Source organism: Pongo abelii, chromosome 4, assembly GCF_028885655.2.
Source record: "Pongo abelii isolate AG06213 chromosome 4, NHGRI_mPonAbe1-v2.0_pri, whole genome shotgun sequence".
Classification (NCBI taxonomy): Eukaryota; Metazoa; Chordata; class Mammalia; order Primates; family Hominidae; genus Pongo; species Pongo abelii.
Genome location: NC_071989.2, coordinates 95,685,811 through 95,757,899, shown reverse-complemented (window position 1 = coordinate 95,757,899; position 72,089 = coordinate 95,685,811).

Here is a 72,089-nt window from a genome sequence, read left to right as displayed (position 1 = left end):
TCATAAATTACCTAGTTAGTGACATTCTGTTACAGAAGCACAAAATGAACTAGGACAAAGCCCTCTTTGATTATTCAACACATCCATTTGGTAGGGAAACTCTAGCAGGTTCGGATGTTGTGTTGCATTTATAAAAACACACCAAAAATGACACCTCAGGTAGAATAAATTCTATCTCCTATTTATAAAAATCCAGCAAAAATGACACCTCAGCTAGGATAAATTCTATCCCCTAAGTCATGAGCCAGTATGTATTTCCTCCTATGAGTGGATTGGCAATCTGTATTGCTATGGTCGAATGTGACCTCACCACAATTTATGAGTTGAAATTTCATCACTAATATGATACTATTAAAAGGTGAGATCTTTGGGAGGTAATAAAGTCATGACAGCAGAGCTCCCACAAATGGGGTTTATGCTTTTATAAAAGGGGTTGAAGGGAGCCTCCTAGCCCCTTTGGCCCCTTCTACCATGTGAAGACACAAAGCAGGTGCCATCTATAAGGAACTGGCCCTCATCAGACATTGAATCTGTTGGCATCTTGATCTTGAACTTCCCAGCCTCTAGAACTACTTGGTCTAAGGTATTTTGTTATAGTAGCAAGAATGAAGTAAGACACCTGTGATAATCAACATTTCCAGGACCCAGAGGAAATCCCTGATTCTGTCAAGTAAATGAGACTCTAATTAAACGAATAAGAAGCTTACACATTTCTTGCAAAACAGAAACAAACAAAACAACGTGAATTGAAGATAGTCTAATAATACACGTGCAAGGAACAAAAATCTTTAAGCTATTTTTCTGTGTGTAAGGTCTCTTTATCTACTACACAATATACTTAAATAATAGGAAGCTAGACAAAGAAATTGGAAAGGATCAAAAAGATTATTTAAATTATTTACTTTTGTTACAATGCAACTCACCCCAAATGTATTCTGCCCTTTAAAATTCAGCTAATGTGGAAATACAACATAAATATAATTTATAAACTAACAAAAATGTCTGTACATTGGAGATCATGTTTAAATTTATTACTGACAGGGTACTAGATCAATAATTGGAGACCATTACCTCAGTAATCTGAGGAAATAAACCTTTCTTAGGAAATGCCTCTTTAATCATAAGACTTCTAATCAAATACCAATTATTATCTATGTACTTTTTCATTAGCTAACTTTTATTAATATTTATCATAATATTGATGTCAGTGTATTAATCTTTGTTTTTATTAAATAAAAATTATAATGGGCAAAGGTAATTAATGGTGATTATTTTGCATTCCATGATAATGCTTCCTATTTCATCTGCCTTAATGGTTTTGATAAAGGACAAATAAAATTTTACTCAATTAAAAATTTTTTAATTTTATTTTTTAAAATACATTTTATTATATATTTAAATATATATTATATATTGTATATTTATGTATATAAAGTATGATATATTATATATTTATTATATATTTAAATATATAAATATGATATATTATATATTGATTATACATATTTAAATATATATATATCATGATGTTATGGAATACATATGGATAGTAAAAGGGCCACTACAGTGATATAAATTAACATACTTACCTTACAGTTATCTTTTTTTGTGTTTTTGTGGCCAGAGCAGCTAAAATCTACTCATTTAGCTTGAATCTTAGATACAGTACAATTTTATTACGTATAGTCCTCATGTTGTACGTTAGATCCCTAGACTTGTTCATCCTACATACCTGCTACTTTACATCCTCTGATCTGTATCTCCCCATTTCCTCCCTGCAGGCTGACCCTGGTAACTGCTCTTTTTGTTCTCTATCTTGGTATACTTGAATAAAAAAAATAGATTCCACGTATAAGTGATATTATATAATATTTTTTCTTTCTTTGTCTGGCACATTTTACTTAGCATAATGTGCTCCAAGCTCATCCATACTGCGACAAATGGCAAGATCTTTTTCTTTGTTTAGGGTGAATAATAATCCATTGTTTATGTATATATACACTACAGTGTATTTATCCATTCTTCTGTTCATGGACATTTAGGTTGTTTTCATATCTTGGCTACTGTGAATAATCTATAATGAACATGGGAGTGCAGATATTTTTACAAGGTGGTGATTTTATTTCCTTTCTGTATATGCCCAAAAGAGGGATTTCTGGGTCATATGGTAGTTCTATTTTTAATTTCTTTAGAAACCTTCATACTGTTTTCCGTAATGGCTGCACCAATCTACATTTCCACCAACAGTGTGCAAGATTTCCCTTTTTTTCCCACAAAAATTGAACTCTATTTATTTAAGTTAACATACATCTTAAAATATGTACCACATGAAATGTGCCCTGATATGTCTTATTCAGAGATGCAAATTTGGGGAAGATCTCAAGGACTTTCTAATATCTTGGTTTATTTCCAGTGGAATAAAGTTCAAGCCAGTATTTTCCAGAATAAGCAAAAGATTGTGATGGAAGCAAACCTGATTATGGTTTGGATGTTTGTCTCCTCCAAATCTCATGTTGAAATGTGATCCCCAATGTTGGAGGCAGGGCCTAGAGGGAGGTGTTTGGGTCATGGGGCGGATCCCTCATAAATGGCTTGGTGCCCTTCCCATGGTGATGAGTGAGTTCTTGCTGTTAGTTCACATGAGATCTGGTTGTTTAGATGAATATGGTACCTCCCCCTCTCTCTCTTGCTCCCTCTCTCACCATGTGACATGCCTGTTCTCCCTTTGCCTTCTGATGTGACTGGGACGTTCCTGAGGCCCCAGCAGAGACTGAGCAGATGCTGGTGCCATGCTTGTACAGTCTGCAGAGCCATGAGCAAAATAAACCTCTTTTCTTTATAAATTGCCCAGTCTTGGGTATTCCTTTTTAGCAACGCAAAACAGACTAAAGCAAATCTCAACTTGTCTTTTATCGGGACTACACAATAACCACATTAAGTTACAGTCTGTTTATTCTGATTTCAAAGGATATTTGTTTGCTTTGTATTCACAATTCCCACTGTAATCTAAAGCTACTGTTGTGATTTCGTTGGGGTTCTTTAGTTAACCTTGGACTGACTGTGTTGTGACCGTTTCTCACGTTGCAGCTTGCCTTGACTGTTTCTGAAAGAGTCCAACACATTCAAAGAGTGGGGGATAATTATAAATAAGTGAACAATTTTTTTTCTAGTAAATAATAAAGACTTTTAGAACTCAAAGAGATCTTAAGAATTAGCTCATTCAGGTCATCCCTAGTAGTGCTCTGATAAGAAATCATCCGGGTTGACTGTGATTCAAGTTTGTAAACATATGAGAACCTTCTGTAACTAGATGCCTTCATGTACAATTATTCCATTTATGCATTCACTGATAGGAAACTCATAAATTCATAAGAGAACCTATTTCATTCTTAGGCAGCTCTAATCGTTAAAAATTTATTTTGTATGCTGTGTATTAATATATGCCTTCCTGAAAATTTCAATCATTGATTCTAGTTCTAATGAACTGAATTCTTCTGACAAATGTCTCTTTTGAATCTTGTACTCCCTAGAACAATTTGAAACCAAGTATGAAATGCATATTTTGAGTCACACGTTTTCATTTTTTTGATGTATTGAAAGAATGTCTCTTAAAGCACAAAGCTCAAAGATTTTAAATGAAAAGACATCTCTGATATTCTGAAAACAATAATGCTATTATCAAATGTTCAGCCATTTTAAGCATCAATTAGCAAGTTTAGTAGCATATAAACCAGAAATTATATCATTTATGTCAAATTCTACTTTATGACTCTCTTTTTTGATTATTCCTCTGTGAAATCTGGGATAGATCCTGAATTGTTACTGATTCAAATGCTGTTCTCCTTTTTCTCTTTTAATTTTCAAAAAATATGTTAGAAACCAGTGAAACCAAATTTTACATCATCATAGATACAAAGAATGATTAAGTCTGATGACACTTAACTCCACGGAAGGAAAGAAGGCTATTTAAGTTGGGCAGGTGATTCTGCTTATTCTTCTGGTCAGTGAACACTAGGTGCAAGTTTGCTGTTCTCCCTGTGGGACACAGTAATCCTATATTCTGATAGTGTGAGCATCTAATCCCCCTGACTGGAACTCTAATATCTAAATATAAACATTTTTTTCCAACGACATGACTCCTAAATGCAAGCAAACCTAAGCCAGCTGAACTGAGGACATGATCATTGGAGCCAATGCAAGGAGAAAAATTGCCTGTGTCGGACTTACTGAGAGGTGTTACTGAACTCTGTGTGATTTTTTTTGGTAATTATGACTAGTTCCTTCCTGCTTTGACTTTAAAACTTATTGATGACCTGGTAAGATTTAACCTAAAGGTTAATGATTTTTTTGTTTCTTCCTTAACATGGATAGTTAGGGAAGCTTTCCCTAAAATACTCTATTAAAAAAAAAAAAGAAGAACTTTTAAGAGAGATTCTAGGAAAAGATGTGACAGCCTCTGCTTTAGTTTTTAAGTCATTTCTAGCCAGACCAAGAAATGGAAATGCAAGTATTAGAAGCCCATTCAAGTCAAAGGAAGAGGATATTAACTTTGAGCTTAAATATTTATAAGAATAACTGGAAAGTTGGCTTTCTCCCAATATACAGAAATACATGGATTGCTGGAAATCTTGTTGTGTTCCTTAGGAAGTTATTCACCACTGGACTGGTGCTGGCTGATAGAGACTCCAATATGCAATATGCCAAAGTGGTCATTCCTGAGAAGTTAAAACGATGATAAAAGAAACCCCTATAATCCTTTAATTTCATTTCCCTTTGGGATTTGTGTGTTTCCTAGAAACTCTGGGTGTTTCTCTGAGTGGGAAACGGAGAGATGCAGTAGTCACTTTACTTGTTATCTACAATTTTTTGCTTACAGGAATTTGAGACATGTCAGTGACAAGGTGAATATATAGGATGGAGAAAAGAAATGTTGTTATTGAGTGATGAGAATTGGATTGAGTGAATGTTACCATTCAACTTCAGGTGTGCTAACCTAGTGATTTCAAATAAAAACACTTTTGATTCTTATTAATCCTTTATTGACACAATTAGTGTCAGGTTTTAAAGTAAAATGAACTTCCTTTATTTTAATGATACACATTAATATAATAGAACACTACTGACATTTTCTTATTTATTTTCATTTTACATAAAAAATTCTTAAACAGTGTTTACTATATGCCAAGTAGATTCTAAGGACTTGACAGATACTAATTCATTTAATTTTTATAACTTTATAGAGTAGGTACTATTGTTGCGTTCATTTCACAGATGGGGAAATGGATATGGAAATGTTAAGCAACTTGGCTAGTCAGAGGCAAAACCAGGCCTCTTCTCTTCCATTTAACCTCAGGTTGTCATGTAAATATTATTTGAAACATGCACTCTGATTAAAAAAATAGTTGGGGGAGTACTGTTCCAGGGAATAAAAATAAAACTAACCCACAAATGCTACCACTACCATAATAAAAACAAAACAAAACAAAACAAAAACCCGTCTAAATGCACAGCTAAGCTCACTGGAAGGTAATCACTAGGTCCCTGAAATGAACCTGACTGGTAACTCCAATAGCTGATGCCATGGCTACTAGAGGTGAGAGTGGGTGATAAATTGGGTGGTAGAGATTGAGTCATGGTAAAATCTAAGGACTTTATTTCTGATGCTCAAGTGAAGATATCAGATTAGGATTTAAATCTATCCAAAGAGGTGCATCAAAACTCATATCTTCATATAATCTTAGGATGCTCAAAATGCTACAATTTCAGTGAAAGCACAAATAGAAAAAAAATTAGCCATTTTCTTTTGCTCTGGATTCTCAGTAGAATAAAAAAGCTCCTTTTAGAACATATAACCATGGCCATTCATGCAAGTGTGAGGGTTAAATACCCAAACTAAAAAATTAACAAATAATTAGTAGTACTTTTGCTAATGACAGCTAGCAGAAGAAAAACGAACTTTTTTTGAGGGACATTCCATGCACTGGACCTCAATCCCACAGTGAAAAGTCCTGCTAAAGATGAGCTCATAATCCAAATCTAAGTAACTACACGAAAAAATATTTACCAAGAGTAAGAATCAGTGATACAACAAACTGTAAGATAAAACCTGAGACTTCTAGATATTAGAACACTTGGATAATAGAAAATACATATGTTTAAAAATAACTAAACATATGAAAATAGAATAAATAAAGGAGGAAAAAAGACATGATTAGAAAAGACCAAGCGTATTTGAAAAAAAATGGACTTTCTAGAAATCAAAAATGAAGTCACTAAAATTAAAAACTTGATAGAAGTCTTTAGTAGTAGATTATACATAGGTAAAGATAACTAATGGACTGTAAGACAGGTTTGAGGAAATTATTATAAGGCAGCAAAGAGGGTAATATAGTTGAAAATTATACAAAAGGCATGGAGGATAAAATGAAATTTAACCTATGCCTGATAAGACTCCCAGAAGGAAAAAATAGAGATAATGGGGGAGAATTTTTCAGTATCACAGTGAGTGCCAGAAGTGGTAAATAAAAATGATCTTTTATCTAGATACATCACAGTAAAACTGCAAAACACCAAATACCAAGTGAGAAATCTTAAAAGCTACAGCAGAAAAGATTATCTATAAAAGAATTCCAACTAAACAGTAGACATATCAACAGCAACAGGAAGCCAGAGATAATGGAAAAATCTTCAAAATGGTGAAAGAAATGAACCGCCAACCAAAAAATATATGTCCAGCTTCACTATCATTTAGGAGTTAGGGAAAAATATATTTAAAGTGAGCAAGCAAGCAAACAAACAAAGCATCTACTACAGTAAGAAGAAAATTTAACCTAAGAAAAAGGACTAAGATGTAAGAATGTTGAGTAAATAAATTTGTAAACTTGTCTTTAAATCTAAAAAGTTGTTAACTATAAATAAGTATGAAAATATTGAATAATTTGGGGAAATTAGTTCAAATAAAGTAAATAAATATTTATAAAATTTACATATAAAGGAGGAAAGAACAGAGTTAACACATTCTAAAGTTCTACACTAATTTGCCTGTCATATATCTTCTTTGGTTAATTTCTGCTCAAGTCTTTAGCCCATTTAATAATGTGTTTAGGTTTTCAGAGTTCTTCATACGTTCCTGGTACAAGTTCTATTTTAGATAGGGGATTTACAAATCTTTTCTCACAAACTGTAGTGTGTCTTTTCTTTCTTGTAACAGTGTTTTTTGAAGAGCAAAGTTTTAAATTTTGATAAGTCCATTTATCATTTTTTTTCTTTTATGGGTTGAGCTTTTGCTGTCATATCTGAGAATTCTTTCCCTAACATTAGATCACAGTATTTTCTCCTATGTTTTATTCTAAAAGTTTTACAATTTTCAATTTGACATTTATATTTGTGATTAATTTTGAATTAATTTTTATATAAGATATGCCATTGAGGTTGAGATTGATCTTTTGGTACATGGATGCCCAATTATTTTAACACCACTTGTTGAAAAGACTACTCTTTCTGCTTTGAATTGTCTTTACATATTTTGTCAAAAATCAATTTGAGGGTGGAGCCAAGATGGCTGAATAGGAACAGCTCTGGTCTACAGCTCCCAGCATGAGCGACACAGAAGACGGGTGATTTCTGCATTTCCATCTGAGGTACCGGGTTCATCTCACTAGGGAGTGCCAGACAGTGGGTGCAGGACAGTGGGTGCAGCGCACAGTGTGCGAGCCGAAGCAGGGCGAGGCATCACCTCACTTGGGAAGTGCAAAGGGTCAGGGAGTTCCCTTTCCTAGTCAAAGAAAGGGGTGACAGACGGCACCTGGAAAATTGGGTCACTCCCACCCTAATACTGTGCTTTTCCAACGGGCTTAAAAAATGGCACACCAGGAGATTATAACCCGCATCTGGCTAAGAGGGTCCTATGCCCATGGAGTCTTGCTGATTGCTAGCACAGCAGTCTGAGATCAAACTGCAAGGCAGCAGCAAGGCTGAAGGAGGGGCGTCTGCCATTGCCCAAGCTTGATTAGGTAAACAAAGCAGCCAGGAAGCTCGAACTAGGTGGAGCCCACCACAGCTCAAGGAGGCCTGCCTGCTTCTGTAGGCTCCACCTCTGGGGGCAGGGCACAGACAAACAAAAAGACAGCAGTAACCTCTGCAGACTTAAATGTCCCTGTCTGACAGCTTTGAAGAGAGAAGTGGTTCTCCCAGCATGCAGCTGGAGATCTGAGAACGGGAAGACTGCTTCATCAAGTGGGTCCCTGACCCCCGAGCAGCCTAACTGGGAGGCACCCCCCAGTAGGGGCAGACTGACACCTCACACGGCCGGGTACTCCTCCAAGACAAAACTTCCAGAAGAACAATCAGGCAGCAGCATTTGCGGGTCACCAATATCCGCTGTTCTACAGCCACCGCTGCTGATACCCAGGCAAACAGGGTCTGGAGTGGACCTCTAGCAAACTCCAACAGAACTGCAGCTGAGGGTCCTGTCTGTTAGAAGGAAAACTAACAAACAGAAAGGACATCCACACCAAAAACTCATATGTACGTCACCACCATCAAAGACCAAAAGTAGATAAAACCACAAAGATGGGGAAAAAACAGAACAGAAAAACTGGAAACTCTAAAAAGCAGAGCGCCTCTCCTCCTCCAAAGGAATGCAGCTCCTCACCAGCAATGGAACAAAGCTGGATGGAGAATGACTTTGACGAGTTGAGAGAAGGCTTCAAACCACCAAACTACTCTGAGCTACAGGAGGAAATTCAAATCAATGGCAAAGAAGTTAAAAACTTTGAAAAAAAAATTAGATGAATGGATAACTAGAATAACCAATGCAGAGAAGTCCTTAAAGGACTGGAGCTGAAAGCCAAGGCTCGAGAACAACGTGAAGAATGCAGAAGCCTCAGGAGCCAATGCGATCAACTGGAAGAAAGGGTATCAGTGATGGAAGATGAAATGAATGAAATGAAGCAAGAAGGGAAGTTTAGAGAAAAAAGAATAAAACGAAATGAACAAAGCCTCCAAGAAATATGGGACTATGTGAAAAGACCAAATCTACGTCTGATTGGTATACCTGAAAGTGACAGGGAGAATGGAACCAAGTTGGAAGACACTCTGCAGGATATTAACCAGGAGAACTTCCCCAATCTAGCAAGACAGCCATCATTCAGATTCAGGAAATACAGAGAATGCCACAAAGATACTCCTCGAGAAGAGCAACTCCAAGACACATAATTGTCAGATTCACCAAAGTTGAAATGAAGGAAAAAATGTTAAGGGCAGCCAGAAAGAAAGGTCGGGTTACACACAAAGGGAAGCCCATCAGACTAACAGCAGATCTCTCGGCAGAAACTCTACAAGCCAGAAGAGAGTGGGGGCCAATATTCAACATTCTTAAAGAAAAGAATTTTCAACCCAGAATTTCATCTCCAGCCAAACTAAGCTTCATAAGTGAAGGAGAAATAAAATCCTTTACAGACAAGCAAATGCTGAGAGATTTTGTCACCACCAGGCCTGCCCTACAAGAGCTCCTGAAGGAAGCACTAAACATGGAAAGGAACAACTGGTATCAGCCACTGCAAAAACATGCCAAAATGTAAAGACCATCAAGGCTAGGAAGAAACTGCATCAACTAACGAGCAAAATAACCAGCTAACATCATAATGATGGACCAAATTCACACATAACAATATTAACTTTAAATGTGAATGGGCTAAATGCTCCAATTAAAAGACACAGACTGGCAAATTGGATAAAGAGTCAAGACCCATCAGTGCGCTGTATTCAGGAAACCCATCTCACATGCAGAGACACACATAGGCTCAAAATAAAGGGATGGAGGAAGATCTACCAAGCAAATGGAAAACAAAAAAAGGCAGGGGTTGCAATCCTAGTCTCAGATAAAACAGACTTTAAACCAACAAAGATCAAAAGAGACAAAGAAGGCCATTACATAATGGTAAAGGGATCAATTCAACAAGAAGAGCTAACTATCCTAAATATATATGCACCCAATACAGGAGCACCCAGATTCATAAAGCAAGTCCTCCGTGACCTACAAAGAGACTTAAACTCCCACACAATAATAATGGGAGACTTTAACACCCCACTGTCAACATTAGACAGATCAATGAGACAGAAAGTTAACAAGGATACCCAGGAATTAAACTCAGCTCTGCACCAAGTGGACCTAATAGACATCTACAGAACTCTCCACCCTAAATCAACAGAATATACATTTTTTTCAGCACCACACCACACCTATTCCAAAACTGACCACATACTTGGAAGTAAAGCACTGCTCAGCAAATGTAAAAGAACAGAAATTATAACAAACTGTCTCTCAGACCACAGTGCAATCAAACTAGAACTCAGGATTAAGAATCTCACTCAAAACCGCTCAACTACCTGGAAACTGAACAACCTGCTCCTGAGTGACTGCTGGGTACATAACGAAATGAAGGCAGAAATAAAGATGTTCTTTGAAACCAATGAAAACAAAGATACAACATACCAGAATCTCTGGGACACATTTAAAGCAGTGTGTAGAGGGAAATTTATAGCACTAAATGCCCACAAGAGAAAGCAGGAAAGATCCAAAATTGACACCCTAACATCACAATTAAAAGAACTAGAAAAGCAAGAGCAAACACATGCAAAAGCTAGCAGAAGGCAAGCAATAACTAAAATCAGAGCAGAACTGAAGGAAATAGAGACACAAAAAACCCTTCAAAAAATTAATGAATCCAGGAGCTGGTTTTTTGAAAAGATCAACAAAATTGATAGACTGCTAGCAAGACTAATAAAGAAGAAAAGAGAGAAGAATCAAATAGATGCAATAAAAAATGATAAAGGGGATATCACCACTGATCCCACAGAAATACAAACTACCATCAGAGAATACTACAAACACCTCTATGCAAATAAACTAGAAAATCTAGAAGAAATGAATAAATTCCTCAACACATACACCCTCCCAAGACTAAACCAGGAAGTACTTGAATCTCTGAATAGACCAATAACAGGCTCTGAAATTGTGGCAATAATCAATAGCCTACCAACCAAAAAAAGTCCAGGACCAGACGGATTCACAGCCGCATTCTACCAGAGGTACAAGGAGGAGCTGGTACCATTCCTTCTGAAACTATTCCAATCAATAGAAAAAGACAGAATCCTCCCTAACTCATTTTATGAGGCCAGCTTCATCCTGATACCAAAGCCTGGCAAAGATGCAACAAAAAAAGAGAATTTTAGACCAATACCCTTGATGAAGGCCCTCACACAATGCCTAGTCACTATGCTTTTAGCTCTAGTACACAGCTGCAGGTACTCCATATTTATACTTTTAATGAATGAATGAATGAAAAGAAAAACAGTAGCTGAGTCGAATAATTTTTCCATAAAATTCTAATTTTGTAACTATTTAATGTAAACAATTATCTTTTCTTGGCATTAATTATCTATTTAACTGGAAGGCTAAGAAATCTAGTATATTCAAATTTATAGACATAACCTAAATTAATCATATCTCACTAGCCACATTTGCTTTCAACACTTTATTCCATGTTTGTAATACTGGTGTCAACATTGACATCAAATATTCAAATAAAATATAAGCAGCTTGAAATTTCTCAGTGAATTTAAACTTGAACACACCAGGAGTTGCAAGGTCAAGAATTCTCTGTTTTTCCCTGCAGGAAGCGTGATTTACCAGTAAGTAAATTGAGGCAAGGGTAAGAGTTCTGTCTTTGCTTTCATTTTCTCTCCTCATAAAGGGATCTAATAGTAGCCATCTTGGAGGGATTGGTGGGAATTAACTGTGGAGTCCCAGGAGCTCCTTAGAAAAGGGTAGTACGCATACCCAGAAAATGATTTTTCGCACTGAAACTAATCAAATAGAATCCAGATAAACGTTATTTAGTGCTTATCTCTTAGGACATGAACAGACAGAAGGTTAGGACTCTATCTTAGTGAAATGCTAAGTGTAATGGCTTTGTGTCCACCCAACTATGGCTCCACAACTGAGTTTTTCTGTTTTATTTAGATATTTGGAGTTGCTTAAATACAGTGAGTGAGTGCTCAAGAAATACTGACTTAAAATATTTCATGAGTCATTCATCATCACATGTTCCTTCGAGGTAGGTAAAATGCTGTCACTCTCACCTGCCCATTCTTATTTGATAAACGCTAATTGATATTATCTGACTTTCAAATAAATTGTAAGAAGGTGGGTTTGTTACATCCCTTCCTATTAATTTCGGTTGAATAGCTCTGACTTTTACCTAATCCTGATGAATAGCTTGTACCTGATTTTCTTAGTGTTTGCTTCACACCTCAACACTATTGGGAATAATATAAAGGAAAGCTGCCTTCCCTAAACAGAAAGGAAGAAAAAAACCATCAAGGGAATCCGCATAAAAAAGATAAAAGAATGAATATAATGATAATACAGAGGTCCATAGATCCTTGGATGTTATAATGGCTTCCTAGAAATAAAAGTCTTCTCTAAATAGGAATCTGAAGTTTTATATATTTTTTATTTAAAATATACATAATTGAAAAATTTAGTTTAATATTTAGTTATAATCATTGCCATTTTATTTATTTATTTATTTATTTAATTTTTTTTTAATTATTATCACTGTTAATTGTTATTGAGTGTCAGCATAAGATTTCATTTGTCAGAGGGTTTTGGTGCCTTTAGAAAAAGGTTTATTTTTTATTTTTTTTATTTTTATTTTTATTTTTTTCTTTTATTATTATTATTATTATTATTATACTTTAGGTTTTATGGTACATGTGCGCAATGTGCAGGTAAGTTACATATGTATACATGTGCCATGCTGGTGCGCTGCACCCACCAACTCGTCATCTAGCATTAGGTATATCTCCCAATGCTACCCCTCTCCCCTCCCCCCACCCCACAACAGTCCCCGAAGTGTGATGTTCCCCTTCCTGTGTCCATGTGTTCTCATTGTTCAATTCCCACCTATGAGTGAGAATATGCGGTGTTTGGTTTTTTGTTCTTGTGATAGTTTACTGAGAATGATGATTTCCAATTTCATCCATGTCCCTACAAAGGACGTGAACTCATCATTTTTTATGGCTGCATAGTATTCCATGGTGTATATGTGCCACATTTTCTTAATCCAGTCTATCATTGTTGGACATTTGGGTTGGTTCCAAGTCTTTGCTATTGTGAATAATGCGGCAATAAACATACGTGTGCATGTGTCTTTATAGCAGCATGATTTATAGTCCTTTGGGTATATACCCAGTAATGGGATGGCTGGGTCGAATGGAATTTCTAGTTCTAGATCCCTGAGGAATCGCCACACTGACTTCCACAAGGGTTGAACTAGTTTACAGTCCCACCAACAGTGTAAAAGTGTTCCTATTTCTCCACATCCTCTCCAGCACCTGTTGTTTCCTGACTTTTTAATGATTGCCATTCTAACTGGTGTGAGATGGTATCTCATTGTGGTTTTGATTTGCATTTCTCTGATGGCCAGTGATGGTGAGCATTTTTTCATGTGTTTTTTGGCTGCATAAATGTCTTCTTTTGAGAAGTGTCTGTTCATGTCCTTCGCCCACTTTTTGATGGGGTTGTTTTTTTTTTCTTGTAAATTTGTTGGAGTTCATTGTAGATTCTGGATATTAGCCCTTTGTCAGATGAGTAGGTTGCAAAAATGTTCTCCCATTTTGTAGGTTGCCTGTTCACTCTGATGGTAGTTTCCTTTGCTGTGCAGAAGCTCTTTAGTTTAATTAGATCCCATTTGTCAGTTTTGGCTTTTGTTGCCATTGCTTTTGGTGTTTTAGACATGAAGTCCTTGCCCATGCCTATGTCCTGAATGGTAATGCCTAGGTTTTCTTCTAGGGTTTTTATGGTTTTAGGTCTAACATTTAAGTCTTTAATCCATCTTGAATTGATTTTTGTATAAGGTGTAAGGAAGGGATCCAGTTTCAGCTTTCTACATGTGGCTAGCCAGTTTTCCCAGCACCATTTACTAAATAGGGAATCCTTTCCCCATTTCTTGTTTTTGTCAGGTTTGTCAAAGATCAGATACTTGTAGATATGTGGCATTATTTCTGATGGCTCTGTTCTGTTCCATTGATCTATATCTCTGTTTTGGTACCAGTACCATGCTGTTTTGGTTACTGTAGCCTTGTAGTATAGTTTGAAGTCAGGTAGTGTGATGCCTCCAGCTTTGTTCTTTTGGCTTAGGATTGACTTGGCGATGCAGGCTCTTTTTTGGTTCCATATGAACTTTAAAGTAGTTTTTTCCAATTCTGTGAAGAAAGTCATTGGTAGCTTGATGAGGATGGGATTGAATCTATAAATTACCTTGGGAAGGATGGCCATTTTCATGATATTGATTCTTCCTACCCATGAGCATGGAATGTTCTCCCATTTGTTTGTATCCTCTTTTATTTCCTTGAGCAGTGGTTTGTAGTTGTCCTTGAAGAGGTCTTTCACATCCCTTGTAAGTTGGATTCCTAGGTATTTTATTCTCTTTGAAGCAATCGTGAATGGGAGTTCACTCATGATTTGGCTCTCTGTTTGTCTGTTATTGATGTATAAGAATGCTTGTGATTTTTGCACATTGATTTTGTATCCTGAGACTTTGCTGAAGTTGCTTATCAGCTTAAGGAGATTTTGGGCTGAGACAATGGGGTTTTCTAGATATACTATCATGTCATCTGCAAACAGGGACAATTTGACTTCCTCTTTTCCTAATTGAATACCCTTGATTTCCTTCTCCTGCCTAATTGCCCTGGCCAGAACTTCCAACACTATGTTGAATAGAAGTGGCAAGAGAGGGCATCCCTGTCTTGTGCCAGTTTTCAAAGGGAATGCTTCCAGTTTTTGCCCATTCAGTATGATATTGGCTGTGGGTTTGTCATAAATAGCTCTTATTATTTTGAGATACGTCCCATCAATTCCTAATTTATTGAGAGTTTTTAGCATGAAGGGTTATTGAATTTTGTCAAAGGCCTTTTCTGCATCTATTGAGATAATCATGTGGTTTTTGTCTTTGGTTCTGTTTATATGCTGGATTACATTTATTGATTTGCGTATATTGAACCATCCTTGCATCCCACGGATGAAGCCCACTTGATCATGGTGGATAAGCTTTTTGATGTGCTGCTGGATTCTGTTTGCCAGTATTTTATTGAGTATTTTTGCATCAATGTTCATCAAGGATGTTGGTCTAAAATTCTCTTTTTTGGTTGTGTCTCCGCCAGGCTTTGGTATCAGGATGATGCTGGCCTCATAAAATGAGTTAGGGAGGATTCCGTCTTTTTCTATTGATTGGAATAGTTTCAGAAGGAATGGTACCAGCTCCTCTTGTACCTCTGGTAGAATTCGGCTGTGAACCCATCTGGTCGTGGACTTTTTTTGGTTGGTACGCTATTGATTATTGCCACAATTTCAGCTCCTGTTATTGGTCTATTCAGAGATTCAACTTCTTCCTGGTTTAGTCTTGGGAGGGTGTATGTGTTGAGGAATTTATCCATTTCTTCTAGATTTTCTAGTTTATTTGCATAGAGGTGTTTGTAATATTCTCTGATGGTAGTTTGTATTTCTGTGGGATCAGTGGTGATATCCCCTTTATCATTTTTTGTTGCATCTATTTGATTCTTCTCTCTTGTTTTCTTTATTAATCTTGCTAGCAGTCTATCAATTTTGTTGATCCTTTCAAAAAACCAGCTCCTGGATTCATTTATTTTTTGAAGGGTTTTTTGTGTCTCTATTTCCTTCAGTTCTGCTCTGATTTTAGTTATTTCTTGCCTTCTGCTAGCTTTTGCATGTGTTTGCTCTTGCTTTTCTAGTTCTTTTAGTTGTGATGTTAGGGTGTCAATTTTGGATCTTTCCTGCTTTCTCTTGTGGGCATTTAGTGCTATAAATTTCCCTCTACACACTGCTTTGAATGCATCCCAGAGATTCTGGTATGTTGTGTCTTGGTTCTCGTTGGTTTCAAAGAACATCTTTATTTCTGCCTTCATTTCGTTATGTACCCAGTAGTCATTCAGGAGCAGGTTGTTCAGTTTCCACGTAGTTGAGCGGTTTTGAGTGAGATTCTTAATCCTGAGTTCTAGCTTGATTGCACTGTGATCTGAGAGACAGTTTGTTACAATTTCTGTTCTTTTACATTTATTGAGGAGAGCTTTATTTCCAAATATATGGTCAATTTTGGAATAGGTGTGGTGTGGTGCTGAAAAAAATTTTATATTCTGTTGATTTGGGGTGGAGAGTTCTGTAGATGTCTATTAGGTCCGCTTGGTGCAGAGCTGAGTTCAATTCCTGGGTATCCTTGTTAACTTTCTGTCTCGTTGATCTGTCTAATGTTGACAGTGGGGTGTTAAAGTCTCCCATTATTAATGTGTGGGAGTCTAAGTCTCTTTGTAGGTCACTCAGGACTTGCTTTATGAATCTGGGTGCTCCTGTATTGGGTGCATATATATTTAGGATAGTTAGCTCTTCTTGTTGAATTAATCCCTTTACCATTATGTAATGGCCTTCTTTGTCTCTTTTGATCTTTGTTGGTTTAATGTCTGTTTTATCAGAGACTAGGATTGCAACCCCTGCCCTTTTTTGTTTTCCATTTGCTTGGTAGATCTTCCTCCATCCTTTTATTTTGAGCCTATGTGTGTCTCTGCACATGAGATGGGTTTCCTGAATACAGCACACTGATGGGTCTTGAGTCTTTATCCAATTTGCCAGTCTGTGTCTTTTAATTGGAGCATTTAGTCCATTTACATTTAAAGTTAATATTGTTATGTGTGAATCTGATCCTGTCATTATGATGTTAGCTGGATATTTTGCTTGTTAGTTGATGCAGTCTCTTCCTAGTCTCGATGGTCTTTACATTTCAGTATGATTTTGCAGTGGCTGGTACCGGTTGTGCCTTTCCATGTTTAGCGCTTCCTTCAGGAGCTCTTTTAGGGCAGGCCTGGTGGTGACAAAATCTCTCAGCATTTGCTTGTCTGTAAAGTATTTTATTTGTCCTTCATTTATGAAGCTTAGTTTGGCAGGATATGAAATTCTGGGTTGAAAATTCTTTTCTTTAAGAATGTTGAATATTGGCCCCCACTCTCTTCTGGCTTGTAGGGTTTCTGCTGAGAGATCCGCTGTTAGTCTGATGGGCTTCCCTTTGATGGTAACTCGACCTTTCTCTCTGGCTGCCCTTAACATTTTTTCCTTCATTTCAACTTTGGTGAATCTGACAATTATGTGTCTTGGAGTTGCTCTTCTCGAGGAGTATTTTTGTGGCATTCTCTGTATTTCCTGAATCTGAATGTTGGCCTGCCTTGCTAGATTGGGGAAGCTCTCCTGGATAATATCCTGCAGAGTGTTTTCCAACTTGGTTCCATTCTCCCCGTCACTTTCAGGTACACCAATCAGACGTAGATTTGGTCTTTTCACATAGTCCCACATTTCTTGGAGGCTTTGCTCGTTTCTTTTTATTCTTTTTTCTCTAAACTTCCCTTCTCGCTTCATTTCATTCATTTCATCTTCCAGGGCTGATACCCTTTCTTCCATTTGATCGCATCAGCTCCTGAGACTTCTGCATTCTTCACGTAGTTCTCGAGCCTTGGTTTTCAGCTCCATCAGCTCCTTTAAGCACTTCTCTGTATTGGTTATTCTAGTTATACATTCTTCTAAATTTTTTTCAAAGTTTTCAACTTCTTTGACTTTGGTTTGAATATCCTCCCGTAGCTCAGAGTAATTTGATCATCTGAAGCCTTCTTCTCTCAGCTCGTCAAAGTCATTCTCCATCCAGCTTTGTTCCGTTGCTGGTGAGGAACTGCGTTCCTCAGATGGAAATGCAGAAATCACCCGTCTTCTGCGTCGCTCACGCTGGGAGCTGTAGACTGGAGCTGTTCCTATTCGGCCATCTTGGCTCCTCAATCATTGCCATTTTTAAATGACTATGTATACATATACAAGATGAACAATCTTTCTTTGTATAAATATGGATTACCTGCCTGAATAATTAATAGGCTGATGTATTCTAGGGAAACAAATTTCCTCCTTTCTAAATTTTTCCAGCATGCCAATCATTTAACTCAAAACCAGTTATTATATTTAACAATTCAAAAATGTGCTTTGTAGAGTAAATAATTTTCATTCCCTAATGCCATGTGGCCTTAGTCTTTCAGGCTTTTTTCTGTTTTGGTAGTAAATGAATTGAAAATATAGTAAGAGTTGATAGTACAAAACCAATTTACTATAATTATTTGTGATGAAGAAATTAACTTTAAACTAAGCTACACTCTCATTTGCTTGTGATTAGTGCTCAGGGACACTGATTATATATTTTAAAAAAATGGAATTAGCTTTTGTCTAATGTTTCTTGGTTGCACTGTGGTCTTAGCTTTGTTAGTACTTCTGTTCCCAGTACTCTTTTAAGAGGAAAGAAAGAGACATGTAGCCAGTGGAGAAGGTTGCAGGGCACCTAGAGCTCTCTACATGGACTAATTTGAGAATTTTGATGGCTGAAAGTCTTGACATGAAGTTCAATTTGAAAGAAACCCCCAAAAGGCACTGAGCTGTCAATCATTTTTTCCCACTGAGTCTAGAGCGTCGTTTTACAGGAACAGCAGAGGTCCATCTTAAATTTCTACCGAAAGATAAGTCAGTGACTTAAAAAAAGTTCGTAACAACAACATCACTAAAATCAAATTGCCTTCCAGAGGAAAGTAAATAAGTGAAAGCTGTGAAGAATGGAAGCAACAGAGACTAGGTCATTGCTGTATCATTTTCTATAGCATCCTAAACTGCAATAAGTACCTGATCATAGCTGTGTCTCAATTTCTAGTCTCTGAGCCAAGTTAGTACAACCTGGTGTGATTTGAAATCATCCCCAAAGAGCTGATGATGCCTCATGGAAAACAGTGAGAGACATTCTATTTAGCAGATATTATCCCTTTCCAAGTCCAAAAGGCCATTTTTTTTCCAGCACATTCTGCCACTTTCATTTCTGATATTAACCCAGATCATCTTTGTTCATCAGAGGATTTGCTTCTGCCTCTTTCATTTCAGTTCCACCCTAATTTAGCTTAGGATGTAACAATCGAGCTCTCTATTCTTGCAAAGGAGACTGGGCCAATATATTATGGATTATTCAGTCAATAACTATTTCAGGTGGAAGGAGTATTGCGGGAACACTGCTTCTGGAGTTCTATTTCTAAGACTTTTATTTTATGCCTGCCCATGAGTTCCAGTTCCAATGTTGATCCTGGATTTTTAATGGACAAATTAAGGGAAGTAAAGAGTGGAGAGTTCAGTTTATTGACAGAAGTTTCTGTCAACACTGTTTCCTCAATCCTATTTACCCAAGGATAATGTAATTTCAAGAGATGCTAGAATCCACAGAATGGCATTTTATTTTTTTCTATAGGCCAGCCTTGTTGATGAGTGTGTGCTGGTTGACTATAGTCTAGAAAGATGCCTTCCTTGGTTCCTTGATCCCTGCCTTACTCTGTGCCAGTCAACAGCTACTGGTCAATATTAGAGAACTCTAGCAAAAACAAACAAACAAACAAACCAAACAAACAACAAAAAACAAACTTGGAGAAACTTGAGGAATTGATTTAGCAGTCTCAAGTTTCTTTGTCTCTGGGCATGAAAGACTGGCCTTAGGAGTGCACAGTAACACTATAAGGGATAATATTTTAAAAAATAATTGTAGGCTGGGTGCAGTGGCTCATGCCTGTAATCCTAGCACTTTGGGAGGCCAAGGCGGGCAGATCAGGAGGTCAGGAGATCGAGACCATCCTGGCTAACATGGTGAAACCCCATCTCTACTAAAAATACAAAAAGCTGGGCATGGTGGTGGCGCCTGTAGTCCCAGCTACTCGGGAGGCTGAGGCAGAAGAGTGGTGTGAACCTGGGAGGCAGAGCTTGCAGTGAGCTGAGATCACGCCACTGCACTCCAGCCTGGGAGACAGAGTGAGACTCTGTCTCAAAAAGGAAAAAAAAAATTGTGATCTGTTCTGTAGTCCAATGGGGGCTCTGATGCCTTCTAAATAAATCTTTTTTAAAAAGCCTCAATTCTTTGCCTAAGCCAATGTATAGAAGGGTTTTTCTGATGTTGTCTTCTAGAATTTTTATGATTTCAGGTCTTAGATTTAAGTCCTTGATCCATCTTGAGTAGATTTTTGTATAAGGTGAGAGATGAGGATCCAGTTTCATTCTTCCACATGTGGCTTGCCAATTATCCCAGAACCATTTGTTGAATTGAGTGTCCATTCCCCCTTTATGTTTTTGTTTGCTTTGTCAAAGCTAGTTGGCTTTAAGCATTTGGCTTTATTTCTGGGTTCTCTATTCTGTTCCATTAGTCTATGAGCCTACTTTTATACCAGTACCATGCTGATTTGGTGACTATGGCCTTACAATATAGTATAGTCAGGTAATGTAATGCCTCCAGATTTGTTCTTTTTGCTTAGTCTTGCTTTGGCTATGCTCTTTCTTGGTTCCATATGAATTTTGTGTTGTCCTGTCTAGTTCTGTGAAGAATGATGGTGGTATTTTGATAAGAATTGCATTAACTTTGTAGATTGCTTTTGGCAGTATGGTCATTTTCACAATATTGACTCTACCCAAAAGACGATGCAACAAAAACAATGATTTTTTTAATAGGTGGGATTTAATTAAACTAAAAAGTTTCTGTACAGCAAAAGAAACAGCAAACAGACAATACACAGAGTGGGAGAAAATCTTCACAATCTATACATCCAACGAAGGACTAATATCTAGAATCTACAAGGAACTCAAACAAATTAGCAAGAAAAAACAAATAATCCCATCAGAAAAAATGGGCTAAGGACGTGAATAAACAATTCTCAAAAGAGGATATATAAATGGCCAAAAAACATTTGAAAAAATACTCAGCATCACTAATGATTAGGAAAATGCAAATCAAAACCACAATGCAATATCACCTTACTCCCCCAAGAATGGCCATAATCCAAAAAAAAAAAAAAAAAAAAAAGAAATAGATGTTTGCAGGGATATGGTGAAAAGGGAACACTTTTACACTGTTGGTGGGAATGTAAACTAGTACAACCACAGTGGAAAACAGTGTGGAGATTCCTTTAAGAATTAAAAGTAGAACTACCATTTGATCTAGCAATCCCACTCCTGGGTATTTGCCCAGAAAATAAGTCATTATACAAAAAAGTCACTTGCATAAGCATGTTTATAGCAGCACAATTTGCAATTGCAAAAAATACGGAACTAGCCCAAAGTCCATCAATCAATGAGTGGATAAAGAAATTATGGTATATATATATATAGTGTGTATATATATATATATATATATATATATACAGTGTGTGTGTATATATATATATAGTGTGTGTATATATATAGTGTGTGTGTATATATATAGTGTGTGTGTGTATATATATAGTGTGTATATATATATAGTGTGTATATATATAGTGTGTATATATATAGTGTATATATATATAGTGTGTATATATTTATAGTGTGTATATATATAGTGTGTATATATATAGTGTGTGTATATATATAGTGTGTGTATATATATAGTGTGTATATATATATAGTGTGTATATATATAGTGTGTGTATATATATATATAGTGTGTATATGTATGTATATACACACACACAATATAATACTATTCAGCTATAAAAAGGAATGAAATAATGGCATTCACAGCAACCTGGATGGAATTGGAGACCATTATTCAAGTCAACTAATTCAAAAATGGAAAACCAAACATTGTATGTTCTCACTCATAGTGGTAGCTAAGCTATGAGGATGCAAAGGTGTAAGAATGATACAATGGACTTTGGAGACTTGAGGGAAACAGTGAGATGCAGATGAGGAATAAAAGACTACAAATTGGGTACAGTGTATACTGCTTGGGTGAGGGGTGCACCAAAATCTCACAAATCACCACTAAAGAACTTACTCATGTAACCAACACCACCTGTTCCCCAAAACCTATGGAAAAAAAGCCCAATTCAACTAAGACATAAAGAATGCTTCTAAGAAGGTGAAACAATCTGGTTTCTCTAGGGTGTTGCTAAGATTGGGAGTTTACACAGATTTTTAAGGGAAGACTGAGAGTCTTTCATGTCCACTTCAGTCTGGTTCCAAGTGTGTGGTGATCTTTTATGATGCTCCCCTATACTTTTATGGGACTTTGGTCAATAAGAAAGATATCAGCAAACTCTTTTCTACCTACGAATACAGGGGTATGTTAAGGCCCCTCCATCTTTGTTTATTTTCACTTAATGTTACAGTGAGACAAGGGAGATAGTTGGGTACCACCTGGGATTGTGTAGGCCACTTCAGGAAATAATGGATGCAAGGATGAAGAAAAATGAAAAGTGGCCAGAAAAGAAATGTTGACTTCTTGTTCCAAATCTATTGTTTCATAAAACAATCGAAGCCATTTTCCAATGTCAATTTTCCCAACTCTCATAAGGAGATGGCACTTCCTATTCATGATTCCTTATGAGAACACTGTGTCATTTCATAAACTGCTTATGAGGAAACATAATGAAGAATATTATCTAAAATAACACTGTTATTTTATTTATGTTTCTTTAAGTGGAGAGTAGTTTTATGTTATTCAAAACGTGGTTTTATAGAACACATAGACTCCAGTCTAACTGCCAGGGTAAGCTGAGCCTAAATAATTTATTTCAAAATGTTCTGTCACTTTGTACTGGCACTTTAATGGAAAAGGTTCTCTAGTATTCATTTTGATGAATAATTAGTTCAGGAGGAATCTCTAGATTGTAGTCTTGGATTGCAGAGTTGAAATTTAATCATTTCAACACAGTTGTCTTCAATGCCAACATGAACCAGAGATAAATTATATCCAATCAGTGAATGGATTTAATGCATGGTCCACAGGTTGTGGGAACCAATTAATATTTGTAAGCATATTATCAAAATTCTTAAAGGGCATTATATGATTTGCATTATAGTAGATTGGGTTCAAATTAAAAAATTATTCTAACATATTGCATCTGGAGCAAGGGAAAATGAAAAAAAAGACATTTTTAGTTGGGCTAATACTTTCCATTCAGAAATGTAGCTTGGATATAATAAAGAATAAAACACTTAGAAAAACAATTGGTAAAACCAGTATTGAAAACATTGACAAAGGGTTTTTTTCCCTCTCCCTCTTCCAAAGGCGAACCTCCACACAAAATCTTAGCCTGAAGTTTTAACTGTCTGCTACAGACAATTGCCACTTTCCAAGTGCAGACTGGCAAGTGCACAAAGAGCAAAGTTTAGTCAAAGTTCATTTTCAGGTCATCCACCCTGGAACCATCAATCTGGACAACCTCTGCATAACCTCTTCCAAGATTGTGGACTGGAATGGGATCCTTTGCAGTCTCATTAGAGCATGCAACAATTAATTTGTCCTAAATAGGAAATTAAACAGTCAAGTACAGTGTAGAGAAGAGGTCAGAAAATGGGTCTTGAGGTGCATTCAAAGCCACTGTTTGGTAGATTTCCCCAGGCCTATAGGAAGGTGGGGCAGATTCCAAAGAGAAATCACTGTGTAGGACCAACAGGACAAAACCATACAAAACACATACATAAGTAGAAGATAAATTTCACCTGAGAACAAATCACCAGTGTTTTCAATGGTGCTCAGGCTTGTCTGTCTTTCAGGAGACTTAGGGTGATAACTCAGGCAAAGATACTTCACAAATCCAGTGCGTATAAACCCAGAAAACTCAACACCATTGTCCTTGAACCTACTTCTGATTGTATGCTAGTCTTGTATTCATGAGCTAGAGATTCTGTTATGAGAAAATAGGAGAAAAAGGTCTGATGTAGTGTTCTATTGAGTTAATGCTGTTTGTGAAGTCATAGTGAATTGAACCATTGTCTTCCAAGATACCATTTTGACATAATTAGAGAAGTTGAATGGTTATCATTAGCAATGCACACAGGAAATTTTGAAAAATAGATAAAATGCTATTTCTTAGCAATAGAAGAATATAAAGTTCTCAACTACTGTCTTATACAAAACTATATCTACCTGTGTCTATCATAAGTTTGCTGTATGATATCTATGTATCATATTTTTTCATTAGTTGAAAGTTAGTCTTTTTATGGTAAAATAGAAATGTAAAAATCATGGCATCATACGTTATATGTGTATATGTGATCAGATTTATAAAAGCCTCTACATCTCTTTGTATTTGATGAACTTAGTACAATGTAAATCTATAATAATAAATTATTGATTTATTTAGTAAAACAGTGTATCATATATGCTATAAAGAATAAAATATAAGTAATGAAATAAAAGCAAATACAGATCATTGACTGAGAAGTAGCTCAAGGTAACAAGAGCTGGAAAATAAAAATGTTCTAAAAAGCTAAAGTTTATCAGAAATTTGTGGTTACACAGCATCAAGAAAAAAAGATAAAATCATTCTCAAGCCCATTGAATATTTCCCATAAACGTAAAAAGACACATCTTCAAACATTAAAAATTCTGACCACTAAATTACTATGGGATACTAAGTCTCTAATTCTGCTTCCTCCACATCATATTAAGTGTTAATGTTAGCACCTTAGTCTTATAAGACTATCCATTTTTTTCCTGAAAATAAGCAACTATTTTTTAATCTATCCTTTTAAATATCACATTTGTTGAAGTATAATTTACATTCAGTAAAATTTCCCCCTTTAGGTGTATAATTCCATGAGTTTTGATAAATATATACAATTGTATAACCACCACCATAATCAGTTCCATCCATATTGAACAGTTCCATCATCCCATGAAATCTCCTCATGCCTCTTTGTAGCCAGTTTCCTCACCCTGTTCATGGCCATCGCTGATGCGATTACAGTTCTTTTGGTTTTACATTAGTTTAACGTTTAGTTTTGCATTTTCAGACTATCATATACATGGAATCCTTCATGTGATTGTTTCTATCTTTTTCACTAAACATAATGAACACACGTTGTATTCAGTAGTTTGTTCCTTTTTATTGCAGAATAATATTCCACTGTAAGAATGACAACAGTTTATCCCTTCACTGGCTGAGGGGTATTTGAGTTGTTTCCAGTGTTTTTTTTTTTTTGTTTTTTTGTTTTTTTGAGACGGAGTTTTGCTCTTGTTGCCCAGGCTGGAGTGCAGTGATGTGATCTCGGCTCACCACAACCTCCACCTCCTGGGTTCAAGTGATTCTCCTGCCTCAGCCTCCCAAGTAGCTGGGATTACAGGTGCGCACCACCATGCCCAGCTAATTTTGTGTTTTTAGTAAAGATGGGGTTTCTCCATGTTGGTCAGGCTGGTGTCAAACTCCCTCCTCAGGTGATCTGCCCGCCTCAGCCTCCCAAAGTGCTGGGATTACAGGTGTGAGCCGCTGCACCTGGCCTGTTTCCAGTTTTTAGTGATTATTAACAAAGCTGCTATAAACATTCATGTATAGGTTTTTGTGTAATCATAAAGTTTAATTTCTCTTAGGTAAATATCTAGGAGTGGGATGGCTGGGTGATATGGTAAATGTATGTTTAACTTCGTAAGACCTTATAAGAAAATGCCAAATGATTTTCCAAAGTGACTGTATCATTTAGTCTTCCCACTAGCAATGTTTGAGAGTTCTAATTTTTCCATATCTTTGCCAGTACTTGATAGCATCAGTTTTTGAATTTTAGTAGTTCTAATATATGCATAGTAGTATCTCCTCATAGTCATGTCATAAACTATGACAGAGACTGTAGAGTTAATATAGGCTTGGGGCAAGACTAAATGTATATGCTTGCTTGTCCATTTCAAGTGAATATATACTGCTTATCCTCTTTCTGGATAGGGGTGGAAATGATCACTTTTTCCAGGTTTTAATTTGCATTTCCCTAATGGCTAATGACGTTGAACCCTTTTCATGCACATATTGGCATCCTTATTTCTTCCTTGGTGAAGCCAAAATATTACCAAGTTCTAAACAAGTGCCAGTAGCTGCCCACTTCCAAACTTCTTGTTTAATGAGAAAAATGAAACCTTATTTGTGTTATGCCAGTGATAGATGTTCTTTGTTGCGTGAAGCTGAAGGCGTTCCCAAATTACACAATCTTCTTTTTAAATTATGACTTCATGTTCACATTTCTATATCCCCCTTCTTTGTTAATGGCATCATCATTACCCCATCATCTAAGGAGAAAATTAACCATTTTTAATCTTTATTGCTCTCTTATCTCTCAAAGCAACAATTCACATCTCTTGCTAAACTATTACATTATTTCTGTCACTGGTCTCCATGCCACCAGTTTTTCCTCCACATTGATATTAGCCATTTCCACTTTAAAATGCAAATGTGACACTGAAACTTTCCACTTAAGACCTTTAGTAGTTTACCATTTCCTGTAGGGACTGATCTGAAGGTCTTAGCATAGCATGCACAGCACATCCTTTCACAATCTTTCCCCAATCTACCTTCTCAGCTTCATCATCTGTCTCTGCTCCTCCCTTTACTTCCTGCACTCACTCGTGTTTTATGCTCCTATAGAACAGAACCATTCATCCTTCTCTTTCACAATTCAGAGTCCTTGAAATGTTGTTTGCTCTGTTGGCTTTCGAAAGGCCTCTTGTCTTTCTCTTATCTGGACAATCTCTATTCATTTTTCAAGGCCAATAACGTATGTTACTTCTATAAAACACTCCTCACCCCTTCTAAGGAGAGTTCTATACTTCCTTCCCTATGCTTCCATGGAACTTTATCCCTTCCTTTATTTTCGTACTTTCTCATATTAGGTTTTTATGTGATACTTTTCTCTAACAGTGTTTTTGAAATAGGTGATAACTATAAATGATATTTTGAGATCTCTGAAACAACTGCACTGTGATATTAAAAAACTGGCCATAAAACTACCAATCTCATAAAATGATTAAAAGTGATGATGTTCAGTCTATAAATTAATCAGGAGAAATGGGGACATAAATTTTAGCAAGTTTGTGTCATTATGAGTTTGTATAAAGGGTTTTGTTAGAAGAAATAAAGGCTTAAGACCACATGACATGTGAACTATGTTTCCAGATAAGGAGATGTCTGAACAAATGACTCCTTTTTTAATCACCTGTTCTATTTTTTATGATTTAATATATGAATCTCTTTTATATGATTGCATTTTAGATTTGATTGATTTGAGTTTTTAATTGTTAAATATGGAATTGATGGGACTTGGTTTTATGGGAATATAATTGGATGTAAATTAGGCTTTGGTCAAATTTTAACTGAAAATATGTCAGGGAAATTTTTAATCTTTTTTTTTCTTTTTGCCTCAGTTTCCTCATTTGTAAAATTAAAGTGCCAGACTAGATGACCTTGAAGGTCCTAAGGAAGTTGAAGAGTTGAAGATTACAGTTTTATATAGAGGAAATAACTGTGTAGTTCATCAACTCTTTCATTTTTCAAGATATTATTTTGGCTTCTGGAAGCCTATGAAAAATCCCCTCATTCACCACTATTTGTATTCATTATCTAGACATTGTCTTCATATAGATATGGTACTAGTAATCACATCAGTTCTAATATGGAAAATGATGTGTTTCTTCCAGTAGCCAAATTTTAAACATGAAACATGATAGGCTTAAGGAACCAGTGCTGTCAGAATTACCTACATTTAATTATTGCAAAACCGTATCATTTTTTAGAATTGCTTCAAATCTTGAGAAGATTTAATACCATAGGGCCTGATAAGTTCTACAGCCTAAGAGGCAGAGCTGCTTGCACTGCAGCCTAGCGAGGTGCTGCAGAGTTCTTTCTTGTGTTCAGCCATAGTCAATGCCGACTGCCTTTACATCATTTGGTGAATTGGTTAGAGCAGCATTCCCAAGTATGGAATATGCTACCTCTACAACCTGAAAAGAAATATTAGGTGTGATTCTTCATGGTGGGGATTCCACAACATAATAATTTGCCCTTTACATAGGAGAGGATGTTCTGGCATACGACACATCACTCGACCTCTTAAAATTGTAATGTTATATAAAATTTGTAGGCCCCTGAATCTTTATAGGGTTTATCTTCTACCCTCTACAGCACATGTGTTTTAAAGAAGGCCTCCTACACACTTGCCAATTTTTTTTTAAATTATACTTTAAGTTCTAGGGTACATGGGCACAATGTGCAGGTTGGTTACATATGTATACATGTGCCATGATGGTGTGACGCACCCATTAACTCGTCATTTACGTTAGGTATATCTCCTAATGCTATCCCTCCCCTTTCCCCCAACCCCATGACAGGCCCCGGTGAGTGATGTTCCCCTTCCTGTGTCCAAGTGTTCTCATTGTTCAATTCCCACCTATGAGTGAGAACATGCGGTGCTTGGTTATTTGTCCTTGCGATAGTTAGCTGAGAATGATGGTTTCCAGCTTCATCCATGTCCCTACAAAGGACATGAACTCATCCTTTTTTATGGCTGCATAGTATGCCATGGTGTATATGTGCCACATTTTCTTAATCCAGTCTATCATTGATGGACATTTGGGTTGGTTCCATGTCTTTGCTCTTGTGAATAGTGCCACAATAAACTTACCTGTGCATATGTCTTTATAGCAGCATGATTTATAATCCTTTGGGTATAAACCCAGTAATGGGATGGCTGGGCCAAATGGTATTTCTAGTTCTAGATCCTTGAGGAATCACCACACTGTCTTCCACAATGGTTGAACTGGTTTAGAGTCCCACCAACAGTGTAAAAGTGTTCCTATTTCTCCACATCCTCTCCAGCACCTGCTGTTTCCTGACTTTTTAATAATCACCATTCTAACTGGTGTGAGATGGTATCTCACTGTGGTTTTGATTTGCTTTTCTCTGATGGCCAGTGATGATGAGCATTTTTTCATGTGTCTGTTGGTTGCATAAATGTCCTCTTTTGAGAAGTGTCTGTTCATATCCTTCACCCAGTTTTTGATGGGGTTGTTTGTTTTTTCTTGTAAATTTGTTTGAGTTCTTTGTAGATTCTGGATATTAGCCCTTTGCCAGATGAGTAGATTGCAAAAATTTTCTCCCATTCTGTAGGTTGCCTGTTCACTCTGATGGTAGTGTCCTTTTCTGTGCAGAAGCTCTTTAGTTTAATTAGATCCCATTTGTCAATTTTGGCTTTTGTTGCCATTGCTTTTGGTGTTTTAGACATGAAGTCCTTGCCCATGCCTATGTCCTGAATGGTATTGGCTAGGTTTTCTTCTAGGATTTTTATGGTTTTAGGTGTAACATTTAAGTCTTTAATCCATCTTGAATTAATTTTTGTATAAGGTGTAAGGAAGGGATCCAGTTTCAGCTTTCTACATATGGCTAGCCAGTTTTCCCAGCACTATTTATTAAATAGAGAATCCTTTCCCCATTTCTTGTTTTTCTCAGGTTTGTCAAAGATCAGATGGTTGTAGATGTGTGGTATTATTTCTGAGGGCTCTGTTCTGTTCCATTGGTGTATACCTCTGTTTTGGTACCAGTATCATGCAGTTTTGGTTACTGTAACCTTGCAGTATAGTTTGAAGTCAGGTAGCGTGATGCCTCCAGCTTTGTTCTTTTGGCTTAGGATTGTCTTGGCAATGAGAGCTCTTTTTTGGTTCCATATGAACTTTAAAGTAGTTTTTTTCCAATTCTGTGAAGAAAGTCATTGCAAGCTTGATGGGGATGGCATTGAATCTATAAATTACCTTGGGTAGTAAGGTCATTTTCACAATATTGATTCTTCCTATCCATGAGCATGGAATGTTCTTCCATTTGTTTGTGTACTGTTTTATTTCGTTGAGCAGTGGTTTGTAGTTCTCCTTGAAGAGGTCCTTCACATCCCTTGTAAGTTGGATTCCTAGGTATTTTATTCTCTTTGAAGCGATTCTGAATGGGAGTTTACTCATGATTTGGCTGTTTGTCTGTTATTGTTGTGTAAGAATGCTTGTGATTTTTGCACATTGATTTTGTATCCTGAGACTTTGCTGAAGTTGCTTATCAGCTTAAGGAGATTTTGGGCTGAGATGATGGGATTTTCTAGATATACAATCATGTCATCTGCAGACAGGGAAAGTTTGATTTCCTCTTTTCCTAATTGAATACGCTTTATTTCTTTATCTTGCCTGACTGCCCTAGCCAGAACTTCCAACACTATGTTGAATAGGAGTGGTGAGAGAGGGCATCCCTGTCTTGTGCCAGTTTTCAAAGGGAATGCTTCCCATTTTTGCCCATTCAGTATGATATTGGCTGTGGGTTTGTCATAGATAGCTCTTATTATTTTGAGATACGTCCCATCAATTCCTAATTTATTGAGAGTTTTTAGCATGAAGGGCTATTGAATTTTGTCAAAGGCCTTTTCTGCATCTACTGAGATAATCATGTGGTTTTTGTCTTTGGTTCTGTTTATATGCTGGATTACATTTATTGATTTGTGTATGTTGAACCAGCCTTGCATCCCAGGGATGAAGCCCACTTGATCATAGTGGATAAGCTTTTTGATGTGCTGCTGGATTCGGTTTGCCAGTATTTTTTTGAGGATTTTTGCATCGATGTTCATCAAGGATATTGGTCTAAAATTCTCTTTTTTGGTTGTGTCTCTGCCAGGCTTTGGTATCAGGATGATGCTGGCCTCATAAAATGAGTTAGGGAGGATTCCATCTTTTTCTATTGATTGGAATAGTTTCAGAAGGAATGGTGCCAGGTCCTCCTTGTACCTCTAGTAGAATTCGGCTGTGAATCCGTCTGGTCCTGGAGTTTTTTTGGTTGGTAGCCTATTAAGTATTGTGTCAATTTCAGAGCCTGTTATTGGTCTATTCAGGGATTCAACTTCTTCCTGGTTTAGTCTTGGGAGGGTGTATGTGTCCAGGAATTCATCCATTTCTTCTAGATTTTCTAGTTTATTTGCATAGAGGTGTTTATAGTTTTTTTGATGGTAGTTTGTATTTCTGTGGGAGCAGTGGTGATATCCCCTTTATCATTTTTTATTGCATCTATTTGATTCTTCTCTCTTTTCTTCTTCATTAGTCTTGCTAGCAGTCTATCAATTTTGTTGATCTTTTCAAAAAACCGGCTCCTGGATTCATTGATTTTTTGAAGGGTTTTTCGTGTGTCTATCTCCTTCAGTTCTGCTCTGATCTTAGTTATTTCTTGCCTTCTGCTAGCTTTTGAATGTGTTTGCTCTTGCTTCTCTAGTTCTTTTAATTGTGATGTTAGGGTGTCAATTTTAGATTTTTCCTGCTTTCTCTTGTGGGCATTTAGTGCTATAAATTTCCCTCTACACACTGCTTTAAATGTGTCCCAGAGATTCTGGTATGTTGCGTCTTTGTTTTTGCTTTCAAGGAACATCTTTATTTCTGCCTTCATTTCATTATGTACCCAGTAGTCATTCAGGAGCAAGTCGTTCACTTTCCATGTAGTTGAGCGGTTTTGAGTGAGTTTCTTAATCCTGAGTTCTAGTTTGATTGCACCATGGTCTGAGAGACAGTTTGTTATAATTTCTGGTCTTTTACATTTGCTGAGGAATGCTTTACTTCCAACTATGTGGTCAATTTTTGAATAAGTGCGATGTGGTGCTGAGAAGAATGTATATTCTGTTGATTTGGGGTGGAGAGTTCTGTAGATGTCTGTTAGGTCCACTTGGTGCAGAGCTGAGTTCAATTCCTGGATATCCTTTTTTAACTTTCTGTCTTGTTGATCTGTATAATGTTGACAGTGGGGTGTTAAAGTCTCCCATTATTATTGTGTGGGAGTCTAAGTCTCTTTGTAGGTCTCTAAGGACTTGCTTTATGAATCTGGGTGCTCCTGTATGAGCGCATATATATTTAGGATATTTAGCTGTTCTTATTGAATTGATCCCTTTACCATTATGTAGTGGCCTTCTTTGTCTCTTTTGATCTTTGTTGGTTTAAAGTCTGTTTTATCATAGAATAGGATTGCAACCCCTGCCTTATTTTGTTCTCTATTTGCTTGGTAGATCTTCCTTCATCCCTTTATTTTGAACCTATATGTGTCTCTGCATATGAGATGGGTCTCCTCAATACAGCACACTGATGGGTCTTGACTCTTTATCTAATTTGCCAGTCTGTATCTTAATTGGAGCATTTAGCCCATTTACATTTAAGGTTAATATTGTTATGTGTGAATTTGATCTTGTCATTATTGTTAGCTGGTTATTTTGCTCGTTAGTTGATGCAGTTTCTTCCTAGCCTTGATGGTCTTTACATTTTGGCATGTTTTTGCAGTGGCTGGTACTGGTTGTTCCTTTCTATGTATAATGCTTCCTTCAGGAGCTCTTGTAGGGCAAGCCTGCTGGTGACAAAATCTCTCAGCATTTGCTTGTCTGTGAAGGATTTTATTTCTCCTTCACTTATGAAGCTTAGTTTGGCTGGATATGAAATTCTGGGTTGAAAATTCTTTTCTTTAAGTATGTTGAATATTGGCCCCCACTCTCTTCTGGCTTGTAGAGTTTCTGCCGAGAGATCAGCTGTTAGTCTGATGGGCTTCCCTTTGTGTGTAACCCCACCTTTCTCTCTGGCTGCTCTTAACATTTTTTCCTTCATTTCAACTTTGGTGAATCTGGCAATTATGTGTCTTGGAATTGCTCTTCTCGAGGAGTATCTTTGTGGCATTCTCCGTATTTCCTGAATTTGAATGTTGGCGTGCCTTGCTAGGTTGGGGAAGTTCTCCTGGTTAATATCCTGCAGAGTGTTTTCCAACTTGGTTCCATTCTCCCTGTCACTTTCAGGTACACCAATCAGACGTAGATTTGGTCTTTTCACATAGTCCCATATTTCTTGGAGACTTTGTTCATTTCTTTTTACTCTTTTTCCTCTAAACTTCTCTTCTCACTTCATTTCATCTTCCTTCACTGATACCCTTTCTTCCAGTTGATCGAATCAGCTACTGAAGCTTGTGCATTCATCACGTAGTTCTCTTGCCATGGTTTTCAGCTCCATCAGGTCATTTAAGGACTTCTCTACACTGGTTATTCTAGTTAGCCATTTGTCTAGCCTTTTTTCAAGGTTTTTAGCTTCTTTGTGATGGGTTCGAACTTCCTCCTTTAGCTCAGAGAATTTTGAGTGTCCGAAGCCTTCTTCTCTCAACTCATCAACGTCATTCTCCATCCAGCTTTGTTCCATTGCTGGCAAGGACCTGCATTCCTTTGAAAGAGAAGAGGTTCTCTGATTTTTAGAATTTTCAGCTTTTCTGCTGAGTTTTTTCCCATCTTTGTGGTTTTATCTACCTTTGGTCTTTGATGATGGTGACGTACAGTTGGGGTTTTGGTGTGGATGTCCTTTCTGTTTGTTAGTTCTCCTTCTAACAGTCAGGACCCTCAGCTGCGGGTCTGTTGGAGTTTGCTGGAGGACCACTCCAGACTCTGTTTGCCTGGGTATCAGCAGCGGATGCTGCAGAACAGCAAATATTGCTGAACAGCAAATGTTGCTGCCTGACGGTTCCTCTGGAAGCTTCATCTCAGAGGGGTACCCAGACATGTGAGGTGTCAGTCTGCCCCTACTGTGGGGTGCCTCCCAGTTAGGCTACTTGGGGGTCAGGGACCCACTTGAGGAGGCAGTCTGTCCCTTCTCAGATCTCAAACTCTGTGCTGGGAGAACCACTGCTCTCTTCAAAGCTGTCAGACAGGGACATTTAAGTCTGCAGAGGTTTCTGCTGCCTTTTGTTCAGCTATGCCCTGCCCTCAGATGTGGAGTCTACAGAGGCAGGAAGGCCTCCTTGAGCTGCCGTGGTCTCCACCCAGTTCCAGCTTCTGGGCCGCTTTGTTTACCTACTCAAGCCTCAGCAATGGTGGCTGCCCCTCCCCCAGCCTCACTGCTGCCTTGCAGTTTGATCTCAGACTGCTGTGCTAGCAATGAGCGATGCTCCGTGGGCATGGGACACTCTGAGCCAGGTGTGGGATATAATCTCCTGGTGTGCCGTTTGCTAAGACTGTTGGAAAAGCACAGTATTAGGGTGGGAGTGACCCAATTTTCCAGGTGCCATCTGTCATAGCTTCCCTTGGCTAGGAAAGGGAATTCCCTGATCCCTTGGGCTTCCAGGGTGAGGTGATGCCACCCCTGCTTTGGCTCACGCTTGGTGGGCTGCATCCACTGTCCTGCACCCACTGTCTGACAAGTCCCAGTGAGATTAACCTGGTACCTCAGTTGGAAATGCAGAAATCACCCATCTTCTGTGTCGCTCACGCTGGGAGCTGTAGACTGGAGCTGTTCCTATTCAGGCATCTTGGAACCGCCCCACACTTGCCAATTCTTGATCATCTTGTCTGATTAACCTGATACTGTCAATATCAATATAGTGGACCAATGTGATGATTTGCGGAATATCTAGATGAGCCAGGTGATTCATCTAGACTCTGACAAGGGTTACAGAGTTAACGTAGACTTGGGGCAAGACTAAATGTGTATGTTTGTCCACTTCAACTGGATATGTATTCCTTCTTATCCTCTTTCCTGATAGGAGTGAAAAAGATCACAATTTGCCAGATCAATGGCTACAGCTTGTACCAGTGGCTGTATTAATCTGTTCTGGTAAACACACCACATCTGGCACAGCAGCTGCAATTGGTTAAGTTGATGGTAGTGGAATGTCATCTTCAGGATCCATCTGATTTTGTTGTATTCATTAGGCAATGATGAATTTAAATAGAGATGTGATGATGTCCACTACCCCTACATTTTTTTAGGTCTATAAGTGTGACACTATCCTCTGCCATTATCGCCAGGATGAAATATTATTTTGGTTTATAAAAGGAAAGTTTCAGATGTTTGCATTTGGGTTTCTCTACTGTGGTAGGTTGTACCTTACATACCAAGGACCAATTGTGGAGGTTCTGCATACTACCAAGTATGTTCAGTCTAATTACACATTGGAGACCAAAGCAGTGATCACCATGGACTTAGTAGACGGACCTGCTGTAAGCCATACCTAGGTCAGAACTCTACTTTATACCTAGCTCCCGTATATCTCCACTTTAACAGGGGGCCATGATGACTTTTGGGCCTGTGGTTATCAATGTTAACATGGATCCTGTGTCCAACAACCCTAAAAATATATGAGTATTCCTTTCTCAAGTTTATGGCTTAGGTCCCCTTAGGGAGAACTACCAAATATACTTGCTACAGGGTTGTAAATTTCCTTCTCCTAGGGACCCAGCATCTCTTTCAGTCATTGAATTTTATTTCTCAAAACTGGCTGGAGCCTATAAACAGCTTTTTAGTGGAGCAACTGCTCTCATTCTCTTGATTATCCATCCTTGATTTTTTTTGGTTGTATAAATTAAAAAATACACTTGTTAGCTGTCCATCTGTTTCTCCTAAGAATGCCATGTTCTTTCAACCATGTCATCCCGTGTTTCATAGTCCTATTCCATCCCTGTCAGGACCCTCATCTTGGAACAAGAGACCTGATGGGGTTGAGAATTTAGCTGTAAATATGCTATCTTTTTATTTTTTTGACATAGTCTTGCTCTGTCCCCAGGCTGGAGTGCAGTGGTCCCAAGTAGCTGGGACTACAGGTGTGCACCACCATGCCCAGACAATTTTTTGTGTTTTTGGTAGAGACGGGGTTTCACCATGTTGGCCAGGATGGTCTCAATCTCTTGACCTAGTGATCCGCCTGCCTCTGCCTCCTAAAGTGCTGGGATTACAGGCATGAGCCACTGCACCTGGCCATATGCTACCTTATAGTTAAGCTCTGGGCCTGATATTTTGCCTTTCTGGCACTTTGGTTGCAACAGATTAAAGCCCTTTAGATGCTGCCAAGGAGGCCCTCTGGCTTTCATACTTTGACTTAAATTATTGATTAATTTTCCTGTCTTTTGTTATAATCTCCATTACTAAATTTCCCAGATTTCCTGAATACCTGAGATATTGCCCACACCAATGCATTCCCTTTCACTAGGTTGCCATTGACAAAGGTTTTATCGGTGGACCTGTTATAGCCTGCCAGGGACCATCAGTAATCCACTTAGCACAAGGGACAAGGTCCTCATTGCCATCTGGCCAGTGAGTGATCTAGCTCCAACATTCCATTTTAGAGCCTGCTTCCTAGGATTACTCTTGGCACTATCTTTTATCAAATTCTGTGGAAAAATGCTCTAATTGAGAAATGTGTTTTCAGGAAGTTTCAGATTTATTATGGAAATTGGCTCATGCAATTATAGAGGCAGAGAAATCCCATACTATGCCTTCTGCAAGCTAGAGAACCAGGAAATTTGGTGGTATCATTCAGTCCAAGTCCAAAGACCTGAGACAAGAGGTAGAGTGAGTGGGGTGGGCAGTGGCTGGTGTACGTCCTGGAGTCTGAAAGCCTGAGAACCAGGAGCTCTGATGTCTGAGGGCAGGAGAAGATGAATGTTTTCGCTAAAGGAAAGGGAAAAGAAATTTGCTTTTCCTCTACCTTTTTGTTCTATTTGGGTCTTCAACAGATTGAATGATGTCCATACAAATTGATGTGGGTGGATCTTCTTTACTCAGTCTACTGATTCAAATGATAATCTCTTCCCAAACACCTTCACAGACACACCCAGAAATAATATTTACTAGCTATGTGAGCATCTCTGAACCCAGTCAAGTTCATATATAAATGAGCCATGACAATATGTAAAGGAGTCAGGTAAGAAGGATTGGGCAAAGGGAGAGGTTGAATGGCCATGCAGTTGCAAGAAAGGCCTCAGTTAATCATATAGGGAGCTCTGGAGCTTTGATGGCCTTTCTGAGCTGTCTGAATTCAAGGCTTGGGGCCCAAACATTTGTACTCCTACATTAACTGGTTGTTAAGTAAAAGTTGCCTTCAAAGTAGAGTGACTTTGGGCAGGTGACTTTCTTCTACCAAAGGCAATTTCTAAAAGAAAACTCTATTGTAAGCAGTCAATAGCTAACATTCCTGGAAGATATGGGAATGAATGTCATGGTCTTGAAGGAGTATCTTGGCAGCACACTACAGCATCCACTACAGATATCATAGAAATTGGTGTTTAGTATCCTTGAAAATTTTCTCTGATTTAAGCGTCATTTTATTTTAGTACTATTCTTTAAAAAATGAGTGTTTTATTTATAATAAATAGATAAAAGTAAATTTGAGTCTTCATTAAAAAGCCAAGACACATAAGCTTTCTAATTTCTAAATTTCTAATTTTTTTTCTCTGTGATTGTTAAATTAAATTTTCTCAAGATTGAGGTAATTGGAGAAATTGATTTGGCTCTAAGTAACTCAGTAGAAAAGTCAGTATTGGAAAACACTTTTTGCTTAGCACCTACCATATTTCTTAAAATTGAAAAAAAAAGCCAGAGTACATTATTTATATTCTTTCCAAGGGATATTCCTCTCACTCTCAATCAGGACTAAAGCATGCATTGTCCCGGCTGCTGAGAGTATTGGCTGCCATAGCTCACAGTTGAATTCTCTCTCCAGTATTTGTTCATAGTCAAAGGATGCCACTTTGCCTACAGTTATGTCTTATTCCCATCTCATGGCACCCCTTATCCTGCAATTGAGCAATGTGAGGTAAAAAAGGCTCAGTCCCTTTGCCTTAATTCAAAGCAACTTTGAAGGAACATCTCACTGATAGTCTCCCACAAGAATAGCTAATACCTCTATTGTGACTGCCTCATGGCTTAATCCTTCCCTCTACCCAATTCTGCCTTCCCTTTTTCCTTATGAGAGAACATTCCCCAATAAATATTTTGCAGGCAAATATCCATTTCAAAGCCTGTTTCTAAAAAACCCAACATTGAAAAAATATTTTCTGTGACTTGATTATGGGAGAAAGAAAAATAATTCTCCAAATAATTATGATAAAATTGAGTAGATACATAATGTGTTGAATTCTAAAATTTAATTTTTAAAGATAGGAGTTACATTTTATATTAAGCATATAAACATAAAAATATGTTTAAATTGATAATTATGATTAATTTTTGGTACTTACTATCCAATTGTAACCAGCAGTTTATTATTGATAATCAGAAATTTCAATTACTCTTTCTCTTCATATACAATTCCAGGATTCTCAGGGAGCAGTCTTTCACTAAATTGCTTCAGAAAGAGTGAGGAAGAGGAATTGAAAACATTTTGAGAGAACTATACCATTAATGACCCTGGAAACAAAACAGAAATGGGAAAAAAATAGTGTTCTCAGAAACAAAATTTCTGTCACCTTGGCAAAGAAATTTAATGTCTCTGAGCAATTATTGTCCTTTTTGTGAAACAAAGACAATGCTTTAGCACAAACTCTGGCTTAATGTTCATTTAGTGTAGACTCAAAAGCATTTTGACACCATCTTACAGACTTTTGTTACAGGTAACATGGCTGAGTAGATGTTCAGAAAACACTACTTAAGGAATAACACTTCAAATGCAGATAAAATATAAAACACTCATTTTAAAATGCATGGCTAATTCATGAAGTGAAGGAAATCTTCAGAAGCCAAAACAAGAAAACATGAATCTAGAGATGTAAATAAACATAGTATTGGACATTTGCTGCTGTGTATCTGCATTGCCTAGGTGACCTATTTGGATTTGTTCAGGTTGCATGCATATCAGGTAAGATCTCATCATATACTCTGCAGAAAGTCTACTTTGCTATCAGAGGCCACTACAGCGATGTTTCTTCTTAGATTACCTAGGTGTGACTCTGACACCAGTCCTCTGTGCTTAGCATACTCAGGGCATGCGTATTAGAATCTCTGAATGGTAACTAAGTGAGCAGCAGGTGCCTCCCATACTACCCCCTAGGATTTTTTCCTAATTTTATATGCCAACATCAATTCTTGACAAAATATTTCAATATGAAAGGCAGGACTTCAATATTTTTAGAAGTAATATGTAATCTCTGCATAGGAATGGATTCTTTTTTTTTTTTTCCTTTTCTTTTATTATTATTATTATTATTATTATTATTATACTTTAGGTTTTATGGTACATGAGCGCAACGTGCAGGTAAGTTACATATGTATACATGTGCCATGCTGGTGCACTGCACCCACCAACTCGTCATCTAGCATTAGGTATATCTCCCAATGCTATCCCTCCCCCCTCCCCGCACCCCACAACAGTCCCCAAAGTGTGATGTTCCCCTTCCTGTGTCCATGTGTTCTCATTGTTCAATTCCCACCTATGAGTGAGAATATGCGGTGTTTGGTTTTTTGTTCTTGCGATAGTTTACTGAGAGTGATGATTTCCAATTTCATCCATGTCCCTACAAAGGACGTGAACTCATCATTTTTTATGGCTGCATAGTATTCCATGGTGTATATGTGCCACATTTTCTTAATCCAGTCTATCATTGTTGGACATTAGGGTTGGTTCCAAGTCTTTGCTATTGTGAATAATGCGGCAATAAACATACGTGTGCATGTGTCTTTATAGCAGCATGATTTATAGTCCTTTGGGTATATACCCAGTAATGGGATGGCTGGGTCGAATGGAATTTCTAGTTCTAGATCCCTGAGGAATCGCCACACTGACTTCCACAAGGGTTGAACTAGTTTACAGTCCCACCAACAGTGTAAAAGTGTTCCTATTTCTCCACATCCTCTCCAGCACCTGTTGTTTCCTGACTTTTTAATGATTGCCATTCTAACTGGTGTGAGATGGTATCTCATTGTGGTTTTGATTTGCATTTCTCTGATGGCCAGTGATGGTGAGCATTTTTTCATGTGTTTTTTGGCTGCATAAATGTCTTCTTTTGAGAAGTGTCTGTTCATGTCCTTCGCCCACTTTTTGATGGGGTTGTTTGTTTTTTTCTTGTAAATTTGTTGGAGTTCATTGTAGAGTCTGGATATTAGCCCTTTGTCAGATGAGTAGGTTGCGAAAATTTTCTCCCATTTTGTAGGTTGCCTGTTCACTCTGATGGTAGTTTCTTTTGCTGTGCAGAAGCTCTTTAGTTTAATTAGATCCCATTTGTCAATTTTGGCTTTTGTTGCCATTGCTTTTGGTGTTTTAGACATGAAGTCCTTGCCCATGCCTATGTCCTGAATGGTAATACCTAGGTTTTCTTCTAGGGTTTTTATGGTTTTAGGTCTAACATTTAAGTCTTTAATCCATCTTGAATTGATTTTTGTGTAAGGTGTAAGGAAGGGATCCAGTTTCAGCTTTCTACATATGGCTAGCCAGTTTTCCCAGCACCATTTATTAAATAGGGAATCCTTTCCCCATTTCTTGTTTTTGTCAGGTTTGTCAAAGATCAGATACTTGTAGATATGTGGCATTATTTCTGACGGCTCTGTTCTGTTCCATTGATCTATATCTCTGTTTTGGTACCAGAACCATGCTGTTTTGGTTACTGTAGCCTTGTAGTATAGTTTGAAGTCAGGTAGCGTGATGCCTCCAGCTTTGTTCTTTTGGCTTAGGATTGACTTGGCGATGCGGGCTCTTTTTTGGTTCCATATGAACTTTACAGTAGTTTTTTCCAATTCTGTGAAGAAAATCATTGGTAGCTTGATGGGGATGGCATTGAATCTGTAAATTACCTTGGGAAGGATGGCCATTTTCATGATATTGATTCTTCCTACCCATGAGCATGGAATGTTCTTCCATTTGTTTGTATCCTCTTTTATTTCCTTGAGCAGTGGTTTGTAGTTCTCCTTGAAGAGGTCTTTCACATCCCTTGTAAGTTGGATTCCTAGGTATTTTATTCTCTTTGAAGCAATTGTGAATGGGAGTTCACTCATGATTTGGCTCTCTGTTTGTCTGTTATTGATGTATAAGAATGCTTGTGATTTTTGCACATTGATTTTGTATCCTGAGACTTTGCTGAAGTTGCTTATCAGCTTAAGGAGATTTTGGGCTGAGACAATGGGGTTTTCTAGATATACTATCATGTCATCTGCAAACAGGGACAATTTGACTTCCTCTTTTCCTAATTGAATACCCTTGATTTCCTTCTCCTGCCTAATTGCCCTGGCCAGAACTTCCAACACTATGTTGAATAGGAGTGGTGAGAGAGGGCATCCCTGTCTTGTGCCAGTTTTCAAAGGGAATGCTTCCAGTTTTTGCCCATTCAGTATGATATTGGCTGTGGGTTTGTCATAAATAGCTCTTATTATTTTGAGATATGTCCCATCAATTCCTAATTTATTGAGCGTTTTTAGCATGAAGGGTTGTTGAATTTTGTCAAAGGCCTTTTCTGCATCTATTGAGATAATCATGTGGTTTTTGTCTTTCGTTCTGTTTATATGCTGGATTACATTTATTGATTTGCGTATATTGAACCAGCCTTGCATCCCAGGGATGAAGCCCACTTGATCATGGTGGATAAGCTTTTTGATGTGCTGCTGGATTCTGTTTGCCAGTATTTTATTGAGGATTTTTGCATCAATGTTCATCAAGGATATTGGTCTAAAATTCTCTTTTTTTGTTGTGTCTCTGCCAGGCTTTGGTATCAGGATGATGCTGGCCTCATAAAATGAGTTAGGGAGGATTCCCTCTTTTTCTATTGATTGGAATAGTTTCAGAAGGAATGGTACCAGCTCCTCCTTGTACCTCTGGTAGAATTCGGCTGTGAATCCATCTGGACCTGGACTTTTTTTGGTTGGTAAGCTATTGATTATTGCCACAATTTCAGCTCCTGTTATTGGTCTATTCAGAGATTCAAGTTCTTCCTGGTTTAGTCTTGGGAGGGTGTATGTGTTGAGGAATTTATCCATTTCTTCTAGATTTTGTAGTTTATTTGCATAGAGGTGTTTGTAATATTCTCTGATGGTAGTTTGTATTTCTGTGGGATCGGTGGTGATATCCCCTTTATCATTTTTTATTGCATCTATTTGATTCTTCTCTCTTTTTTTCTTTATTAATCTTGCTAGCGGTCTATCAATTTTGTTGATCCTTTCAAAAAACCAGCTCCTGGATTCATTGATTTTTTGAAGGGTTTTTTGTGTCTCTATTTCCTTCAGTTCTGCTCTGATTTTAGTTATTTCTTGCCTTCTGCTAGCTTTTGAATGTGTTTGCTCTTGCTTTTCTAGTTCTTTTAATTGTGATGTTAGGGTGTCAATTTTGGATCTTTCCTGCTTTCTCTTGTGGGCATTTAGTGCTATAAATTTCCCTCTACACACTGCTTTGAATGCATCCCTGAGATTCTGGTATGTTGTGTCTTGGTTCTCGTAGGTTTCAAAGAACATCTTTATTTCTGCCTTCATTTCGTTATGTACCCAGTAGTCATTCAGGAGCAGGTTGTTCAGTTTCCACGTAGTTGAGCGGTTTTGAGTGAGATTCTTAATCCTGAGTTCTAGCTTGATTGCACTGTGATCTGAGAGACAGTTTGTTACAATTTCTGTTCTTTTACATTTATTGAGGAGAGCTTTACTTCCAAGTATATGGTCAATTTTGGAATAGGTGTGGTGTGGTCCTGAAAAAAATGTATATTCTGTTGATTTGGGGTAGAGAGTTCTGTAGATGTCTATTAGGTCCACTTGGTGCAGAGCTGAGTTCAATTCCTGGGTATCCTTGTTGACTTTCTGTCTCATTGATCTGTCTAATGTTGATAGTGGGGTGTTAAAGTCTCCCATTATTAATGTGTGGGAGTCTAAGTCTCTTTGTAGGTCACTCAGGACTTGCTTTATGAATCTGGGTGCTCCTGTATTGGGTGCATATATATTTAGGATAGTTAGCTCTTCTTGTTGAATTAATCCCTTTACCATTATGTAATGGCCTTCTTTGTCTCTTTTGATCTTTGTTGGTTTAAAGTCTGTTTTATCAGAGACTAGGATTGCAACCCCTGCCTTTTTTTGTTTTCCATTTGCTTGGTAGATCTTCCTCCATCCTTTTATTTTGAGCCTATGTGTGTCTCTGCATGTGAGATGGGTTTCCTGAATACAGCACACTGATGGGTCTTGAGTCTTTATCCAGTTTGCCAGTCTGTGTCTTTTAATTGGAGCATTTAGTCCATTTACATTTAAAGTTAATATTGTTATGTGTGAATTTGATCCTGTCATTATGATGTTAGCTGGATATTTTGCTCGTTAGTTGATGCAGTCTCTTCCTAGTCTCGATGTTCTTTACATTTCCGTATGATTTTGCAGTGGTTGGTACTGGTTGTGCCTTTCCATGTTTAGCGCTTCCTTCAGGAGCTCTTTTAGGGCAGGCCTGGTGGTGACAAAATCTCTCAGCATTTGCTTGTGTGTAAAGTATTTTATTTCTCCTTCATTTATGAAGCTTAGTTTGGCAGGATATGAAATTCTGGGTTGAAAATTCTTTTCTTTAAGAATGTTGAATATTGGCCCCCACTCTCTTCTGGCTTGTAGGGTTTCTGCTGAGAGATCCGCTGTTAGTCTGATGGGCTTCCCTTTGATGGTAACCCGACCTTTCTCTCTGGCTGCCCTTAACATTTTTTCCTTCATTTCAACTTTGGTGAATCTGACAATTATGTGTCTTGGAGTTGCTCTTCTCGAGGAGTATCTTTGTGGCGTTCTCTGTATTTCCTGAATCTGAATGTTGGCCTGCCTTGCTAGATTGGGGAAGTTCTCCTGTATAATATCCTGCAGAGTGTTTTCCAACTTGTTTCCATTCTCCCCGTCACTTTCAGGTACACCAATCAGACGTAGATTTGGTTTTTTCACATAGTCCCACATTTCTTGGAGGCTTTGCTCATTTCTTTTTATTCTTTTTTCTCTAAACTTCCCTTCTCGCTTCATTTCATTCATTTCATCTTCCAGGGCTGATACCCTTTCTTCCATTTGATCGCATCGGCTCCTGAGGCTTCTGCATTCTTCACGTAGTTCTCGAGCCTTGGTTTTCAGCTCCATCAGCTCCTTTAAGCACTTCTCTGTATTGGTTATTCTAGTTATACATTCTTCTAAATTTTTTTCAAAGTTTTCAACTTCTTTGCCTTTGGTTTGAATATCCTCCCGTAGCTCGGAGTAATTTGATCGTCTGAAGCCTTCTTCTCTCAGCTCGTCAAAGTCATTCTCCGTCCAGCTTTGTTCCATTGCTGGTGAGGAACTGCGTTCCTTTGGAGGAGGAGAGGTACTCTGGTTTTTAGAGTTTCCAGTTTTTCTGCTCTGTTTTTTCCCCATCTTTGTGGTTTTATCTACTTTTGGTCTTTGATGATGGTGATGTACAGATGGGTTTTTGATGTGGATGTCCTTTCTGTTAGTTTTCCTTCTAACAGACAGAACCCTCAGCTGCAGGTCTGTTGGAGTACCTGGCCGGCCGTGTGAGATGTCAGTCTGCCCCTGCTGGGGGGTGCCTCCCAGTTAGGCTGCTCGGGGTCAGGGGTCAGGGACCCACTTGAGGAGGCAGTCAGCCCTTTCTCAGATCTCCAGCTGCGTGCTGGGAGAACCACTGCTCTCCTCACAGCTGTCAGACAGGGACATTTAAGTCTGCAGAGGTTACTGCTGTCTTTTTCTTTGTCTGTGTCCTGCCCCCAGAGGTGGAGCCTACAGAGGCAGGCAGGCCTCCTTGAGCTGTGGTGGGCTCCACCCAGTTCAAGCTTCCAGGCTGCTTTGTTTACCTAAGCGAGCCTGGGCAATGGCGGGCGCCCCTCCCCCAGCCTCGCTGCCGACTTGCTGTTTGATCTCAGACTGCTGTGCTAGCAATCAGCGAGACTCCGTGGGCGTAGGACCCTCTGAGCCAGGTGCGGGCTATACTCTCCTGGGGCACCGTTTCCTAAGCCCGTCGGAAAAGCACAGTATTCGGGTGGGAGTGGCCCGATTTTCCAAGTGCCGTCTGTCACCCCTGGAAGGGGAACTCCCTGACCCCTTGCGCTTCCCGAGTGAGGCAATGCCTCGCCCCTGCTTCGGCTGGCGCACGGTGCGCTCACCCACTGACCTGCGCCCACTGTCTGGCACTCCCTAGTGAGATGAACACGGTACCTCAGATGGAAATGCAGAAATCACCCGTCTTCTGCGTCGCTCGCGCTGGGAGCTGTAGACCGGAGCTGTTCCTATTCGGCCATCTTGGCTCCTCCCCCGAGGAATGGATTCTTAATCAACACATCAAAATCATAAAACATGATGAAAGAGAGATAAATATGACTGCATAAACTTATCAAAAGGCCCCTAAAACAGAGGAAACATCAAGTCACAAAGTGGGAGAACAATTACAACACACATAGCCAAAAAAGGATAATGTCCATAACATTAAAAGAAATTTAAAGCAATAATAAAAGACAACCCAATAGAGAAGAAGGAAAATTACATTAGTAGACATTTTACAGAAAGAAGAAAAATAAGCAGCCAACAGCCTTTGAAAAGATGTTCAACTTTATTAGTAATCAGCAATATGCCAACTGAAACCACAGTGAGATACATTTTACACACATTATTAATTGGTAAAATTTAAAGGTGTTATAATACCAAAGATTTGGTGAAGTGATGGTAAACTATGCAACTACTTTAGAAGACCCCTTGGCATAATCTAATGAAGTTTATATACTTCATACACTGCTTCATATACTTCTAGAATCCATCATTTTCATACATAAACTTTAGTGGTTTATAATTGTTAAGTCCTGATGTGTTGGGACAGTCTTTCAGAGCACTTTTCCTGGGATAATTTTTAATAATATCTCTTTGCTTTTCCAAAGTTTTCTGAGTTTGGTGACAAAATTTACACCTTGTTTCCTTTATTTTTAATTTTTATCAAGTTTTTATTACCTCCTTTGATGTAGTCACCTTTTAAAAATGATATATCTCATTGTATTATATATATAATTTACTTTATGCATACCTATTATTGGGGATTAGGTTTTAGTAATTTTGTACTCTTTTATTTTATTTATTTTTGTAGAGGCAGAGTCTCACTATGTTGCCCAGGCTAGTCTTGAACTCCTAGCATCAAGCAATTCTCCTGATACAGCCTCTTAAAACTCTGGGATTACAGGCATGAGCCACTGCACCCAGACTAATTTTGTTGTCTTACACTTTATGTGATCTTTTTTTTTTCCTTCTAAAAATATGCAGGTATGACAAAGCAATTAGACTCAACTTTTATATCAGGTATACATACCCTTGATAAGGTACATATGGCCCTCCTGAGTACTCTGCTTAAGTCAGGCTGATAGTTAAGAAACCTTGAACAGACAGTAATATCTGATAGCTAACATGGGGAATTATCTGACCGAACCATTCTTTCTGCTTTTTTTATTCATCTCTTGGTGATCATATACATCTTTTTGTTTCTCTCAACATCCTAAAACAATTTTTTTCCTTGAGAGACATAAATTTTTTCCAGACTTCCTTAGAAATATTTTAAAAGAGAACCACCCCCAGGGACCACTATCTGAACTTCTAGCTCAGTTAAAATTGTCCTTCAGAATCTCTTGAAAAGTTTCTGCCTATCTCCTTACAAAATTAATTCTGTTTTTCAAAAACAAAGCATTCTTGAAACAAACAAACCAAAATTATAGTAGTCTTGATGCGTTTTATTGCCTATACATTTTTTAGTTATTAGTGTTCCCATATTTTTCATAATAAATGCATTTTTAACCATATTATCACCTATATAGATTATTGTGTCATTTGCTTAAATATAACCTAGTGTTATATCAAGAAATTCATTCTGAGTTAGCACATTGGGGATTGACAATAATTGTAAATAGTGCCACCCTGTAATACTTTAGGGCAATGGTAACCACCCTGTATTAGTAATTCAGAATATGTTTATTTCATCCCAGTAAACTCCATTTATGCAAGATGAGATTTTGCTATTAGTACATCTTCTATCATCCCTTTTATCTTTTCATATTTAAATGCTTACCAAGCTTCTAATTTGCTAATGACAAGAGGATACAATATGTGCTAATGATATAAATACAGTGTTTCCTGGTGCTTGATATACTTTAGTGTAAGTTATCTGTCTTTTGAAAAGCATACTATTTTCCCAGGTCCTAAGACATTTTAGAAATAGAAACAGTAGCTTTGGGTATATGACAACAGTAGAACTGTAGAGTATGCAAACTCTTCAGTGTATATTGTCATAGCAGTCTGAGTTTGTTAAGAATGGTAGGACCTTTATGTCTCTCCACGCTTTAACATTATAGTATGAATATGAGCTGAACTAAATCTGACTGATCAAATCAGTTATGGCCAATTCTGTGTTGAAATAAAGAAAATTCTATTTGTGGAGTGTATAACAGATTTAAAGAATATCGGCAGTTTAAAACAGTTCCTGACCTAATGGAAGAGCTGTGCCTATGGAGGATCAGAACTGTTCAGTTCAGTTTCTGAAGGTTTTGGAGGCTTGTATAAAGGCTATGATTTTATTGATAATTTTGTCCATGTCACAACCCAAGAGGATTAATAAAGAGCTTTTTCATTTTTAAGAAATACAAAGAGTTCCCTTATGCCTTAATTGAAAAAATAATTTGTTTGACAGCAATATAGATTAACACTTCCTTGAGAAACCCTGAGTTTGTTCTAAAAGAGTAGGGTTCCCCACTCCCCACCTTGTTGTATAAAGAAAAAAATCATTCTCCATGTCACTTCAAATGTAAGTTATCCAGTTTGAAAATGATTAAGGAAAGAGGAAAGCATGTTGAAGAGCACTGTGACTCTCTTGAATCACATTTCTAAGAACATGACATCACAACATAATGATTACCTTTTGTGTTATTAGAAAGTGATGGGAAATAGTTGCTGAGTTATGACTGAGATAACCCACCGAAAATTAAGTGTTTCTCATATCAAACTGTCAACTCAAATATCTTATTTATCCCTTTGTTCTTCCTTGGGGAGACTACATGTTGGTGAAGGCATGTGTGGCAATTGAAAAGACTTGGACTGATCTTACCTTCAAGATCGAGCAGTTTTGCTTTATCTGCTAATTACAAGATACCTTCAAATAACTTTTGCTTCAATAGTTCATTTTTTCCCTAATGAGTACATGGAAATTGTGGAAATAGCATTCTGGAGATTAATGTTTTCTTCTGATTCTTTTCCCATCAGTCGGTTCATTATGTTGGACCCTGAAGTGGTGAATAAAAGTGAACATTAGAAGAAAACACCTGACTTGGAGGTGTTTACAATTAAGCCAATAAGAGTAGAGAAAATTGAAATGGCAAAGTTTAATTCTTAGTGCAATGAAGAAAAAATTATTTTGAAAATGACAAATTTCTCCCCACCATAGGCCAGTCTATCAGAAAATATACTGGGTGCCTAATGCTAAACTGAGTTGGTGTTGAGGCGGTCTATCATTAGCATGTTTACTTGATTTGGTCATCTGTCTTTCTACCAAGATGTCTTTCCAGTAAAAGAAGAAAATGGATTGCTGAACTGCTGCTCCTTCTTCCCATCATATAACTTTTATATTGAATCAGCATTTTAAACCTTCATCAAAATGGAAACTTATGATTCAGAGTCTTGTGGGAAAATTCTACCAAATATTATTTTTTGTGTGTATACAAACACGCATGTGCATGCGCACGCGCGCACACACACACACAAACAAGAGTGCCAATCTTATACAAAGTCTTCTAGAAAAAAAAAAAAAGAGTGACTGCATTCCAATGTGTTTATGAGGCCAGCATAACCTTAAAAGCAAAATCTGAGAAGTCAGCATAAGGCAAATATCAGGCTAATCTCATTCATAAACAGAGATACCAAAATTCTAAAACAAGATTAATAAACAGAATCTAGCAATATATGAAAAGGCTATTATATCAGGATCAAATGGAATATAGTCCAGAAATGCAAGAGTATTTACCATTTGTAAATAATTTTTTTAAATTTACAACATTAACAGAATAAAAGAGAAAGGTAGATACAGAAAAATAATTTTATAAAACTTATCTTCCATTCATAATAAAAACTTTAGGAAATTAAGAATGGGGTGGAAGAGTTCCTTAATCTGATTATGGTGCAGATGTACAAAAAGCCTACAGCAAATATCATACTTAAAGAAGAAATGTTGAAAGGTTTCCTCTGAGCTAAAAATGAGAAAGAAAGACCTTATTTCTATTAAAGATTGTTTTGTAGGCAAGGAAAACTAAAAGCTTTTTTTCCCAAGATGGTGAATTATGAATAGCAAGATAGTGCAGAAGATTCAACTCTGTGGGCTTCAATTCAAGAAAGAAAATGGAACTCCACTAGAATCACACTAGAATCGTGAAGGATGCCTCAGATTTTGGGGAGGAGAATGTGGGCAAACAGGCCCCATGATGGCATCTGTTCAATAAACATAAGTGAAGCCCCAGTACGTGAGAGAGTCAGAGAACCTCTCTTTGTGACTCAGCTTTCAACTGGGGATCCAAGCAACCCAGGCCAAGGGAGAGCACTTTGTTTCTCTCAAACCCTGGAGCTAACTTGGGCACACATTTAGAGACTCTGTGAGGGAAAGACACTGGGGAAAGCTGAAGGCATTCCCCAGAACCGGGACAGGCTGCAGGCATTTTCCCAGGCCTGGGACTGAGAGCATGCCACTTTTAATGTGGGTGTGTATAAAGTCAGTGATTCTTTGGCTACTTGGGCAGCTTGGCTGCACAGGCATTTTAGTCTCAGGCCAGAGATTGGAGTGCTTGCTCTGGAGTGAGGTAGGGGATTCTATAGCCAGAATTGTGGAAAGTGCCTCAGCAGCCGACACTGGAAATATGCTCTCCCATGTTGCAGGCCTTGGGTGCGAGGAGAGCTGCTACAGCTGTGGTTTCTCTTGGGAAACTAGACTTGCAGCTGGGGAAGCTTGGTGACCTAAAGCACGTCTTCATGTGCCATTGCTGGGTGTCCTGGTCTGCTCCCCTGAGATGGGGGTACAGTGAGCCCTCTGCTCCACCTTCCAGCATATCTAGAGGCATTTAGAGCACTCACTTGCCTGGAGGTCCAGCTCAGGCAGCTGCCTTTTCGTTCCTGGGCACAGATCATGCTATAGAGGAACTCTCATCACTCCATGCTTCAGCAGATCTCCTGGCATTCAGAGTACCCACTTGCCTGGTTTAGTAGGCTAAGTAGCCCCAAACCTCCTGTGCAGAGATACTGGTGCAGGGGAGCTCTTTCCCACTCCATGCCCAGGCAGATCTTCAGGCATTCATTCAGAGGACCTGCTCACCTGGGTCAACAGCCTGAACTGCCCCACTCTTCCTGCACAGAGATTGTGGTGCAGCAGGACCCTCTCTACTTTATGGTCAGGCAGATCTACAGGCTTTCAGGGGATCTACTTGCCTGGACCTGCAACCTAAACCACTCCATCCTTCCTGTGCCAAGATCATGGTGCAACTGTGCCTTCTTTGCTCCAGGCAATTGGAGCAACCACTCACCAAGATAAGCAGCCTGAGCTGGCCCATCCTTCCTTTGCAGAAATTGTTGTGAAGCTGGGCCCTCTATGCTTCATTTCCAGGCATCCCACTCTCCTAGGTTAGGCCTTTAGGCTACCCATACTCCCCATGCAGAGAAACTGGGGCTGAGGAGGTCTCCCAGTTCCACACCTAGGCACACTTCTGCATGATTGGTGGCTGCCCATGGGATTCTCCCTTGGTGCTGGTGTTTTTGCCTGCCATTATGGGACCTATAGGTGGGTCTGCCTTGTTTGTGTATGTTGTTCTTCTGTCTACCTGGGGCTGAATAGGGAGCTCATTGTTCATTCCTCAGATCAGCCCATTGCCTTATGTAATAGAGAGCTTCTCCCACTAAACAAGGATCAAGTAAATACCCAGCTGCATTGGCTATGGCTGGCTCTCACCCATAAATGCCATTTGGTACCTTGTAGGTCAAACTGCACAGCCCAATATAATATCTGTCAAAAGAAGTGAGTAGGGCTGTAGAAGCGAAGCCAAAAGACACAACACAGCATTCTCTATGTCACACTCTCTAGGGAAGGAGAAAAAGGGAAAGAAAAATAAGCAATAATATTATAGGGAAAGAAAGAAAGCAAAAGAAAAAATTCTACCTGCATGAAAATCATTACAAAAATTAAAAATGTCATCATCCCCAGATGAGAAGGAACCAGCATAAGAATTCTGACACCATAAAAAATCTGAGTGTAGTCACACCACCAAGGGATCACACTAGATCTCCAGCAATGGTCTGTATTAGTCTGTTCTCACACTGCTATAAAGAAAGACATACCTGAAAGTGAGTAATTTATAAAGAAAAGAGATTTAACTAGCTCATGGTTCTGTAAGCTGTACAGGCTTCTGTTTCTGGGGAGGCCTCAGGAAACTTACAATCATGGCAGAAGGTGAAGAGGAAACAAGCATGTCTTAAATGGCAGGAACAGGAAGAAGAGAGAGGGAGGAGGTTCTACACACTTTCAAACAAGCAGATCTTGGGAGAACTCTATTATGAGACAGCACTGGGGGAAAGGTGCCTAACCATTAGAAACAACTCTAATGATCCAATCACCTCCCACCAGGCCCCATCTCCAACATTGGGGATTATAATTCAAAATGAGATTTGGATGGGGATACAGAACCAAACCCTATCATTCTGCCCCTGGCCCCTCCCAAATCTCATGTTCTTCTCACATTGCAAAATATAATCATCCCTTCTAAGCAGTCCCCCAGGTCTTAATTCATTTCAGCATTAACACAGAAGTGCAATCTAAAGTCTCATGTGAGACAAGGAAAGTCCCTTTCACCTATGAGCCTGTAAAATCAAAACAAGTTAGTTATTTCCAAGGTACAATGGGGGGTATAGGCATTGGGTAAATATTCCCTTTTGAAAAAACATAAATCAGCCAAAACAAAGGGGCTACAAACCCCATGCAAGTCCAAAACCCGGCAGGGAAGTCATTAAATCCCAAAGCTCCAAAATAATCTTCTTTGACTCCATGTCTCATATCCAGGCCACACTGATCCAAAGGGTGGGCTCCTAAGGCCTTAGGCAACTCTGCCCCATGGCTCCATGGGGTACAGCCTTTGCACCTGCTTTCATGGGCTGGTATTGAGCACCCGTAGCTTTTCCAGGCATGTGATACAAGCTGCCAGTGGATCAACCATTCTATGGTCTGGAGGATGGTGGCCCTCTCCTCACAGCTACACTAGGCAGTGCTCCGTGGGAACTCTGTGTGTGGTCTCCAATCCCACATTTTCCCTCTTCACTTTCCCAGTAGAGGTTCTCCATAAGGACTCTGCCCCTTCAGCAGACTTCTGCCTGGACATCCAGGCATTTATATACATCCTCTGAAATCTAAGTGGAGACTCCTAAGCCTCAACTCTTGCCCTCTGCACACCTGAAGGCTAAATGCCACATGAAAACCTTGGCTTAAATGCCACATGAAAACCTTGGCTTGTGGCTTGCACCCTCTCAAGCAGTGGCCTGAAATGTATCTGGGATCCTTTTAGCCACAGTTGGAGCTGGAGTGGCTGGGACACAGGGAGCAGTGTCCTGAGGTTGTGCAGGGCAATGGAGCCCTGGGCCTTGCCCATGAAACCACTCTTCCCTCCTAGGCCTCCAGGCCTGTGATGGAGGAAGGGTTTGGTGGTTGGGGGGCCTGCCATGCAGGTCTTTGAAATACCTTCCAGTCATTTTCCCCATTGTATTGGCTACTAACATTGGGCTCCTCTTTACTTAGGCAAATTTCTGCAGAAGGATTTAATTGCTTACCTGAAAATGGGATTTTCTTTTCTACCTTATGGCCAGGCTGCAAATTTTTTGAACTTTTATGCTTTGCTTCCCTTTTATATATAAATTGCAGTTTCAGATCATTTCTTTGCTTATGGAAATGAGTATAGGCTTTTAGATGCAGCCAGGTTACGTTTTGAACATGCTTAGAAATTTCTTCTGCCAGATACCCTAAATCATCTCTCTGAAGTTCAAATTCCCACAGATCTCTAGAGCACGGGCACAATATTGCCAGTCTGTTTACTAAAGCACAGCAAGAGTGTTCTTTACTCCAGTCCCCAATAAGTTTCTCATCTCCATCTGAGACCTCCTGAGCCTGGACTTCACTGTCCCTTTTACTCTCAGCATTTTGGTTGCAACCATTTAACAAAACTCCAGGAAGTTCCAAAGTCTCCCTCATCTCCTTTGTCTTTTTCTGAGCCCTCCAAACTGTTCCAACCTCTGCCCATTATTCAGTTCCAAAGTTGCTTCCATATTCTCAGGTATCTTTATAGCAATGCCCTACCTCTCTGGTAGTAATTTTCTGTATTAGTCTGTTCTTGCAATGCTATAAAGAAATAACTGAAACTGGGTAATTTATAAAGAAAAGAGGTTTAATTAGCTAATGATTTTGCAGGACAGGTTTCTGCTTCTGAGGAGGCTTCAGAAAACTTCCAGTCACGGTGGAAGGGGAATGGGAAGCAAGCATGTCTTATGTAAGGGGAGCAGGAGGAAGGGGGACAGGTGCTACAAACTTTTAAACAAGCAGATCTCAGGAGAACTCTATCACAAGACAGAACTAGAATGATGGTGCTAAATCATTAGAAACCACACCTATGATCCAACCACCTTCCACCAGATCCCACTGCCAACATTAGGGATAACAATTCAACATGAGATTTGGGTGGGGACACAGAGCCAAACCATATCAGGTCCCTAACCAAAATGGAAACTCAGAAATAACAAATGAAAAATTCAAAGTGTGGATTACAAGGAAGCTCAATGAGATGCAAGACAAGGTTGAAAATCAACACAAACTCCTAAAGCAATCCAGGAAATAGAGGAAGAGACGAGTATCTTAAAAAGACATCAATCAGAGCTTCTGGAGTTGAAAAACTCACTTAAGGAATTTCAAAATTCAATTGAAAGCTTTATGTATAAATTAGACCAAGCAAAGAAAAAATTTTATGGCTTGAATGCCAGTCTTCAGAACTAAGCCAGTCAAACAAAAATAAAGAAAAAAGCATTTTAAAAAATGAACAGATTTGACAAATATGGGATTATGTAAAGTGACCAAACCTATGAATTATTGGCATTCTTGAGAGAGAAGGAGAAAAAGTAAACAACTTGGTAAACATATTTGAGGGAATAATTAAAGAAAATTCCCCTAATCTTGCCAGAGAATAAGACATCCAGATACAGGAAATCCACAGAACACGTGTGAGATACTATACAAAATGAACATCACCAAGGCATATGTAGTCACCAGATTGTCCAATGTCAACATCAAAGAAAAAAATCTTAAAGGCAGCTAGAGAAAAGATCAGATCACATACAAAGGGAACCCTATCAGACTTCTAACAACAAGACTTCTCAGCAGAAGCCCCACAAGCCAGAAGACATTGGGGCCTATTTTCAGCATTCTTAAAGAGAATAAATTTCAACCAAGAATTTCATATCCTGCCAAACTAAGTTTCATCAGTGAAGGAGAAATAAAATCTTTTCCAGACAATACGCTCTAAGGGAATTCATTACTGCTAAGTGAGCCTTACAAGAGATCCTTAAGAGACTTCTAAACATGGAATTGAAAGAATAATAGCAGGCACCATAAAAACACACTGAAGAAAATAGCCTGCAGATCCTATAATGCAACCAGACTATAGAAACTACAAAGCAACCAAATAAAAACTTCAATATGATAAAAATCTTACATATCAATATTAACCTTGATTGTATATGGTCTCAATGCCCCCACTCCAAAGGCACAGAGTGGCAAATTGAATAAAAAAGCAAGACCTATCTCTCTGCTGTCTTCAAGAGACCCATCTCAAATGACACATATAGGCTTAAAGCTGGAAAGACCTGTTAAGAAAATGGAAAACGAAACAGAGCAGGGGTCACTATTTATGTATCAGATAAAATAGACTTTAAACCAAAAACAGTAAAAAAAATTAAAGAAGGAAATTACTTAATGATAAAAGGTTCAGTTCATCAGGAAGTCTTAACTACCCTAAATATACATGCTCCCAGCATGTATATTTATATACATATACATGTATATAATACATATATAATACATATAATATATATAATATATAATATAATATAATAATATTATATATTATATATAACATATAATATATATAATAGATATATAATATATAATATATAATATATTATATCTATTATATCTATTATAATATTATAATATATAATTCATATATATTATATATATATACATGCTCCTAGCATGTATATTATAAACCTAGGTTTATAAAACAAGTACTTCTAGACCTCTGAAAAGACTTAGCCACACAATAATAGTGGGAGACTTCAGCAACCCACTGACGGCATTAGTCAGATCATCAAGACAGAAAACTCACAAAGAAATTCTGGACTTCAATTCGACACTTGACCAATTGGAGCTAATAGGCATCTACAGAATACTCATCAACCACAGAATGTACATCTGCACATGGAACACACATTAAGCTCAATTACATGCTTAGTCATAAAGTAAGTCTCAATAAATCCCAAACAATTAAAATCATACCAACCTTAATCTCAGACCACAGTGGGATAAAAATAGAACCCAACATCAGGAAGATCTCCCGAAACTGCAAAATTACATGGAAATTAAACAACTTGCTTCTGTATGATTTTGGGTAAACAATGAAATTAAGGAAGAAATCAAATAATGAAAACAGAGACACAATATACCAAAATCTCCTGGATGCAGCAAAAGCAGTGTTAAGAGGAAAGTTTATAGCACTAAATGCCTATTTCAAAACGTTAGAAAGATTTCCATTTAACAATCTAACATCACTCTTAGTGGAACTATAAAAACAAGAACAAATTAACCCCAAAACTAACAGAAGAAAAGAAATAAATAAAATCAGAGCAGAGCCAAATGACATCGAGACCCAAAAATTCATACAGAGAATCGACAAAACCAACAATTCTTCTTTGAAAGGATAAACAAGATCTATAGACCACTAACTAAATTAACAAAGAAACAAACGGAGACCAAAATAAGCAAAACCAGAAAACAACAAAGGTGACATTACAACTAATCCCACAGAAATCTAAATGATCCTCAGAGAGTATTACAAACAACTCTATGCACATTACCTAGGAAATCTAGAGAAAATAGATAAATTCCTGGAAACATATAAATTCCCATGATTGAGTCAGGACAGAATTGAAACCCTGAGTAGACCAATATTGAGTTCTGAAATTGAATCAGTAATAAACCTATCAACCAAAAAAGCCCTGGACCAGATGGAATCATAGCCAAATTCTACCAGATATGCAAAGAAAACCTGGAGCCAATTCTATTGAAACTATTCCAAAAAAGTTGAAGAGGCCGGACTCCTCCCTAATGCATTCTATGAAGCCAACATCTCCCTGATATCAAAATCTGGCAGAGATACAGGGTCAAAAAACTAACTACTGGGCACTATACTCCCTACCTGGGTGATGAGATCAATCATACCCCCAGACCTCAGCATCACATAATATACTCATGTAACCAATGTGTACATACACCTTCTGAATCTAGAATAAAAATTGAAATTATAAAAATGCATAAAAAAATTAAAAGCTACTGGGATTTGAAAGAAATGGAAATTTTGTTTTTAGTGATATGATTGCATACATCAAAAACTCAAAACAGTCTACAGACAGAATGTTATAATTAATAAGTTAATTTATGAAGTTTCTGTGTACAAGGTCATATACAAATTTTCATATATTGCTATATAGCTAGACAAGTTAGAAAATAAAATGCAAAGATGACTATTTACAGTAGCATCTTGGCTATTGATATGGTTTGGCTGTGTCCCCACCCAAATCTCATCTTGAATTCCCATGTGTTGTGGGAGAGACCCGGTGGGAAGTAATTGAGTCATGGGGGCAGATCTTTTCCATGCTGTTCTCATGATAGTAAGTCTCACGAGATCTCATGGTTTCTATAAGGGGGAGTTTTTGTGAACAAGTTCTCTTTTTGCCTGCTGCCATCCATGTAGTATGTGACTTGCTTCTCTGTGACTTCCACCATGATTGTGAGGCTTCCCCAGCCACGTGGAACTCTAAGTCCAATTAAAACTCTTTCTTTTGTAAATTGCCCAGTCTCGGGTATGTCTTTATCAGCAGCGTGAAAATGGACTAATCCAGTAAATTGGTACAAGTAGAGTGTTGTGTTGCTGAAAAGACACCCAAAAATGTGGAAACGACTTTGGAACTGGGTAACAGACAGAGGTTGGAACAGTTTGGAGTACTCAGAAGAAGACAGGAAAATATGGGAAAGTTTGAACTTCCTAGAGGCTTGTTGAATGACTTTGATTAAAATGCTGATAATGATATGGACAATGAAATCCAGGCTGAGGTAGTCTCAGATGGAGATGAGGAACTTTTTGGGAACTGTTGCAAACATGACTCCTGTTATGTTTTAGCAAAGAGACTGGCAGCATTTTGCCCCACCCTAGAGATTTGTGGAACTTTGAGCTTGAGAGAGATGATTTAGGGTATCCAGTGGAAGAAATTTCTAAGCAGCAAAGCATTCCAGAGGTGACTTGCGTGCTGATAAAGTCATTCAGTTTCATAAGCGAAGAAGAGCATAAAGATTTGGAAAATTTGCAGCCTGACAATGTGATAGAAAAAAAAATCCCATTTTGTAAGGAGAAATTCAACCTGGCTGCAGAAATTTGTGTAAGTAATGAGGAGCCGAATGTTAATCTCCAAGACAATGGGGAAAATGTCTCCAGAGCATGTCAGAGGTCTTCATGGCAGCCCTTCCCATCACAGGCCCAGAGGCCTAGGAGAAAGTGGTTTCATGGACCAGGCCCAGGGTCCCCATGCTGTGTGAAGTCTAGGGACTTGGTGCCCTGCATCCCAGTCACTCCATTTGTGACTAAAACGGGCCACAGTACAGTGCGGGCTGTTGCCTCAGAGGGTGGAAGCCCCAAGCCTTGGCAGCTTCCATGTGGTGCTGAGCATGCCAGTGCACAGAAGTCAAGAATTGAGGTTTAGGAACGTCTGCCTAGATTTCAGAAGATGTGTGGAAATGCCTGGATGCCCAGGCAAAAAAGTTTGCTACTGGGATGGGGCTCTCATGGAGAACCTCTGTAGGGCAGTGAGGAAGGGAAATGTGGGGTCAGATTCCCCACACAGAGTTTCTACGAAGACACTGCCTAGTGAAGCTGTGAGAAGAGGGCCACCATCCTCCAGACCCCAGAATGGTAGATCCACTGATAGCTTGCACTGTGTGCCTGGAAAAGCCTCAGACACTCAATGCCAGCCTGTGAAAGGAGTCAGGAGGGAGGCTGTACTCTGCCAAGCCACAAGGGCAGAGCTGCCCAAGACCATGGGAACCCACCTCTTGCATCAGCGAGACCTGGGTGTGAGACATGGAGTCAAAGGAGGTCATTTTGGAGCTTCAAGATTTGACTGCCTCACTGGACTTTGGACTTGCATGGGTCCTATAGCCCCTTTGTTTTGGCCAATGTCTGCTATTTGGAATGGCTGTATTTATGCAATGCCTGTACCCCCATTGTATCTAGGAAGTAACTAGCTTGGTTTTGATTTTACAGGCTCATAGGCAGAAGGGATTTGCTTTGTCTCAGATGAGATTTTGGACTGTGGACTTTTGAGTTAATGCTGAAATGAGGTAAGACTTTGGGAGACTGTTGGGAAGGCATGATTGGTTTTGAAATGTGAGGACATGAGGTTGGGGAGGGGCCAGAGGTGGACTGATATGGTTTGGCTGTGTCCCTACCTAAGTCTCATCTTGAATTCCCATGTGTTGTCGGGGGGACCCAGTGGGAGGTAAATGAATCATGGGTAGGTCTTTCCCATGCTGTTCTTGTGATAGTGAGTAAGTCTCATTAGATCTGATGATTATCATAAGGGGGAGTTTCCCTGAACAAACTCTGTCTCTTGGCCTGCTGCCATCCATGTAAGACATGACTTGCTCCTCCTTGCATTCCCTTCCCCAGCCATGTAAGTCCAATTAAACCTCTTTCTTTTGCAAATTGCCTAGTCTCAAGTATGTCTTTATCAGCAGCATGAAAATGGACTAATACAGCTATAAATTAAATAAAACTTATGTAAGGCTTCTTCAATCTGTAAAGCATTATTGACATAAAGACATATATTGATGGAAGTATATACCAGGTTCATTGATTAGAGGTTGCAATATGATACGGATGTTACTTCTCCTCTAATTCATGTATGGATTTAAATCCCAACAGAAATATCAGCAGTTTGTTTTTTTAAATGTAAGTTAACAAGCTTACATTTAATTCTAAAATTTATGTGGCAATGCAAAGGGCTAAGAATATCAAAAATACTCTTAAAGCAGAAGAAAAATATGGACTACTTGTGGTATGAAATATTTGGGTTAAAAGCCACAATAGTTGATGGTAGATCAATAGAGCAGAATAAAGGGTCTAAAACCAGATATACGCAATCATGAATGCTAAATTTATCATAAAGTTTGCAGTATAGAAAAGAGATAAAACAATTGATAGATGGTGCTGGGTTAACTGAATATTCATATGGGAAAAAATGAAAGTTGACCTCTAGCTTACATCATAATTAATCATTAAGTCTACTTGGATAGTAAATCTAAATATAAATAGTAAACAAAAACAATTTCTAGAACATATCAAAAAAGGTCTTTATGATCTCGGCATAAGGAAAGATTTCTCAACAAAAAGCACTAACAGTAAAGAAAATATTAGTAGGTTGGACTAAATTAAAATGAAGAAGTTCTAATTATCAGAAGACACTATAAAGAAAGTGAAAGGGCAGACCACACAATAGAAGATATTTGCAATACATGCAGTTGACAAAAGTCTTGTTCCCAAAATGCAGAAAGAATTTCTAAAAATCAGTAAGAAAAAGCTATAGATAATCCAATAGATCAGCAGAACCCTGAGGAAGCACTTCACAAAAGAGGATCTTCAAATGGTCAATAAACATCTGAAAAGGAGCTCAGCTTTTTGAGTCATCAGGGAAACAAAAACTAAATCCACTCATGCCACTACACATTCAACAAAATGGCTAAAATTTAAAAAGACTGATGCAGAGCAATAGGAATGCTTTATACCCTGCTCATAGAAGTTTAAGTTGATAAAACCCAGCTTGGGAAATTGCTTAACTCTATCTACTAAAGTTGTACATATCCATAACTTATTACCTAATATTTCCACTTTCAGGAATATCATCAATAGAAATTTGACACAAAAATACATATATAAGAATGTTTATGGTAGCATTATTCACAGGGCACAGGCTGGGAAGAACTAATGTTTGACAACAGTAAGATGGATAAATAAATTAATGCATATTATACACCTAAACACTATATCCAAATATAAGTGAACTTCAGTTACATGCAATCAATTTCAAAAGTTAGAAGACACAAAAGGATATATATAGTTTATTCCATTTATATAACGATTGAAAATAGGTAAATGGTGTTAAAATCAGGATAGTTGTTACCTTTGGGGAAAAGGGATTTGGAGGGGAAAAGAGTAGACTTCTGGGGTGCTGGGAACATTTTCCTCCTTGACATGAGAGGTGTTTATACATATGTGTGCATATGTGTTATTCAGAATCTGAACCAATTCTCTCCAATGCCAATACTCATCTGCTGGTCCAAGCCACCGTAATCATCACAATTTCTCATTCTCTTATCTCATGTGGCAATAGCTTTTTGATTTTTTCTCTGATTTTACTCTTGATCCCCTTTAACGTGTTCTCAACACAGTAATCAGATGCTTCTTGTAAAATTAAGTCAAGTCATATGAATCTCCTGCTCAAAGTCCTGCAATAGCTCTAGATTACACACAGAATAAAAGCCAAGGTCCTTATAACCACCAATAAGACCTGCGTTCTGGTTCCCAATGACTTCTGTGTAGTCACTCCTTATTACTCTGCCTGCATTTCCCCTATACCGCAGTGCCCTTTTTCCAGTTCCTGGAATATGCCAGTGTTATTTTTCCTTAAAGCCTTTGCAGTGCAGTTTCTCTAGTTTGCCATGTTCTTTCTCAAGATGTCTGCAGGCTAACTGCTCCCACTAAATCTCTTTCTGATGTCACCTTTTCATGATGCCCAGTATCATCACTCTTATTTGAATGGCAACTTGCCCCACCCCCATCAGCTCTCCCAGCTCCCCTTACCCTGCCTTCATTCTTTTTAAAAAATATAACAGTGATGTTCTTCTAACATACTACATTATGCTTTTATTTGAAATTCTTATTGCTTTTCTCTCTTTTCTTAGATACAGCAATACATTTATTATATGTCACTTTCCAAAGGGCTTCTTGTTTTCCTCAGCCATACATCTCAAGCACTTAGAATATCATAGGTGCTCACAACAGATATTTGTTGAATGAACAAATAACCAAATTTATTGAATTCCTAATATGTAAACCGAATTCTGCTGGGCACTAAGAGTGTAATGCTGAGCGAAACCAGAAATAGATACTGCTGTCATAGAGCTTTGCCAATTTGAGAGACAGTTAGCAGATGATAACATAAGTAAATGCTTAGCTACAAAGTGTATTAAGAGCTAAGCATGATTGGAGAACATACAATTGAGAAATTTATCTCAGTTAGAAGGTGCCTCCTCTATGGGCTGGATCCTGCCAAAGGGTAGGAACTATATCGGAGCCATCTTTGTGCTATCAGTCCAATCCACTATGGCAATAATAGTCAATTAATTTCTATTGCACAATATTAAATCTATTCAGGTAAGCCCCCCATATTACATAGATAAAAATTATTTAAATTATTCTTCAAAATGAGCCATTCATTTTCACCTTGCCATGAACGTAAGTGAAGTTTATATTTACAATATGCCTGGTCAAACATATATTCATATGAGAAAAATTATAGGCAATAACTGTAAAAACACATTTTAAACTGGAATATCATAGAATCTCAGATATCAGTATTACTACCAAAATAATACTAATGGAAAATATTTGTATTTTAAACTAAACTTCATGATACCTTTAGGAACTATAGGCAGAATTTGAATTTTTAAAAATAGGATACAATGGCAAGTTTATTTGATGAGTTGGACCACATAAAACACAGTTAATTTGTTTTCTGAGATATGTCCTAATTTCACAGGTTGTTGCAAGCTTTTTAAGGGAAGAAATTTTAATAACTAATTTTTGAATTACTATTTATTTAGTACATGTTATTGGGGCTTGAGTTCACAGGAATATTAAAGACCTATGGTAACAATTAGGAAAAGAGCCAAGAGTATATCAGAATGCTGGTATTTACCTTAAGCAAAAGGGATATAATGCTCCCCTGAGATATCTGTTTTATGTAGGCCAAAGGCTTATACACTGATTTTCTATTTAAATCAGAAACCCAGAGAATTGAGTGTTTAAAACAACAACAAAATAACCCTTATTGACTGCTGCTTGAGGCACTTTACATATATTAACTTATTTAAAAGTCAATGATTATTATTAACTCAAATTTACAGGGTAGACCCTGAGGCTCAGAGAGAAAATTATCTCTTCCTAGGAGTGGGACATATTTGAGATACCATATTAACATTGGAATATTTCAGAGAGGCAGTGGAATGGAGCAAAAAAGTATGGCTGTGGAATCAGAGAGATTCACATGAGAATACTCACTGCCACTAATTCCCTGCGAATCCTTGGGCAAATCATTTAATCTCTAAGAATTGAAGTTTTCTCATCTAAAAAATGGGATAAAATCATATATTCCACTTATTTTATTTATGCTATTTCTATCCACACGGGCTTTGAATTGGGTATCAAGACCATTAGACTAAGGTAGGTCTTCTAACACCAACATCAGATTATGCAATAACCTTACTTTCCTTTTTCCCTTCCTTGTTCTCTTCCCTGCTTTTCTCCTTTCCTTTCTTTCTTCCTTCCTTCTTTTCTAAATAGCTACCATTTGTTACACACCTTCTTCAGGTCAAGTACTTTGCATACATATATTAAGCTTTTCTTTTTTTTTCTTTTCATCTTTCTTTTATTATTTTTTTCAGTTAATGTTTTCATCCATCTGTTGAAAGGGGTTTGGCAACCCTAAATTACAGACGAGATAGGCATGGGTCTGGTATAGGTTGTCATTGCAAGTCATACAGGAGTGCTTAGACCACATACTTCAAGTAATAAAAAGCTAGAACAAGGTTAATCTACACATGAAAGGAACATATTCGTTTATGAGTTTTGTTATAATACTTGGGGTTCAGTGTGGACAAAGTATTTGGGGAGAATGTTGTTAAAGTTGGGGTGAGGGGTTGGAAGGCAACAATGGCTGCTATTTATGCATGTGTCAGGAACTGTGGCAAGAACTTTTTATGCATGACCTCTCAGCAACTCTGTTTATTTATTTATTTTTAAAATTTTTAATTTTTGTAGGTTTTTGGGGGAACAGGTGGTATTTGGTTACATGAATAAGTTATTTAGTGGTGATCTATGAGATTTTGGTGTACCCATCACCCGAGCAGTATACACTTAACCCAACATGTAGTGTTTTTTACCTCACCCCCTTCACACCCTTTCCCCCTGAGTCCCCAAATTCCACTATGTAATTCTTATGACTGCATCCTCATAGCTTAGCTCACACTTATCAGTGAGAACATACAATGTTTGGTTTTCCATTACTGAGTTACTTCACTTAGAATAATACTCTCCAACCCCAACCAGGCTGCTGCTAATGCCATTAACTTATTCCTTTTTATGGCTGAGCAGTATTCATATATATATGTATATATATATGATTGATGGACATTTGGGTTGGTTCCACATTCTTGTAAATGTGAATTGTGCTGCTATAAACATGCATATGAAAGTATCTTTTTTGTATAATGACTTCTTTTCCTCTGGGTTATATACCCAGCAGTGGGATTGCTGGATCAAATGGTAGTTCTAATTTTAGTTCTTTAAAGAATCTCCACACTGTTTTCCATAGTGGTTTAGCTTTTGCATGGCAAAAGGAACAGTCAGCAGAGTAAACAGATGACCCACAGAGTGGAGAAAATCTTCATAATCTATGCATCTGACAAAGGAATAATATCCAGAATCTCCCAAAAATTCAACAAATTAGCAAGAAAAAGACAAACAATCCCATCAAAAAGTGGGCTAAGGACATGAATAGATAATTCTCAAAAGAAGATATACAAATGGCCAACAAACATATGAAAAAATGCTCAATAACACTAATAATCAGGGAAATGCAAATCAAAACCACAATGTGATACCACCTTACTCCTGCAAGAATGGCCATAATCAAAAAATGAAAAAAAATAGATGCTGGCAGGATGCAGTGAAAAAGGAACACTTCAACTCTGAGGTAAAAGTCTTTCAATCCCACTTTACATATGATAAAATTGAGGCCCAAGGGCATTAAATAAATAATCATGCATAATTTCAAGATGATATCCCAAATTTTTCTTTACGTGTCTAAATAGATTCAAATATGTAGTTTCTCCCATACTGTGAAGTTAGTAGTTTAAAATAAATATTTTACACTCATCACAATACATGTACACAATATATGAATATGGATGAACTTGACAAACATAATGCTGAGTGAAAGAAGACAAAAAAAGTACATAACATATAATTCCATTTATATAAAGATCAAAAAAAAAAAAAGATCAAATCTTATCATTGGACGTTGGAAATAAGGATCGTGGTTACCTCTGGAGGATAATGATTAAGAGAGGGCACCAAGTGCTTTTGGGATCCTGGTGACATTCGTAATCTTAATCTGGGTGCTGTTTTACAGCTTCACTTTGTAAAAATGTCATGTGTTTTCCATGTTTATTTTATGGAAATTTATTGAGTTACACTTAAGATTTTTATAATTTTCTGAATATATGCTGACTAGACGCTATACTTTGATAAAAAGTAAGTAAATAAAGATTAAAAACAAGGTCCTCTTTAAAAAGATTTTTCTATAGCTTTTACTGCTTGAGCCTATGTTTTGATTTCATTTTTCTAATAGAATTTTATCCTAATTGAAATAAAAAATTTGATTGATTACTTTGCAACCAGAATGCTATAAGTCTTAAAAAACTTTTCTTGAAGAGTAAGCTATCCTCAAGACTTTTATTAGTACACAATTGGCAATATAGAAATGTGTTATAAATTTTGATAAAAAATTATTGAGAAAGAGATTTTTAGAAATGCGCTTTTAAATCAGTTGGGTAGGCCTTTTCTTGGGGATGCATAGTTGGAATAAAAGATGGTTCAATATCAATTCTATTTCTATTCTATGAATATGGGAATTGAATGGACTGGAAACCTTGAATAAGAATGGAAGGGGTTTATTTTTAACAACAATATCTCACAACTATTTGAATTCCTTTTTGCGGTAGAAACCAAAATCCACAATAATGTATCACCAAAAAATATTTTTAACACTCTTTCATCATGATCTGTTCTTCAATTTTGTTGAGAGCAAAGAATTATAAAAGAATTTGCAGAATAGCCTTTATATTTATTTAGTTTCTAAATGTCTGGTGAGCTTAATGGAAGGGTTTCACTAAGACTAGTAATTTCAATTGACTATTAATTGTATCCGTTTCTCTTTCATTTAGAGGTACTTTTTAAAAACAACTGATATATTAGGAAACTTTTGGAAACATTGTTAATTTCTATACCTTTGCCAATACAGAAATTTTTTGGTAAATTGCATTTATTATATCATTTTCTTTAAATATTTTTTCATCAAAACTTTGGCATGACAGATTAAAGCATTCAAATTATGGAACACATCTGTCATATAACCAAATAGGCAAAGCCAGTTTTCACTATCAAACCATTTAGGTAAGTTATAATTACTTTCTCTCAGACAAATCTGATCTCATTTATCAATTCATGTAAATGTATTAAGACAAACTCCCTGATATCTCACTTCTTAATGTTACTTTAGAATAGACAGATCACAGAGCCTTACTAGGAGTTATTGCCTAAATAAAATACAGTTCCACTGCTTTCAAAATTTCTTACCCATACACTCTATGCTTTATTTTCTTAGGCTCTGCTTTAACAGTGATGCACTTTTTGTAAATAGTAGAGTGATGGGAAACACGAGGTTCTTAAACTCATTATCACTCCCTCTGCTTTATTGTGTGCAACATGTACATCCATTACATCCCTACAGAGCCCAAAATCCCCTACTTCTATGCCACACTTTGCTCTTAACAGAAACATGTATAATATAAAAACAAGCAAACAAACGTGAGGCCTAACAATGATTTATGAAGTTTTTGTTAAAGAAGCCATTAGTACTCATAGTTTAATTTTTTTTCTCTGGGACCCTGGAGGTTTTCAATATTTCAAGCCATTAAGATATAGTAAAATTTGGAATGAGAGATTTTGTTTATTTTCTATTTACCTAAGTACATATGTATGTATGTATGTATATGTTTGTGTGTTTATATAGAGGAGAAAAGAACAAATATGAAATTGAAAAAGGTGAGGCAGGGGAAACTGTCATGAAGGCTCCCATCTAAAACCATTCGCAGACAGATCAATTTTGTAAAAGAACATATAGGGAAGGTGAGTATCTGGAAAACTATTCTCTTAAAACTATATTTGGCTGTGTGTCCCTTAGAAAATCATTATGTATCCCCAAGAGTTCTCTTTTTGAAGAATGCTGATATAAAATTACTGGTTAGGAGTTCTGTGTGCTCAACAGAGTCTAGGGGACAGTGGTGAAAGTGGCTGAAGCAGTCATGGAGCTGACTGGTTATGGAGGTGAATGCATTTACAAAGGGACAGAGGCCTGATCTGGGTCAGGAGCAAGTGAGGTTGGGAGGTGGGCATTGATATTGTTGAGTAACTTGAAATTTACTCCATGGTGGGAGAAAACAGGAGATTCAATGTGTGTGTGGGGGTGTTGAGGGAGAAGCAAAGTGTTTATCTTTTGCCAGGAAGAGCCTCATATGGATTAGGCTGTAGTCATTTGACATAATGATTGATTTGGGGGAAAACAGGATAAGAAATTGTAAGATCAGGAAGAGGATGACAGAGACATTTCTGCCACGGAGACTGGGATTATTAAAGAGAGGAAAAGAAAAAATATATTTTTGTTATATCCTCATTTGTTTCTAGCAGTATTATATCCACAGTAAATTCTTGGTAAATACCTGTCAATTGACTGTGTTATTTCTTAAGCAATGTAAATAAATCTTCTCTGTGTCTGTTAAAACCACTGACAACTAAGAAGGGGGAAATATGGAGAGTGATTGTTCTCTATTCATCATGTATCAGGTGAGGGGTAGATCGAATTATAGCAATTTATTAAAGGAATTAGAATTTTGGGAATATATCATCCTGTAAAATTGTATGGTAGTCAAATAATCTGTGTTGGCTAAGTTGCTTCAATTATGAAATCATTCAGTAGTGGACTTCTAGTAGTAGTTTTGATAATAGATTGTAGTTTTAAACAGTATCTGAGAAACATCTTTCTATTACTTCTGCATTTTCCTAAAGAAAGAAATATTATGGAAAATAAATGTGCAAGGGGTTTCTGGGAAAGAATGAAATTGTGTATATATTTTAATTAAAACAAGATTTTCTTCAAAATTGTGATAACCTTTACAAATATGAGAGAAAACACACAAAAAGATGTGAATGCAATTACACACACAACTTGGGAGTTTGCCAAAGCAGAAAAAACAATTCTCATTAGTTAGCAAAGATAAGAATAGAAATAATAGATTTAAATTTAAACGAGAAAGATTTGAAAGATTGGAGAAAAATTTAACAGATCGACTGGGGAATGAAATCAATTTCTGGAAGAGATGACGTGATCAAAATTATGTGAAACCTTCAAGTTGCAGCTTGAGGAACACATAGTAGGAAAAAGTGAAAGAAAGACAGGTGATGTCCCGCTGTGGGGATTAGATAAGATGATCTTCTGAAAATCTCCTCTAGGCCACTGTTACAGAAGGAGGATGTGCCTGTGGACTTAGGATTCTCTAAAGACAGTGAAGAAAACATGGGAATAGAGGGGCAGAGAGGGTTTAAATCCCTGGTGGCCTCTTTTCCTCATAGTGTGAACAGAGAGGAGTTGTAGGCTGTGCGTGTGTGAGATGGCCTGGTGCTGTAGGTGGGTGGGACAGTTCTGTTCATGTGTAATAGCTGGTTGGCTGAGCCTGGGAGCCATTCATAGGAATCCTATGTATCTTTTTTTCTTTCATAGGTGTGGGAATTCAGGGAACATGAAAGCAGATTTTCTCATTACCACCAAGAAGTGCAGTTTTAAGGGCAGATAAAAGATATTCTATCCTAGAATAGCAGGGCTAATAAATGGTCCTGTGAGATTCACTACTTTCCAGGCACAAGGAGGCCTAGAAGAGGTCATGGCTGAGCACAAGGGATAGACATATTTTCCCTTCTCAGCTCAGAATTCACCGAAGAGAATGTTGCCCTGTGAGTGGAATTATTTCTCCAAGACAAATGAGCATATGCAGAAAGTAATTGGGGAGGACAGAAAATGTTCATGACTATTTCTATCACACCTGGGGAGCCAACTTGAATACAGAAGGGGTGATGTAGGACCGATTATGAGAATGATGCCTTAACATGTTCCTGTGCTTCAGGTTGCCTGCTAAAGGGTTACAGTCTATTGTTAATAAACAGAGCCATCCTTCAGCAGATTTAAATGCTTGCTTTTTGCTGGGAGATTAGGCTATCTCTGAAGCACAAAGGCTCTGCACATGTCTCCCTGGACTTTTTGCTGTGTTCACACATTTGCAATCTCCATCTGTCGTTGGACACTGCCTTTATCAGGTGATGTCCTTCAAATAGCTGGACTATATTATGGCCAGCTCTGCCCCATGTAGAAAATATCTTTGATACCCATTGTTGAATTATGTTCCCTGTCCCTAAAATCATATGTGGAAGTTCTAACCCCCAGTACCTCAGAATGTGACCGTATCGGCCAGGCGCGGTGGCTCATGCCGGTAATCCCAGCACTTTGGGAGGCTGAAATAGATGGATCGCTTGAGCTCAGGAGTTTGAGACCAGCCTGGGCAACATGGTGAAACCTCATCTCTAGAAAAATACAAAAAATTAGCAGGCATGGTAGCATGCATCTGTGGTCCCAGCTACTCAAGAGGTAAAGGCAGGAGGATTGCTTGAGCCTGGGAGGTGGAGGTTGCGGTGAGCCAAGATTGTACCACTGCACTCCAGCCTGGGTGACAGAGTGACTCTGTATCAAAAAAAAAAAAAAAAAAAAAAAAAGAAAAGAAAAAAATAGAAAAAGAAAAGAAAGCATGTGATCTTATTTGCAAGTAAGGTCTTTATAGAGGTCATCAAGTTAAAGTCAGGTCATCAGGGGAGGCTGAATCCAAAAATGACAAATATTTTTATAAGAGTGATAATTTGCACACAGAAACACACACAGAGGGAAAACAACATGAAGAGCCAAAGAGAGAAGTTGGCCATCTACAAGCCAAGGTTAGAGGATTGGCCACTCCTCTTACAGTCTTCAAAGTAACCAACTCTGCCAACACCTCAATTTTGGATATCCAATCTCCAGAACTGTGAGAAAATAAATTTCTGTTGTTTAAGCCACCCAGTTTGCAGTACTTTGTTATGGCACCCCAAGCAAATTAATAATACCAACTAATTATGGATTTACATAGACCTCATTCATTCATTCATTCTGGTATTGAGTACCTTTTGTGTTTTAGATACAGAGAATACAATAACCTTGATCTCAACAAATTTCTAGCTGCTTGATGAAGACAGATACATAAACTGACAGTTTTAAAGGATAACTAGAAGAAGGATTGGGAGGTATTCAGTTCAAATATCTGATATGTACTATGTACTAAGCAGAGTAATTTAGAGTTAAAAAGCATATGTAAAATTCAGCTCTGCCACCTACTTTTAAGCTTGAAGAACTATTTAATCTAGTAAATCTGTAAAATAGGAATAATGATATATTCTAATGGATTTTTTGTAAATATTAAATGAGATAACAAATGTAAAATGTTTAGCTTAGTGCCTGTAACAGAACATAGAGAAGGTAGTATTACTTGCTGCTTATGGAACATGTCACAATTGGAATGGTATGCAGAAAAATAATTGAGTTGGGGGCTGACCAAATAACCAACTAGAATGTGTGGTTTAGAATTCTACCTTGCTATTTATGCATGGGAGGCACAGCTTGAGTTTTTACAAAGGTATCAGTAATAGTTCATTCAGAAATATCTGGTTAGACCTTCCGACTTGTTCACAAGGTCTTGGGGGCCTCTAAGCCCTCTCCCACTTGAGAGGAATAGCTTGTTTTGGGACCTCCAAGAGGAATGAGAGTGTCTTGGATTTGATTATGATACTTCCATTTTAAGCTGGAAATTGGAATTTGCATGGCTGGTATCTTGATGATTTTCTGAGTTGTGACTTGGAAAACTAAACATGAGACTTGATGGCTAGAATCATTAAAATGATAAATTTTGGACCTATGGAAATTGTGAAGTTGTTAAAATTGCAAGCTTAAACAGAGTGGGAAAAGACAGCTATTGTTTCAGAAACAGCTCAGTAGAGTAATCTTGGAATACAATTCAGAAATCCTCTCTGGCATTTATTTCAAGAGCAATGGCAAAACATAATTTTAGCTTTAGTGTGCAGAAGCTTTTAGACAATGGAGGTGCTGGAAATAGTTTTGGACAATGGAGGTATTAGAAATAGGTACCTTTCTATCCTTGACTTTGTTAAGATAGGAATATTTTTAAAGCATAAGTCCCAGTGGTTTCCTGACAGAAAAATATAGTCATCAATGCCCCATGTCCTTTCTTCAAAGAAGATCCTGTTCTCTCTCCAGGCTATGTAGAACTGGGCCAGACTAGGGTCTTCAGGATCTGATGGTATCCTGTCCTTTATGACTTGGGATAGCTAACAACCTCCTGGCATAAGAGGAATGGCAATTTTCCCAATTTCCATAAAAACAAAGTCCAAAACCAATCAACCAAACATATGTATTTTTTTAATGGTAGGATAAACCATTTTCATTAAAAAAAAAAAAAGCAACAGAAACGATAGGACTAATCACTGATGATGGGAGTCAGAGAATTGTGTTACGATCTTGAGTAACATTTCACTCTCTTAATCTCTAGGTCCTCTTTAAAAAACCTATACTGCAGTTGATTCCTTCCAGCTTTGAGATGTTCTTGACTGTACATGAAGGAATCTGGAAAATGGTAGAGTGATTTTATTTTCGTAGAAGGAATAACATGCATGAAAGTCTTTCCATAGAAGGTGGGAGTTTTGAAACTGAGTATTTATTTCATAAGAGAGAGTAAGAGATTAACAGAACTTTGTGTAAAATACCCCCCTAAGAGGAACCACAGGGGCAGGAAGTGTGGAAGAAAGAACTGAAAACACAGACTTGTCAAATTTCACTGAGCCATCAATGGAACTTATCAAATTCTGGTGAATAGAAATCTTTCTTCCTGTAAATAGTGCCCTGGTACTGATCTCATCTTGACTGAAGTTTAATATACTCTATATATGTCAGTTCTGGGGAATATTTCCATGACTTTTGAACTATGAGTCAACCCTAGCTGAAAACTTTAGATAGAGTGATTTTGAATTGATTAAGTTAGCTTTTGAGTATGTCATGCCCTGAAAAGACTCTCAGTTACTCACTGGGAGATGCCTCCCTTGCTGGTGCTGAGCTCCTGCAGTCCTTCTGTGAAGATAGCACTCTTTTGCATGTTAGGAATCACCCTTTCACATTGGAGTGTCCAGTTGGTACACTAGAAAAGGATAAAACATGTGGTCCTATCACTGACAAAAAAGATCCAAGTGCCCTTTCAGAACTATCCGTTTCCTTGGCTTTATAGACTTCTTGAAACTCTGTATTTTGTAGAGACAGTATGGGAAGAAATGAAAGTTTAGTCGAGTATTTACATTTGATCAACTACTCATTTCCCTTAAAAGTTGAGTTCATTGGCTTTAGACTTCACTCTTGTAATGAGGGAACCATGTTGTCTTCCTGATACCCATAGGAATCTCATGCAGAAAAAACCCTCTCCACACTCATATTATTTTCATATTTTCACTTCATATTTTCATATTATTAAAATATGAAAACTCTATCTGGCCCACTGCAGTACCTGTCAGAAGTAGAACTTGTACCTGTGTTTAAGACCCTGAGGCAGATTTACCATAAAGCTAATGAAGCTTAAGCTTTAGAACCTCAGTGTCTTGGGCTTAATTTTTACTTGTAATTCTGTAGTATTTTGCTTAAAGAAGGCCCCCATAATTATGTAAACATAAGGTTCTAGGAAACCTAGACCTCACCTCTGGCAAGAATAGAGTCACTGGATTAAAGAGGTGGATATTATTACCCCCAATAATCCTCAGAGCTCGTAATTCGTGTTCATCTCTCAGAGTATTT